General features: G+C 43.0%; 1 protein-coding gene and 1 long non-coding RNA gene across 2 annotated transcripts; one reads left to right on the top strand and one right to left on the bottom strand.

The window, feature by feature from the left end:
* Positions 1-2,318: 2,318 nt before the first annotated feature.
* LOC115340493 lies at positions 2,319-5,621 on the top strand. The gene is made up of 3 exons (XR_003923070.2): positions 2,319-3,299; positions 4,559-4,627; positions 5,522-5,621. It is a non-coding gene; the product is annotated as an uncharacterized LOC115340493 (long non-coding RNA).
* A 35,670-nt stretch (positions 5,622-41,291) lies between these two features.
* CDH17 (cadherin 17) lies at positions 41,292-67,839 on the bottom strand. Its single transcript, XM_030012031.2, has 17 exons — positions 67,774-67,839; positions 64,904-65,002; positions 64,111-64,248; positions 62,532-62,670; positions 61,162-61,320; positions 60,295-60,494; positions 58,431-58,562; positions 57,417-57,567; positions 56,468-56,683; positions 55,113-55,189; positions 53,458-53,649; positions 51,978-52,222; positions 49,986-50,116; positions 48,566-48,802; positions 46,481-46,597; positions 46,258-46,374; positions 41,292-41,954 (listed from the first exon to the last, which is right to left on the bottom strand). The coding sequence occupies exons 1-17, from the start codon at positions 67,816-67,818 to the stop codon at positions 41,845-41,847; spliced, it is 2,505 nt and encodes an 834-aa protein (XP_029867891.1). The 5' UTR covers positions 67,819-67,839; the 3' UTR covers positions 41,292-41,844.
* Positions 67,840-72,089: the final 4,250 nt, after the last annotated feature.

The raw sequence follows: 72,089 nt of genomic DNA, 5'->3' as shown, positions 1-72,089 counted from the left end.
TAATTAGCTTTTTCACCATAAAGTTGTCGATGAAGATGTCTCCAATCTCTAATTGAGACCTTGTAACTTTGCCCTCTGCTTCTCTCTCTCTACGTACCTCTGAGAATGCAACTGAATTGTGGAAATCCATGACTTGGGAACACCCAGATTACACTTAATGCACTGCAGGGTCAGGGCTGCAGTTTTGTATACTGTGGTGTCTAAGCACCACTGTCATGGAGTGGTTCCTTTCCACAATGTAAGCCATAGCTGTGTTCTTCTTGTGGTTAAACACCCTGAATACCCTGATCCACTGTATGATCACCTCCAGATTCAGGCTGTCCCAGATTATGCCTTTTGCAAAATTTTGCCGCCTACACAATGAAGCATGATGGACTCTGCAGCCTGTAAGATACCCAGAGCTAAACTGTGGTCTGCTTAGCTTTTGCTCTGCAATCAGGATCATGCCTTTGCTCTAAGCTGTTTGCCTTGTGATATACACAAGTGATTTTACAATGTAAATACCATGCTTTTAAAGGTTATGTTTTCTTACCAAAAAATAGATTTGTTCCTTAATCTGGTGGTTACACCAAAGCCATAGGGCTAACTCTTATCTGTTATGAACACACCCTCTCCATCCAGGAGGACGGGGAGACTGTGGCAGGTAGATGGGGCATCTGCTGTACTCCAGGGAGGAGGGAACAGTGTGTAGGCATCTCCTCTTTTCCCTAGATCTGTACTTGCCTTGTGCTAGCTTAAGCGTTTGTAACCCTTGTAAAGCTCCTTAATGGAGGTGTTTAGGGAGTTGCTGTGGGTGGCCTGACTCTCCATGGGTCAGGGCAGGACTAAACACAGCCTAGGTCCGAGGTCTGGGGACCCTGACAGAAGTGGCAGGTGGTGACAGCAAGGTCTTGCAATAGTCAAGGGAAGTGGCTTCATGGCAGAGGTGGGGAGCAGCAGAAAGCCCCGGAGAAGACACCGTGCTGCAGCACCTGTGCGCTCACAGCACAGGTCTCCTCTGGTGGGAGCTGTCTCGGCAGCCCGGTGGCTGCTCTGGGCCAGCAGCTTTACCAGATCCATGTGACATTAAGTCTTTTGGCAGGGAAAACTTTGTGGAAAAAGCAAAAGTTGCACTGGATCTTGTTTCGATTATTTATTTCTAACCTCACTACAAATGGAAAAAATTTCTCTGGCAAGCGTTTGCTTGTTATTTTCCTATTGTTTTATCATCCTCCCAGCTCTCAGTAGGGATGAATAATCCTCAAATGCCACTCTGAAGGCTGACGCTTAGGCCAGGTTATAGAGCTGTAGCAGTGGGGATGGATATTTTCCTTCTCTTTTATTTAATTTATTTCCCTTCACTTTATTCTGCTTCTGCTCCATTCTTCTCCTTCTCATCTTTTCTTGCTGCATTTCCAACTACTAAGTGCAACCAGCAGTCCCTTCAGTAAACAACCCCTTCCTCTTTCTCCCAGTTCTGTTAGGAGGTGAGAGATATGGTTTGGTTGTGATTAACATGAACATTTCCATAATCAGGACAAGTAAGGTGTAAGCAGCTCATCCATACACAGGCAAGCAGTATAAGGTAGGACATTTGGTGAGTGTTTTTCACAAAAAAAAAAGGGGGGGGGTTAGGAGTTTCAATATAATTTGTAGTAAATTTGCAGCTCCTGAATCAAACTGAGCCAAAGATTATGTTTAAATTGGCCTTTGTCAAACACATATGGCCTTTTGAATTTCAGAGACTGAGCAGAAATCTCAGGTAATGATGGGCTCTACACAAGGAGAAAATTTGCTGTGAAAGAACTGAAATACGGATTTGCTGCTTGAAGGTCAAAATCTGACTTAGGAGAAGATGGGTAACGAGGAGATGAAGGGAAAGTGAACAGGAACAAGTAAGCTTTTCTGTAGCATCAGTGACCTTAGTGCAATTGGATGTCTCGTGTCATTGGGCAGATACATTAAGTTTTTACTAGAGCATGAGTGCATTTTTTTAAAGGCAAAGATGTTATTTCAAATCCACAGAATTTTCCACTGGGTAGTAATTAATGCCAGTCAAACTATAACCTATAAGAATTCACTTCACATTATCTTAAGAACTAAATTTATTTCAAGATTGCTTAGGTTCATAGGATTTATGTTACGGAGAGGTAAGAGATACATTACAGTGCCTAAGTCATGTAGAGGAGGATTATGCAATACTTAGCTATATCTAGATCTAAACCTAGGCCTTTTCTCCCTCTCAGTTTAATGTCTTTATTTCAATAAAAATATTTATTAGTCTACTTGAAAATACAGAAACATTCAAAACACACTTTTGTTCTTTGTTTTTAGGATTGAAGCACGATTCCTCTTGTTAAAGCGTAGTTTGAAAAATTCATTTATAACATAAACACAAAGAGCATTGTAATGTCACTCCTAATCCCAGCTGCCTCCACCTGTTCTCTGCCTGTTTGAAATAAGCATCCAACAATGTAAGGAAATAGCACTTACACTTGATTACTGCTTGTTTCCAAAGCATCTTACAACATGTGTAACCGTTGTGGCAAATGGCAACACAAGGTCATGTATCCCAAGTCTCCCATCTTGCCTGTCTGCTGGACTGCACTCTTAGCTCTGTTTCAAGATGCAGACCGTTAGAGAAGTTGAAGGTTAGTTACTGTGCTTTTCCAGATGCTCTCCCCCATCCCTCCCCTAAGTCCCAAAGGCCGTGCAGTCTCTCAGCCGCCTGCTATTCCAGCGAAGCAATTCTGTTTTGAGGTTGTATCAGCCAAGGGTGTTAAAGAGATGGAGAGCTTGGCAGTCTTGCTGGATCACAAGTTCCTCCTGAATATCCAAGTCTCAATGATGTCAAATAAGTATCAGTTTTTACTATATTTTTTTTTTCTTTTCTGTCAGAGGTAGGGTGACACATGCTTTGTCACTTGCGCTATGACACTTTGTCATGGGTTGCAGTGTACCCTGCAGCTCATAAACTGCGTGCAGGGCCGAAGGCCAGAAAATGTGTGTGTGTCCCTGGAGAAAGGAAGGGGCGATATCCCCCTTTTCAAAAATTTTACTAAACAATCAAAATCTTTTCAGCCAGATCGTAAATTCTGAATTGCCTCTGCGTACGGCCACCAGACGGAGCAGGATCTGTGCTTCCCCATCCCATTCCTCCCGTGGGCAGAGTCTCTCACCACGTCCCATCTCGTGCAATGTGGTACTTCTCTCCTCGCCAAGCTCTCCGGTGCATTCAAGGTGACATCCTGTGATGAAGAAGTCCAGACCACAGAGGAGCTTGGATGGAAAACAGCTGAATTTCAGCTCCTGCAACTAATGTAATATTGTAACAATATTTCAAAATAGAAAATATTTATGGCCAAAATGTGTTTTTGTTGTTTGTTTAATGGCATGAACATCTTCCATGGGGGACACCTATGTTTATCTGAAGAAATTTGTTTACTCAAAACCCTAATATTCTCAGTAATTTTTTGGAGGTGGGAGACCAATTCCAAACCATGCTGTATTTGTTTACTATGGACTGCATTAGTTCTCTTTGTTAGATTTAAGGATGAGATATTTAGCCTTCAAATTTTGAATTTAATTCCGTGGTTGGGTGAAGGCTGCCATATTCCCACCAGGTTTCTCCAGCCACATCCACTCAGCACGAATGCTGTGATGGAGTAGACCATGGTTAGACACAGTCACCCTCTAGCTCTACCATGGAGATACCACTCAGCCCCGGTGTGCATCCGTGGGCTGGGATCTCATGTCCTCACTATAAAAAGCTATTTTTAAATGGAAAGTTTGAGTTTGGACCTTTCTGTATTTGCTAAGCATCACACAAAATTGAAGCACATTTTAGATAAGGGATCTTAACATTAAAGAAGAATGCAAATGTCTGAATGACACTAAAAATCTTTTCTCCTCTGGGAACAAAATACCCCTCTCCCAGAATGCCTCTAGAACTCCTGTTTTGCTAGTCTGATTGCAGGAACTTTAATAGAATAGCAATATATTTTTTTAAGCAATTCCTTTCTTTAAAAAGCAAATCTCTCTTTTTTTATCTTTTGCTGAAGACTAATCTTGGTAAAATCTAGTGCTCATAAAACTACAGCACTGCCCTAGGAATTTTTTGAAAGACTGAGTTATTTCTTCCTGCTGAACTTTCAAATTACAAGAAAAATATACCACCCTTTTCTAAAAATATATTCTCCCAGTTACACTCAGAAATAAATCTGTCAGTGGGTATCCTGATAGATGCAGACTTTACTATTACTGGTTAATAAACATTGAGTTTCTCTTTCCAAATCTTACAGTAACTTATAAATGGCCTGTTTAATTCATCCTTACCTGAGGTTCTTTGTTCTGATGTTAGATGAAGAATTATAACTTCTGTTTATTTTCCCTTGGAGTATATTGATTTTTGATACCTTACTGAGGGCATCCTAGCCTACCCTTTTAGAAAAAAATTTGGTTGAAGCAGTATAATAGATACAAAATACATATTGCCTGTTCAATTTACTTTTGAAAATTGCAATTATAGAATTTCCACTTAAAATGTTGTGACCTTCCCTTCCCTTCCCTAATACCATAGGACTGTCAACACTGCCTGGCTTTATTCCACTTGGGAATTACCAGCAGGGAAATCTGCTGTCCATTAAAGGTAACTTATCTTCTTTTTACAGTAACTGTTTTGTGTTTTTTCTTATGATAAGAGAGGCAGAGTCAGGCTAAGAGACACATTTTGTGAGAGGTGGACATAAAATGGCACTAAATCACATTTTCATTTCCATGGTTTTCATCTAGAAAAACAATTAGTTGTTTTTTCTTTCTATGATGATAATTAACCCAAACAACTATCAATTTGCTTTACCTAATTTTTCTCCTAAACGTTTTTCCAGAGTTCATAAACTGCACAATGTTTCACAATGGCACAGGAGGTAGCTTGAAAAATCAGTGGGCAGTAAAACTGGGCAACATGAACACACAGAGGAAGGCTTAGCAACTGGGGGGAGATGCCTCCTTGGATCCAGTGAGTCTCCAGAAATGCAAAGAGCTGTAAGGCAGCCTCCTGAGATCCAGCCCACCCTTATTCCACCTGATTTAATGATCTGCCCTTTGCTTAGAGATAAAAAGTGATAAATATTCTCAATTTCAGTTTAAGACCTCCCTTTCCATCCTTCATACCTTTGATTAAGAAAAATGAATGTGCCTAAGTGAGAAAATACCTTTCTGTTTAAATAGCTAAGGGATTTTTTTTCTTTACAGTTGTTCTTAGGAGACCTTTTTGGACAAGATTTCATTACAAGTGATTTTCTTATGAAGTATATGGCAGCAAAAATAAACTGTGATACAGTTGCTCTTGAGTCTGTCACTATGGTTCAAAACTACAATTTCTTATAGAATTAGATATTGCAAGGAAGAGCATTAGAAATATCTGTTAGACATATAGACAGTTTTTATGCAGACCAAGTAAGAAAGAGATTCTGGTTTTCAAGGGTGAAAGCTGACACTGAAAAACTTATCCTTTCTCAGTTTTGCCTTCATTCTCTTGCAGAGCCACTGTCAAGATCAAGATTCATGGTTCCCCCCGTGGCTGCACAGGAAAACATTGTATTTTTCGTCACCTGATAAAGCTCATTAAAATGTTGTCTACAGCACTTTTCTTAGGTTATTTTTTCTCAGTGGCATGTTACACCATTTTAAATGATTCCCGAGGGAAATAAGGGCCCTGTTATTCAGCTGATGGGATGAGAGAGGCAATCTCTCACATTCCAAATGAAGGGAGATATATTAATAAAGAAAACAATGAAAGAGTGCTCTGATTTTCACTGATCTAAGGCCCCTTTCCATTGTTCTTCTTGGGAATAATATCTGATTAAAGACTGCAAGACTTGGTACAGTGAACTATTTAATGAATGCTCTCACAGAAAGTGAAATCTACTCCAACCTGCGCTTCTGACTGTATCAAATCATGGAGGTAAGCAGTTAATGGGAGGAATAGCCTGGCATTACATGGCTGCTCTGATAGGGACCCAAACAGCCCATGTGTGCTAGCCCCAAACAGTCATTAAGTCAGCACGCTACAGCAGGAAATGTTGCTGCAGCAGTCCTACACAACCATCAATATATTAGTGATAAGGGAAAAATCACAGAAGCACTTCTGAGTTATCAGTCACAAAAGCACTTCAGAACAGGACAGTAACCAGGTCCCATTAGTTTCTAAATGAGAATACACGCTTTTGGATGCAAGAGAAAGAAGTATGATAAATAAACGACCTTGTATCCAGGATAATCAGGGTCTGTGACTGCTTATTATTGTTGACCGTTTGTCAAAAAAACCTGGAAAGCTGCAAAAGAATAAGAAATGTTTTATTCTTGGTCTTTCAGCCATTTTTACCTGCTTGATGCCAAGAAGGTCACTACCTGCAGATTCAAGGGACCCTGACAACTTGGACAGAAGCAGACTCCAAATGGGATGGGAGACAGAGTGGGAGGGGTGGTCCTCACGCAACCCCATTTCTGATTTGGTGGGGGGGGGGTTCCCTTAGGTAATTAAGTCAGAATGTCCTGAAGTGGTGTCTGTCTAAAGTGGTGCCTTCATTAATGTAAGTCCTTGCAGAAAAAAAACCATGAGCCAGAAAACTTGTATCATCTCAGGTGGCTTCCTAAAAAACATGCAAGAATAGTGGTGAGACGTCATTAGGTCTGCAGCCATGGCCTTTAAATTGTAGGCCCTTGTCACTACAAGGTCTGGCAAATGTAAAGTTACACCTGGAGCCCCCAACAAGGAGTTGAGGCCAGGGATGGACAGACTCAGCACTCAGCCTAGCTCCAGCAAGCCAAGGGCACGTGAAATTTCACATGTGGGTCTTATTGCAGCTATTCTTGAGAGCCTGAGGTGAAGGAAAGGGGGGGCTCGACCAGATCTCTCGCAAGAGATTTGTTCATTCGAGTTAAGATTTAATACTGATGTCTACCAATGTTGTGGTTTTCATCTACAAGTGTGTCTCAACCCTGGAATACATTTGGTATTGTCAAGTTTTAATGTCAAATTAACTTGCCCAAAGTTGAAGCCAGGCTCTTGCAGTATCTAAGCAACTGTTCCAAAACAGTGGTTAACAGGAGGCTGGGATGAGTGGAGCCGGAGGCAGCGAGCGCCGGCGGCTGCACATCCACTGTCTCTCTCTGTTTTGAGCAAGGTCGTTGGTACACGTGCACCTGAGGGACTGTGTGACCACCTTGGGACTGGCATCAGTGTCCCGCTCACTGCAGGGCTTTTTTTCTCCCAGCTTCCCATAACAACAGCCTTTTCATGACAAAGCACATTTGAAAAATGGTGCTTTCACGTTCAACAAGCCACTGAATCCAGGATCAGAAGCAATAAACCAGGAGTGGGGCAAGTTTTTTCACCCACACTCTACTCAATTACTTTGCCCTTTTGCCCAGAGCCTCTTCTGATCCTACTTTCTCTTCAGCTGCACCAGAGGAGCCAGAAAATACCTATAAATGGTCTCCAACCTTGAAAAGTCCCCTTTTACCCTGGTGACCTGGCAGCAGGCACAGCACATCGATGTATGTTTCTGCCGTTCTGCTGATCCTGCTGTTCTCTTCAGAGGTGATCAAACTGCCTGCGTTTCAGTTTCTAACTAAGGCTCTGGAAAGAAGAGCTGTTTTTGTTAGGGGGAGCTAAACCCCTTTGTGTTTAGTCGGTAGAGAAAGATGACACTCGCAGGGGATAATTTGGGATGCCCAAGGCAGGGTCTCGTGCTCAGTTCCCCTCCGAAGGTGAAATATCTCTCTACATATTACCTGTGTAGGAAACCTGTTGTGCAAGATCCCTGCTAGTCAGTTGGGTTTCCCCAAATTGTAAATCCCTCTTGATCTGGCTGGCGCTAGCTCCCAGTCTTACCTTGTTGATTCATCTTGCAAACGTTCTTGCTCCCTAATATGGGTGCATGGATTTATTGTTTAATTTAATCTAGACATTAAATTAGAAACGGGGCTTTGGTGTGTGTGCAAGGAAAGAGAAAGCACTAGCTAGACCTCAGCTTGCAGCCACAATGGCACACATTGTTTAGTTCAAGTAGTCCATCTTCACAAATCATGTACAATTGCAAAATGTCATGATATTGTCGAATGCATACCATGACACCTCATCTGGGTTCATAAGCAATTCAGAGCTCAGTCTAAATGGAGGGAGTAGCTTACATCAATAAAATCTTTCAGGATCATTTAGGAAGAGAACAGTACTGAAAGCTGCAGGCTATTTTGCTTTCTGCCTAGCCCACAATAACTCTCAAATAAGAATATTGAACTGAACTAGATTGACTTGTATCCTGTACTCTGCTCAATACTCTGCTTTCCTGCCTGGCATTTAAATGGAAATATCGCTGTTCTGCAGCATGGCATGAAGGCTGAACATGACGATGTTCTTACTGACTGCTTGTATTCAAGTCACCCATCTGGATGATGGGTTGGTGACTATTAAACCGCAGACACCTCCAGCAGTAATTCCCAATAATGTGGATCACTGGTGATTATCAAGGCCACAGTAAATGGTCCACGAATCATAAAGGTCTCATGTTCGGGGAGGGCAGTGCCTGCAGAGCCATGTGGCTGCTTCTCTGCTGCTGCAGAAATCCAGGTGGCCAGCCAGGGTCAGGAACCCTGCAGAATGGGCCCTGAAAAACAAACAATTGAGGACAATGTTTGTTTCTCTGCTATACACAGACCTGGCACAGGGGCTCAGCACAAAAGGAGGTAGTTGAGGCACACTACCATCCCAGCCCGAAGCATTACTGTCCCTAGGTACGTGACTAAGTACTGTCTTTCTTCCAGACACGAGAGCTCAGATTTGGTTTTGGATCTTATTCATCCAAAATAGCTGACAGGGTAGTAAATCCTGGATTTGTTTTCTTCTGATGCATTCCAAATGCTGCTGAGTAATTCCCTTTTATAGAGCTGTCTTGCTGAGATACATGTCTCACACTTAATTTCCACTTCTTCCTACTAGCTCTAGCTATTTTCTTGCAGAAGACACTAGTGAATAAGGGAAGAAGTGAGGTGGCTGGGGACATGACACAGGCACAGGTTCACTGCAAAACCCTCCCCTACTTGTTCTAACTGAAGATAACTGAAAGAAAAGACACGAAGCTGGATTTTATACAGTATTTCTCAAATGTTGTTTAACTCCCACTTGTTAGAGTTTATGGCTGCGTTCTTTCTCCTGTTCTGAGTTTAAACAATTTTCAGTGGGAGTCCTTTACAGTGGATACTTCAGAGCTGTTGGCCCTGATTTTACTGTCTCTTATATTTTACTCTCATACTTATGGGAAAACACCATGTCCTCAAAAAATGTCTGTGCTGATCTAGAAATCTCAAATTTTGACATACATTAGTATCATGTTCATATCTTCTTCTCTTCTGTATTCTTTTCAGTATTTTGTTTCTGAGATATGAGTCTTGCCAGCCCCTAATCTGTGCAGGCCTGAAGTTATGCATATGAGTAACTCCACAGAAATGCTAATGGTTGCAGACCTCAGCCCTTGCTTTTTAAATTGAAACTTGGAGCATCAGCCTTAAGTGATCTTTCTGTGTGTGAGTCTTGTAAGACATTCTCTTTGGTGATCTTAGTTATTACATCCGGGGCTGTAACGTTATTGTAACTCATTATATCTGTAATTGGCACTACACAAGCCAGCCTAACAGCCTAAGAAGTTACCAGTGGGACAGCTGCCTGAGGCTGTCCTTAATATGATAATTGCATTACCGCATGTTGATGACTCAAAACCACGATGAGAACGATGGGGCAATTCAAACCCCTGCATCTGGGAGGGTGTCTGTCCAGCTACCTCCCAAAAACCCAGTCCATTGGTCATAATTTTTTCTCAGTGAAAATGCCCTGAGGCCATTTTACAAGTGGATTTATAGCTCCAAGTAGAATAGTAATACTTTGGGGGCTGAACCCCATGGAAACAATTCAAGCAAGTAGCTTTAGTCCACAAGTTACTACTTTTCCTCTAGTACCAGCGTCATCCTCAATTTTTCTTCTGAGCTTGTCCATTTGGTGCCTCTTTAGCTTTGCCCTGTGTTTTGAACACCAATTATCAGATATTAGGGGTCTATAGCCCTGAGCACTGAAGGCAGGCTTCAGATCATTTTTCACCCTTCCCTGAGCGGACAAAGAGCTGTACTAAGGACAATAAATGATGTCAGTAACCAACACTTCATCAAAAGTGTGTGACATGAGACAAAAAAGCACAAAACCTACTGAGGACTGAGACGGAGCCCATCCTTGCTAAGGACGGATGCCTCCCAGAAATGTAAGTCCACATCCCTCCCCACCCAGTCTTTTCAGATGATGTTAGAAAAGGTCTAATAAAATGTACTTGTTTTAGTTAATCATTCCTTCAAGTTCTCCCAGCCAAGCTGAGTTGTAGTCCATGAGGTCAGCATGCTCCTTGTACTCACAGCTAATGTTCCCTTTTTTTATTAGTATATCAGCAGCGCAGTTTACTCCAGTAACGCAACAGTGTCAGGGCCTCATTTTCCATGGCATTAAACTATTCGTGCTTCACCTGCTAGCAAACGGATCTCTGCTTTTTTTCAAAGTAGACAGACTGTTCCTACCTCGTATGCCTTGTCTTTGTCTTGAAAGCTTCTTCAGACAATGTACAGTCCAATTTGTGAGTTATTACCCAGTCCCCCAAAGTAGCTTAATGTCTTTCCCACGGTGAAGAAGGTAATTTAGAAAAAATGTTCTCAAAGCCATCTCAGTTGTGACTGAGTTATTATCTACAATCCTTATTACTAGCTTGTCGTGAGTGGGCACTGTAACAGCAAGCTGGGAGGCATGAGTTTAAAATATGTAAGTATTGTCAGTGTCTAATGAGTTCTAAAATATCAGGATGATTTTGGAAGTATTGTGACTTTCTCAGGCTGGCAGAAATGTGCTAATTAATAAATCCAAAAGGAACAGCAGATTCAGAGAAGCCCCCAAGCTGAGGGGAGCAATCCCCTCTCCCCAGGTGTCAGTGACAGGAAGAAACTCTAAAACCAAGAAGGGATTTGAAGAGTGAAACAAAGAACCAAGGCAAAGGAGTTCCACCTTTAACAGAGGAAGGGAAAGGACATAAAAAACCCAGGGGCTCTAAGTAACCCTGGAAAATGTAGGGGAAAGGAGAGGTTTGAGCCTAGCCTCTGCAAGCTAAATAAAGCACCAGAGCAACTAGGGAGGAGCCTTACTGCTAAACAGCATCTGTAAATGCATTTTCTTACTTGATGCTTTTCTTTTGCAACAGTTCTTGCAATTGCAATGACTAAAATGTCAGTCTTAGTTTGTTGATGTAGAATAAAACATGCTAATTTCTCCTGAAACTCATGCAGCATTAAAAGCAACTCCAGAGAAATCTAACACACACTAAGATTCCTGGAGATATTGTACCTAAAATGCTGGCTTTAGCAGCACTCACAAACCAAGACACATTTGAGGCTCCCCAAACTGCAGCATGCCTTCCCCTAAAACTGTGTTTGTGAACTGAAGTAATCAGATGTTACAGTCAAGGAAAGAAGAGAAGCCTTCTCCCTCCTCCCTTGTACCCTCACTGGTTGTCACTCGTTTCTTTTCCAGCTAGGGAAAGTCAGAGGCACAGCAACCAAAACCTTTGCAGATTAACTCCTACTGTCACACAATATTACAAAGGAAGAAAAAGGCTGATTTTTTTTTTTTTTTTCTCCCTTGGTCTCTGGATGTTGGTTGCACACACAGCTACTACGGTTCTGATTTTGTGGCATCCAGCATTCCCGCTGCATGGGGCTTTATTTTGAAGATACCAAAGCACAGAGAGCTGTGCTGGCACTGCCACCAGCAGCTGATGGCAGAAAGGAGGGTCAGAAGCAAGAGCGCTGTGCCTCTGGGGTCTGCACCTGCTAACAGTAAATGCAGAAAAAAATGCAGAGACTTAGTTGAGATGGAGATGACTGTAAAAGCCAGGAGATTCACATGGTCCAGAGAGTTTACAAATCTGCTAAAAATGATGGCCAAAAAAAGCAACCAAACTAATGAAACTTAAAAAGTAGGATCGTGGGGAAATCTGAAATCAAAGACCTTGTTAGGTTTTTTTAGTCACAGTCCCTAATCAGGCAGGAAACTGCCTGAGAGAGACCTCAGAGATGTCTTCAGCCAAACACCCTCAAAGGAGAAAGAATTTGTGTTTCTACCAGGCAAATGTAGAGATTTCAGACCATGGAAAATTTGCAGGTCCTGCAAAAAGGCATGGAAATGTTACCTCAGAGCAACCTTGCTTTTATGTCTTCCTTCAAATTTATTAATGGAATTCAAAGAGCCAATAAATATCGGGAGGAGAAAGCAAAGTATTCTTACATTTCCAGAAAACACAGAACTAACAAGAACTCCACAGTAACATTTTGCTAACCTAAGAGAGCAGTGTTGAACGTTTTTCACATGTTAGATAATGAATCTTGAAATAAAGGATAATTCACGGACTAGGTTTCTGAGCAAACAGTGGGAGGATGGTTGGCTGTTTATGTTGTTTATGTTAAAATTCTTTGTATGGGTTTAATGCATCTTCCTCAGTCCAGTTTCTGCCTGGAGGGAAACTGAGAGCAGAATATTATACTGTAAATTCTTCTGGGACTGTTTTTTCAGCATTGACAATGCTCTGTTTAGGGAAAGATGTTGCAAAAGTGGGGCAAAATTTAGCAAGATGTTAAATCTGCAGTTACCTAATTTTTTTCAACTCTCTTTTTAACCCAACATGCAAGACAACACGTCAGTAATTGTAGCTTGGAAGGGCTTAGGCTGAAGCTTATCTTTTTATGCCAGAAGAGTCCCACGGTTAAACATGGAAGTCCCCTGGGTCTTCCCAAGGCGGGTGAAGTGCAGTCAGCTTTACATTGCCCGTGATGCTTGGACAGGAAAAACAGGTGAATGGTTTTGAGGGCAGATAGCAGCTGGACATAGGGGGCTGTGGGAGTAGCTCACCCCGTTCTGGCATGGCTGGTGCTGAGCTGGGGCTCAAGAGCAGCAGGGAGCTGGGCTCTGCCTTGCCAGGTGGTTGCAGGTGTTTGCACCAAGAGGACACGCTCCTCGGGCTGCTTTCCCGTTGGCCTAGAGTGGCTGGTGTCTGCAGTACTAACCGCTTTTCTCTCCAGCATCCAGGCTGCCTGAACCTGGGAATGGCCCCTAACCACACCATCTCCCAACCTGGCTGGTGTCCCCTGGGGGGATTATTCATCCAAGCCCCAGGGTGCAGGGTATCCACCTGGCTGTACAACAGTTTGGCATAACCTGGTCCTGTTCAATCTACATGTATAGCCAGAGCTGACATGTCTCACCCAGCACTACATGGAAAATAGTGTGAGCTGGACAGAGAGCTGTGCTTTAAAGTGGTGTTAAATAAATGTCCAAAGTGGTGCTTGCATGACTGCCCCCTTCAAGCTCAGTTCAAATTGGTTGTGTGTTGACAGTGGCAGGTCACTAGTTTCCATTGAGATTTCGTTGTTGATCAGTGAATGTACAGACTAGCCACGGGGTAATTTCTTCTCCTTATTTAATCAAATGGAAACTTTCAATCCATTTTTGTATTCACAGAACAGCCATTGCAGTTTATTTAAATAGGTTAAATACAAATCAGCACCAAAAACCACCCCAGCAGCATAATGATACCATCCCTTTCATTTACAACATTATCTTTATTTTCCTTGGTCTTGTGACTGCTCAGAAGTGTTTCCTTTGGTGCCCATTGGCATTTGTTTGCTAGTGCACACAGCCCTCTGATTTAAAGGCTTTGACTTAGTGCTGGGGCTTCAAGGGCAGCAGTGCACCAGTCGCAGCTCCAGCACAGGGAGAAAGAAGCAGCACTGTCCTTTCCATGTTAAAATCAGCCACAAAGCTCTCCACAGACTTTAAGTGGAGCATGATGAGGACAGTTTTATTTTTTCACTAAATATAGGCAGCACATTCTGGCCTCCAGGTGACTAGAAATAGGCAAAAAGAAGATGTAGCCTTTTTACAGTTGGACCCACTTGACCGTGGTGTGATGGAAGGAGAGTGGTGGTGGCTTTACCAAAGGCACTGGGGAGCTCCCATGTGCGTCATGGCTGTGGTGTGCACCTCATGGGAGCATAGGTCAGGGACACTGGAACCGCCTGAGGATTTTACCAGTAAAACTGATTGGTTGGCAGTGTGGATGGTACAGGGGTGCAGGTCCACCAGCGCCAGGCAGAACCGCAGTAGGTGTGGCTGGTGGTTTGGAAAAATTCATCTTCAGACAGCAAGGTTGAGGATGGGGATTTGGCATTGTTTCTCATTTTCATATTCCCTGTTACACCTCTACACAACGTGGAAAATCAAGAGGTCGAAGTGAGGGAGCTGGATGGATGTCGTTTGCATGAGGAGGTCTGGAGAAGTTTTCTGTCACCACGTGACACGACTTGGCTCCTCGGGTTCTGTAAAACAGAAGAGATGGGAGTAAACTCTTCCCAGCTTGTGAACACTGAGCCATTGCAGAATTAAGAGCAAGTCAAACAGCTCTCAGGAAGATGTGATTGTTTGATAAACAAGAACATTTTATGGTAATCTCTGTATTTACAAACGCAAGGATGGGTCAAATGTCTGCTCCTTGGAAATTTCTTTTGTTTTTCCTAACAGAAATTTCCTTTAAAGCCTAGCAGTTAGAAAATGCTTGTGCTAAAAATAAGTTATAAAAGCGCTATATCCATGCTTGCTCTTCCTCTCACGAAATTAGGTATTTTGAAAGCATTGCTGTTTTTTTAGACCACTCAATATTCTTGCAAGCAGATGTAGACTGCTTTATCATTAGATCATAGAACCTGTAAGTCTCAGACAACACTTAACTTTAGGGACATCCAGGAAAGATTGCTAATGTAATGTCTGATGCTGTAAATGCAAAGGCATCAAAACAGGAGAGGATGTCAAAGACATCTACCTGTGTAACTTTGGTGACAATATGCCCAAGTAGTCATACACAGCTGGATATATGTTGACTATTCACAATGTTTTCCTTGAATACACAATTTTAGCTAACAAAATGTCACTCATGAATGTAGGAAAAATTTATAAATCCATTGAACATGTTGTTGAAAGGTATTGACAGAATTCAATGTCACATCTGTAATCTGTGATTATTTAGTTTTACTTTGCAGATCAAACTATAACTAAGAAGGTAGAATTTAAGAATCAATCCTGATTGCTAGGAAAAGATATTTACATTTCAGACATCCTGCCTATGAAATGTTGCATGCTGCTTGGTGCTTTTCATAATTTTAGAAAAACATGGATAAATGAAAGACATGATCAAAAGGTCAAGAGGTATTCCCCTATGTGATTACCATGGTCCACATCCCATAGTCTCATTTCACTCAAAATTCTCATTGTCTTCATTTCTGCTGTGGAAATTTCATGCAATTACAGGGAATTCTGCCTATTAGAACTGTAAAAGCCAAGCTACATCTGTAGCGCTTCCCTGTTTTGTTTGCATTATGTATTTCGGAAAGTTAATGTTATTGATCTAAAAGATCTTTACAAAAGTTACTGCTGAAACCAGATGCTTTTGAGTCCGGCTCTAAATCTGCAGTGCACAATAGCCCATGACAATTAGAATTTAATATCCTCAAAGACTTGACAATTTGTGTAGCACATTGGAAAAAGTCCATTAATACAGAAGAAAAGCACTGAACAAGACTAGACACAATGATCTCCTCAAATTTGACACAACACTTTTTATCTAGGAAAAAGTTATTTTGGATTTCCCTGCCCTTTCACAATATCTTCTTCATCCAACTGCTTAGATATTTATTGTCAGTTCTGATATTTTGTAATGAGGATTCTGTGTATACTTTTAGAAGTTTGCTATTGAAACAACTAATTATGTCATTAAACAATTTATGTTACTGAAATAACTATATCACAGCTTGATATATGTTAAATAAGTTGATTTATTAACATACCTAATGTATGAACAAGTTTAGAAGTTAAATGTCTTGCTAGAGAGATCCATGCAATAAGATTAATGGGACAAGTAAGATAAATGATAATTCCAAAATCGCAACTTGCAAGCTTTGATGCAGCTGACAGCTTGGGAATATTAGCACTCATTTTAATGTTGTGTGTAGGCAAAAATAATTATTGTTCCAAACAGAGACATCCAGAAAATATAGCTCATTTGGAAAGTGACCTACAGTATGAGAAGATAGATGATCTATGTTTCCTCCCAGTGTTTTTCCATAGCAACACTGCCATAGTCTAGAGACACGGGTAGTGTACTCCCTGTTTTGGTAATGTCAGAAGGAAGGAGGGACTGATAAAGAGCAGACTTACCATGTTAGTTTGTGAGGCCGTGGTCAAAGGAACATTTTAAGGGGCTTTGTAATTCAGCAGGTATCTGGGCAGCCATGCAGGTGTCACTCAGCTGGCAGGAAAAGATAAACCCACCTCAGTTAAGCATGGATTTAGGGAACTGAAGCCAATCTATGACTGCTAGAGCAATGCTTCTGTCCATTCCCTGCCTCACTCATTCCTGAGCACTTTTGGGGTGTCAGCACACATGAATGACTGTCCATGACAAGGCATGAGAGAGTGCGCTGAATGGACTCTTTTCCCTTAGAGGTTCACACATGTGCTTTGGGTCATCTTACAAAAATTCATGTTCAACCAGTCAGGCAAAGGAAGCAAATCCCAACCTGTGATGGGATATAGCCCTCTAACAGCTTTGTAATAGACTGCATGATCTGCCTTGTCAGAAAGATTGGGCTTGTCTGCCTGAGGTCACCTAATCCAGCTTCCTTGTACTTCAAGCAACCATACCATACAATCTCTTTCCTCATCTCACCAAGCTTCGTTCTGGCACTGAGATGCACTACAGCTATTTGCTCAAACACCATCAACAACATAATGAGGTATTTCCCAACACTAACAAGCTGGAAATCTCCAACTGGGGAGTTCAATTGTTTTCGCACCATTCTGAAAAAAGGAGAGTGTCCATGAAAAGACTTCTGCCAAGTGACTAAAGCACACTGAAGATACAACACTGGATTGCCAGTCTCTAAAGACTCAACAGCTGGCAACAGCTGCAATCAGGGCTGCTTTTTGCTACCTTGATTAACTTGTAGAGACACTTTTCTTCCCGTTTTTCTGTTCCAACTGGAAGCACTGGAAAGATATGCCTCACTGGGTTTGGAGAAAGCAGAGAGACAGCATATGTCCAAGAGCACTGAGAACCTCCTTGCATTTACACATGTAGGAAAACAGTGCTCATTTGCCTGGTCTTAACAGTGAGCAGGTAACGCACCTTCACATGGTATGTGCCTCTCCACACCAGCTGTTAAATCACCATTGAAAATGATCATCAATAAAATACTAACAATAATAGTTGGTGTGGTGCTGATGAGATGCTGATTTCAGGAAGATTACAAGAAAAAGATGAGGTTGACAGCAACGAGGTCTAGTCATGGCTCTTTTCAGGCATATCTGGGTGCTGTGGTACCTTCCGCTTTGCCTATACTGGAAATTGTTTGAAGCAAGATTAATTCTAAGGGTTAGAGGATAATTAATTCCCCATCCTCATTTATTCTTTGGCAACTCTTCCTACAGGTATGCTGGCTTTGACAGGTGCAGTGATTTTGAGTTGTAGACACCTGTTCTGTAAAAACTAGATTCAGGGTGCCACATCTCAGTTCACTAATTCCTCTGCACAGCAATCAGAGGTCAACACCTTCTGTTCAACACCAGCCTGAGCTGTAAGAGAAGTGATGATGTGGATGTCAGATGTGTTATGTCTTGAGCTAACCATCACTTTCCAAACAGAATTTAAAACTTAGCCATAAATTGCTTGGGATATGTACAACAGAGAAATATAGCAAAGAGGGCGAGGGAGAAACATACCATTCTTCATCCTACTTATAATCCTGCACAGCTTTCTCCACTTCCATGTTACCTAATATAGTAGAGAGAGCTCAGCATTTCATGGCTGCTTCTGCCTCCTTCCCACAGCACTTCAGACTCTACTTCTTAGCTATTACAGCCTGAAAGCATGATGTTTAAAAAGATACACCTCTTGCTGGCTTTCAATTGTCTCTAGCATAGCCAAACATTTTAAATGGGATGGGCTAATTGATAATGGGGAGCACTGTGGATTTGTTAGACACAGCAATAGCTGGATGATAACATTCAACCAGTATTATAGTGTACACTGGCAAGTGTTCCCTTTATATGGCCAAGGAGATCTGAATGACAGAAAACACCTCCTTTGAAGACAGAGCATGCTAGATGCTTTATTAGATTAAATTTTTCTGATTAGACTGAGAAGCCATTGTCTCCTTATTGTCCTATGTGAAGAGATGAGAAATGACTGAAGAACTTACTAGTTTGATTACCAAAAGCACAAAATCAGGCAGAATGTACGTGCCAGTGCCTGCTTTTTCAGTAAACTTCTTGCTGTTGTGCTTTCCACACATTCAGGTAGGTATGGAGATGGCTGCTGTTCCTGTGAGGTTCTTCCTTCCATGGGAGATAGTGATCTATTTTGCTGCTGTACACAGAGGTCACAGGCACTATGTCTTTGGGTCACATGTCTTTGGGTTTTTTTCAATGCCACAGCTCAACACATGTTTGATCATATTTGGTGACTTAAGAAAAGGGGTCTCTTCCCAGAACACATTGCCAAATCTGCATGGTTGACCAATCTCAAAATCCAGAGCTATGGATTCTGACCTGCCTTGGCTGTGGGGTATCATTTACAACAGTGTCCCTGAGCTGTAGACATCTACAGCTGTAGAGGAAACACAGAACTGGAGTCTGTAGCTTTGTTTACCTCTTGACAAGGAAAAATAAAGCAACATTACAAACTGAGCCAGAATAAGTACATGTAACAAAAAACAATCAGAAGACGACTCACTAGCAAATAGCGATCTTATCTGTGAAAGGAAGGAGTAGTCCCAGAAGTGGTTGTATTCATCAGGACACAGAGTAACTTGGTGAACCTCCAAGAGTTTATGTACAAACACATACAGTAATGTACTTCCAAAATGTTAACAAAGAGTGCACTCACACTTTTCACCTCAGCCACAGCACGTCCCCCGGCAGAAAGGGACGGGAGCATGGTGGTGTGCCGGAGGGGCTGGGGAGGCACCGAGAGCAGCAGGCAGGTGGGAGGCAGCTGCCCAGGGAAGGGTGCTGGCCTGGGATTCCCTTACCAGTCTCCAAGAAAGGAACTGATAAATAAAAAGAGACTGACATGGGGAGGAGCAAGCAAAGAGTCACTGCAAGGGCTAAGGCTGTTTTGGCCACAGGCAGCAGCTTCATTATCAAGGCCCTCTCTACCGGCTCCTCTCAGGGGTGCAGAGCCCAGCATGACCCATGCTGGGCAGGACAAAGGCGAGTGGTGGGACATGTCCCACACAAGGCACGAGGGAGCTCTGTATGATTTGCTGTGGGACGAGGCATGACCTGGGCCAAGATGGCCCGGTGACACACGGGAATGGAGCAAGCCCAGGAAAGAGTCCTCCAGAGCAGCAAGCTGGCCACAGGGCTCCATTCATTTAGAGATTTTTTTCCTATAGTTTTGGGTTTTGCAAGACTGCATAAACCAGTTCGTATTTCAGACTTGGTTGTTTGTCTCTGAGATGGAAGATAAAGTCCCTCACTAGCCTGACTGCCCCTCTGGTCTTTCCTTGCAGGCACACTGTGGTACGAAGTTCTGGAGAGAGGCAAAGGTGACTTGTACTGTCTGACATTTCTAGCTTGCCTTGTGATTTCTTGCAACGTGTGGTTAAGACTTCCCCTCAAACAGCATGAAAGGACTGGCACCCAGTTATTATGGGATCCAGAAGGATACACCACTTCCCAAGTTGACTATCTTCTGCTGGCTGAGACACAGGAAAGGAGGAGCTCTCTGCTTCCTACGGCCCCACCACGGTACTGGAGAGCCAGGGGAGAAAGCTCCCGTGTTTCTATTCCACCACAGTCTGGTACAGGGGTAGGTGTGACTTTGGCTAATAACGATAAAGTAGCGGCTGAATCATAAAGATGTTCTCAACAACCTTGATTGCTCCTTCTGAAGTGTATAGAGATATCAGTCATGTTCCTATAAAACACTTATGTACAGCAGCATCCTCAGGCACAGCTGGGGCACCACCGTGACAGGCACTGTACAAACGTGCAGTTAGGCACTGCCGGACCCAGGAGCTCCTGCTTTAAGTAGACCTGCAGAGGCAGGAAGAAAAATAGAGACACACAGGTGGAGGGATTTATTTTCACCTGGCCTGCAGTGACCTAAGGTTCAGTGCCCTACTAACAGAGTCCCCTTTTTTAAATAATAACTAACATGCAGGAAGATGCTTCTCCCATGCTTTTTCAAGCAACAAAACACAATAAATTATGCTTGACATTAGTGTGGGCATGCAAAGCCTCAATTAAACTCCAAAACACATTTTGTTTACAAAAGTCTTTACATACAACATTTTCTTGGGGGTTTGTTTTCTCTGTTAAAAATCAACCACACTCAAAATATTTTTTTCTCTTTAATCAAAAAATGTAGAGTCCCAACCCTGGCTGAGGATCAGCAAGCAAGCCTCTCTAAGCTGCCATGCCCTGTGAATAGAAGCCATGGGGCTGGCCAGCAAGTTGAACTGCTTTGCAGAAGCTTGTGCTAGCAGAAAGGTCTCTGCATCAGTCCCAAAGAAGCCCAGACGCGGTAGATGACACAGGACATTGCAGTCAACAGGGAAGCAGCTGGGAGATACTTCTTTTCCCATGTATGTCACACTCACAGAACTCAGTACTCAAAGTGTACAGCTTCAATGCCGCCCCGACACTTAGGAAACCTAGGTCCCTAAAACCTAGGCTAGCTGGTGCAGCACAGCTCACCATGGTCCTTGCTGTCCCTTTATGCCACTGCGAGAGCCTGGATCATGGGTCAGAGGGAGGCTTGGATGGGAGGGAGAAGTACTGCAATAACCTGCATGCACCAGCATAGCAGGAGCGCATACGACCGTCTGTGTTAGTCGCTGGGAGCTCAGAGCAGGGGCACAAAATAGTCTTACTCCCAGTATCAGTATGTATATTTGGGCATCAGTGAAGTTTTCTATCCCACTAGCTATTTTCTACTTAGCTTTACAACACTATACGTCTGGCCAGGCCATCACTACCACTGTTATATTCTATCAGCTGCATGTTGAGGATTACTTCTTACTACTATACTGAGCCAAAGAAATTCACAGGTAATACAAGAAGTTCCATGAATAAAAAAGCAAACTAGAAAGACAGCAGATATTGCAGTGCGATATCTTAGAAGACTCATACTAGAGGATAAGCTATTTTACGGGTGTTGGGTTTATCCCAGCTGCTGTTTCCCTTTGTTTGGAGCTCCTGCGGAGAATACTTTCCACTGTACACACTGCACACATGGTGGACGGGTCCAATTTCAGCCTCATTGCAAAGTCTGGGGAGGATCCCTGTTGATCTTGGTGGGCCTGAGGTTCTTTGCTCTTTTGGGGGTTGGTATGGTTAGACAATACAATGGATAACTACACATGCTTTTCATTTTAGTGCATCCTCTGGAGATTTTTGTACCGTGAACACTTAAAGCACAGCACCACTGAGACACAGTCATCTCCTAATTTGAAGGCAGATGTTGAGCTGCCCGAGCTGATGCACATTGTAGTATAGTTTGGGTAGGGTGTACCCAGGTGAACTCACAAAAAAGGCCAAGGAAGCTTTAAACTTGACATTAGACAGACAGGATTGGGCTTAACAAACTTTCCAGAACTATTTTGCTTTTGCAGAAGCATGAAACAGCAAGTCAGTGATGACAGGATGCGAGCTGGATAACTAAGAGGGGTCTGTTTCAAAGGAGCCCGTCTATGAAGTGGTGGCTGGTGCCCAGAAAGTGTTGTGCTGGACACAGCCTATGGCCTGATGTTAGCTGGCCCCAGGCACAGATCAGTGTTTTTGTTTTTCTGTCGAAATCACATTCTGAATATGCAAAGGAATGTGAGGACAAGAAAAAGACAAAATAATGTACTCCACTCAAGGCTGGATTTTTGTAAAGAAGTGAGCAGGGTGTTATAAAACAGAAATGATCTGATGATGCACAGCAATGATTCATCTGCTCAGCAGAGATTACAAACAAAAGAGACCTCTGGCTTTGCTGCTGTTGCTGGCCAGTGCCAGGATAAATGTTGAGGAACATTTCCATTGACACAAGGAAAGAAACACTTCTGTAAAGAGACGGATTTGCAGAGCAGGCTTTTTGCCTCTGCTGAATGTTCCTGCCAGGAGCTCTGAGTGCAAAGAAAACCCATAGGCTTTACCTCCTTGCTGTGCTGCTGCTGTGTCATTGCAAGTGATGGGGACAGACACGTGTGGTTCAGACTTGAAATCAAGCTCAGGTGCTAAAGCCCAGTATTGTCTGCTGAGGGTTCCCTATCAGTCCATAACACCTCGACCTCTGCCTCCCTGGTGTTGATGTTGTCCCTTTCATGGGTGATGTTTATTGCCTGTCAGGAACTAGAGGAATACCACCTCTGAAGTAGCCACATTTAAGTCCTAACGACAACTTCTCCTCTTTCTCCACCTTGCGAATGGTTAAGGAAAACTACTGAGCCCCTTCCCACAGTGCAGGTGCCCAGCACTTCTTGGAGGAGGCCATTGGTGACAAAGAAAGATCCCACTCACTCTAGTTGGGTTGTAGCATCCTTGTGGTACAGACCAGGGACACTTTAAGGGCATGTGGCCCTGGGAGCTCTGCAGGAATCAAAAGCTCTGGTGGGAATGGTACCTTTGGTGCTTGGAGGAGAGACAGCACTGCCCCAAAGGAGTGCCTGTGGTGTGACACTGGTCCTTGAGTGGTGACACTGCTTCGCATGACATGGTGTTTTATGAAGCTTTGCTTTAGTCAAACATGTTTCTTAGATTTCCCTTCAAAACATGGACTCAAGGACAGATGCCACATCAAAGACTCAAATTATGAGGAATAAATATTATAAATCTTTAAAGATTTCTTTTGGCAAAGATAACACCTGCTAATTTTAAAATATTTGAGCGATAAGAGGCTCTTCTGCTCACATTTTTAGACAGACCCACAAGTGGATTGCTGAACAGCTTTTTTGTTTTTAAGCAGCTACAGACCCATAAATATTTCTGCCAAGGCTTGTCATCTCCACAGCAGTTCCAGCCCCTGTTCAACCGTACCAGCAGTAGTTCCACGAAGGTCTGCGAGGACAGCATTTATGCCTTCCAGCCAAGCTCCAGCGAGGAGCTACATCATGGTGTTTGCGCTTTCCATTCAGTGAGATTTACAGCTTGCTGCTTATTCCTGCCATTGCAGAGCAGCCCTCTTGTCAGGGCGGTCACCCACCGTCCATCCTGTGCTGGAACTGGGGCAGTTCATGGGACGGCTCGCTGGGCTGAGCTGCGTGCAGCAGGGACACATCCCACCCCAATCCTGACCCCCCCTCTTAATGTCATCATAACCCAGTGCCAAATGGTAGCTGGGCTCTGAGTGATGTTTAGCTGTGTTTAACTTTTCCATAATAGATGTTTTAAAACAAGCTCCTGTTTTTCATGCAGAGTGGAAGATGGTTTGAGGGTCACATGGAGGCACTCGCTGGCATGCTCCCACCTCCCTCGCTTGGCTCCTCGGAACTCACGTGGCTCTGTGCTATGGATGATTTTTCCACTGCATTTACTGGAATGGCCCTGTCCTCCACTGCTGCCCAAATGCTCTGTTAACGAACTCAAATAACAGCAATAAATCTTTCTCGGGCCCTGCACCAGCACTACTGGAGCTGTGAACTCACCTGTCTTGGGATGATGTGGAATTAACGATGCACTCAGAGCGCTGGAAACGAAGACCTAGTATGTGCATTACCTCTTTTCCTTGACGTACCTGTGTGCAGGGCTTACACTCAACCACCTTGGCTTTTCCTAGAAATCCTCCTCACGTGGTGCAAAAGCAGTTAAAAAAAAAGCCAGCACCTGCCTCAGGCTTGCATTATCAGTGCTGCTTGCAGGCAGAACTCCTTTAATTGCCAGTAATCAGCACTTATTCAATATTACTCAAGTGAGGCAGCTGAGGGAGCAGGAGAGCAAATATGCAGTGCAACAAAACGTACTGTGTTTATTGAGGAACAGAGCCTGGGGTACTCCCATTGCCTGCAGCGAGGTGTCTCCTCTGGTGGGGCTTTAGGATGTGGTCTGTGGTTTGATCCTGCCCCATCGTACTCGTCCTGCAGAGAGGCAGGCGGTGGCTGCCCTGAAAACCTGCATTCTGCAGGGTCTTGGTGGAGAAAGTGGTGATGTGAAAAAGCAGCGGGTACGCACAGCAATGAGCGGAACAGCAGCAAACGTGTTGTCTCTGCTCCTTTTTCTAGTGGGCAGAGCTTTTTCAGCAGGGGACTAACTGATCAAGACTGGAAAAAGATATTGAGGAGAAAGAAAAGGGTGTGGATGGCCACACAAGAACTAGGCAAATTTTTTCCAGTGGAAGACTGTTTTATTGGTCAAACAATGCCATTCATGTCAAAACTGAAACTTTCCATGGAAACATGGGTATGTCAAGAGCATTTTATTTTGGAAAAGGAAAACCTCCAGAAGCCTTTAAGGAGGATGGAATATTTCAGTCTGGTTTTTTATTATTATTATTTTAAAATTTCAACAGTCAGTTTTGAAAATGCAGTGTTTTTCTTTTACTTCAGGATAATCTTTTTCAAAATATTTGGGTTTTTTCTTATTGGAAATGCAAAAGTCAACATGAAATATTCTTATGGACAGGAAATGGTGGGTTTTCACCAGTATCATTTGCTTTGTGAAAATTTCACGGTGCTCTGTTCCAATAAGAAGAAGAAAGAAATTTCCCCAAACAGATATTCTGTTCCCACACTGCTCTAGGACCAGTACTAAAACACAAAGACTGGAAGGAAGGAGGAAATCACAAAATACAGTAAAGGCATCAGCATGAATCACATCCTCAGCACATCAGAAGTGCCTGCTTAGCCCCTGGACCCCAGACAGCTCTGGGTACCCTCTCCCAACACTGCCTTTTCCTTCTGAGCTCATGGGAAGGGAAAAGATGGAGGAGAGAGTAAATGAGCTTCCACTTTGAAGATGTTTGCTGTTACAAACTCCACTGCAAACCAGGTGGTCATCTGGGTGTTCAAGGTGTAATACCCTTTCCCTGTTCTGAATCTGACTTCTGTTTCAAGATGGGAATCATAAAATAAATTACATTTGTGCTTAATTTTAACCTATTATCCAGCAGTGTGCCCAGGTGGCCAAGAAGGCCAACAGCATCCTGGCTTGTATCAGAAATAGTGTGGCCAGCAGGAGCAGGGAGGTGATTGTCCCCTGTACTCAGCACTGGTGAGGCCGCACCTCGAGTACTGTGTTCAGTTTTGGGTCCCTCACTACAGGAAAGGCATTGAGGTGCTGGAGCGTGTCCAGAGAAGGGCAACCAAGTTGGTGAAGGGTCTAGAGAACAAGTGTTACGAGGAGCAGCTGAGGAAACTGGGGTTGTTCAGTCTGCAGAAAAGGAGGCTGAGGGGAGACCTTATCGCTCTCTACAACTACCTGAAGGGAGGTTGTAGTGAGGTGGGTGCTGGTCTCTTCTGTCAAGTAACTAGTGATAGGAGAAGAGGAAATGGCCTCAAGTTGCGCCAGGGGAGGTTTAGATTGGGCATTAGGAAAAATTTCTTCACCAAAAGGGTTGTCAGGCATTGGAACAGGCTGCCCAGGGAAGTGGTTGAGTCACCATCCCTGGAGGTATTTAAAAGACGTGTAGATGTGGTGCTTAGGGACATGGTTTAGTGGTGGACTTGGCAGTGTTAGGTTAACAGTTGTACTTGATGATCTTAAATGTCTTTTCCAACCGAAATGATTCTATAATTGTATGATTCTATGATCCTGAATGCACCTAAGTGTTCTTTGAGTTTAGCACCTGCTTTGCACAGTCAGCAAACCATTTCTGAAAATTTCTGTATGTTGTGCCTTCTTGTTTCCCTTCCCATCCAGCTCCTGTGGGTGAGTGCTTTTCTACTTGAATAACTACACCTGCTCCTCCTGTATTCACATACCTTTTTTGGTCTGCTTTCTCTGTTTCTTTTCACTTCTCTGCTTCTTCAGCTACTTTTCCTTTAGTTGCTACCCAAGCTTTCCCTGCTAGTTGCAATTCACCTGCTTCCTCTCATGTCCTATATTCTCTGCCACAGACATTGATTTCTTCTTCTTTTCTTCCTAAACCCTAGGTCCAGTGTGAAGTTATTCACACACTTGTAGTGACCATGAAACATTAACATCTCTGGACTGGACACTAGAGCAAACGCAAGGTTTTTGGACGCATCCATCACTGTGCGAGATGGGGGATATACAGCCACCTAGTTCCCTGCAGCCCAGCAGTGTATTTGCTTAAAAAGGCACAAACTCTAAGGGCGCTGAAATGGAAGAACAACAGTGACATACAAAGAAAGAAAAACGATTGCTTCCTGTGCAGATTAGCTTCATCCAAGCTTAGACTTCAAAAAGATTTTGTAACTTTTAAACAAAGCAGTTCTCCTAATCACATGTCTATGATAAAATGATGGTAGCAGTTAATCCGCTTTATGCTTTGTTTCATTTAGACACTAACTGTAGGCTGTTTTTGTTAAACTTCACTCACTGCACTACTGAAGACATTTACTGTTACAAGGAAAATAATTGCAAAACTATGCACAGCTTTTAGCTTTATTGTATAATGCCTGGCCTGTGGAAATGTGATTTTTCTGTAACTTAAATAGAGCTAACCTTCCACTGCAAGAAGTTGGTACTGTATAGTCTATAAGGGAATTCATGTTGCTGGCATTCAAGAGGACTGGCAATCCCAAAAAGGGAGCACAGTATGCATTCCTCCACTGTGAAAAGGTTTCAGCGGTACATGTCCAGCAGTGAGATAGTATAATGACACAAGATATATATAATAACACATAAAGCTTAACAGCCAGATTGATATGGAGAGCTTCTCATTCAAATAGGAGGAATGAATTGTACTCCTAAAGCAGAACAAGAGTCAGAGGTACTGCTGGCTGCAGAAGATGAGCACTTTTATATTTTGATGCATATAACACTTAAGTCAAGGACTAGGGAGAACTGCAGAGCTCTAGTAAAACCAGGCCGACAGCTCAGATGCAGGAACCACAGGTGGTCATACCACCAGAAACAGGGGCCTGCCTTCTCCTCCTCCAGGAGCACATGGGACCACCAAGTACAGTCTCCTGCTTCTCAGGCAACCCTGTTGGGCACAATCCTTCTATGCAGGGATCCTGCTGCATGTTGATTCCAGGTGAATTTCTTGTTCCACCACTTCTACTGGGAGGATGTGCCATAGTCTTGCTCTTCTGAGTGATAAAAACCAAATTCCATCATCTACACTGTTTGTAAATAGTTTATATTTCCATCTTATGCCACTTTCCCTTATATAGCTATTTTTCTTCCCCTGGTGTTTACTCTTTCCTGACGTATTTCTAGAAACCCTTTGTATTCCTTTTCTCTTCCCTGTTAAGCAGGCTCTGGTCCCTCCTGTGAGGTAATGTCCATCAGTCTGATCATTGCATCTGCTCCCATTTCAATTAATCCTTCTTGAGAGAGGATGACCAGGAATGTCTGCAGTGTTTCAGATGACATCTCGCAGTGTCTTGGAGACCAATATTCATAATCTGCTGTCTGCAGTGAAAGTTATTTCCTCTGATACACACTAGGCACATATTTGGTTTTCTCATGGCTGTGTCACAGCCGTGGTTCATGCTCATCCAACCACACACTAGTATAGTAGGCTTCTCCCCCAGCTGCTCCCATCTGTTGTTTCAGATACAGCAGAAATTATTTTTGATCCCCAAGTGATAGTGCCCTTCATATTATTAACTTTTAACCCATTTCTATTACTTATTTCTCAAGGTCACCTTTTATTCCTTTGTGATACTCTGGTTCTGCATTGTGTTGACCGTTACAGACTACTTGTGTCTCTAGCAAATGTCATTGAAAAAATTACATTTTTTCTGAAGTCCCAAAGGAAAATATTTAATTAGATGAAACCAAGACTGATCTTTGACAAAATCTAACAATGTACTTCAGCCCAGTAGTTTCCTTTTTAATATGGTCTGGTTTTGACTTCTCTTTGTTAAATCCTGGTATGACTTTTAATCCCACTTCTATCCTCTACCTTCCTCCGTTATATTAACCATTTCCCATTTGACACTGTATCAAAATATCAGCTGACACTCAGTGCGATTAGATCTGTTATATTTATTTTTCAGGGGATATTCATTCTTCTGTCAGTCTGGGATAATTAAACTTTGTAAACCCATGTGCCTTTTATCCTATTTAGCAATTATTTTCATGTCTTTAATTATTCTTTCTTTTCAGTTATGTTTGTTCTTTAAAGCCATGCCTACCCCTGAAGTCAGAGTACTGGTCCTGGCCCAGACAGAACACTGTTTTTTCCTTCCTGAAACAGAGGCATCATATTTTCTGTTCTCTACTCATAATTGCACCATTTTTAACTTGCCACCAAAACTGTGGCTACCAAAACTGTGGTTACATGTAACTAATTCTTCTAGAATTTAGGAGATGGAAGCCCATTATCAGAGTACCTGAAGTTTTGTTTACACCTCAAAGACAATAATTTCCTTTAGTTGCCTTGCTTGTTTCCATGCTTTATTTCATTTTTCTTATTGTAAACTAAGACTAAGTATGAATTTAATGTTTCAGCTATTTAGTCCTTGCTCCATTGTGGCTCCACTTCTTCTTTCCCTGTTGGGTTTTTTCTTTAATATACTGCTGAAAAAATGTTTTTGTTTTAATTTCCATTGCAGCATCTAAATCTATTCTGATTTTTGGCTTATTCTTACTTTATCTCTCACATCCTGATGTACAAAACTTAGTTTTATTTGCTCATAAGGATTTGTTTGTATTCTTTAAGGACCATAGCTTTATATGCTCATAAGGATTTGTTTTTCTTGAAGGACTATTCCTAACATCTTCTTTGAGAGGATACTCAGCCAATTAAGTCTGGAGTGCTTCTCTGTAAGTTTGTGTCTCCCTACAAGTAGTTTTTGCATCTTTAACTAAAGAAGTACCAGGATTACTCCTCATTCAGTTCTCTGAGTTTTTCAGTTCATCCAGCTTCACCATTTTTCTTTATTTTACCAAAGCTAATGTTTTAGGACTTGCAATTTTTGTTTATAGACCTATCTTTGGCAGTCTTTCCAGAAAATATAAACTTTTAATATAATTGCTAAAGTTATATTTTATAATCAGGTGTTCTATAATTTCCTTCCACTTACTGAAGTCAAGTCTAAAATAGCATTGCTTCTGTTTGTTCAGTAATTTTTTGAAAGCATCTTCTGACTAGTACGTCTAGGAACATCTAAGCTCCAGTAGAGTTTTTTCTTCAAACTGAACTTGGAAAGTTAGAGTATGTTCACAATTGCATCCATCTGAGATCCTAAACATTTAGATTCTGCTTCAGTTTGATGATTAAGACATACACTGATGGTCTGCTACCAGTTCTCAGCAAAATTTCTTGAGATATAGTATCTTTTCTATCCTACTCTTTTTTTGGTGGAGGTAGTTGCTCTTCCATTCTTCAGTGCAACCACATCCTCTTTACTGCTTTATTTCCTCTTTGTACTGCTGTATAAACTTTTTCTTTTACTCTTTCTTCCCCACTGTTTGTTTTGTTCTCTTGATAACACACTTCTCCTGATCCCCTTCTCACACCAGCATCTGCCTTTTTGTGTGTCCTGTCCATCTTCAGTGTTACCACTTGCCCATGGGCACTCTGTTCCATCAGCCACATCAGGTGGGGCTTCATGCATAAATACCTGCTGACAGGCAACCCCTTGTCCTAGTTTCAGCTGGAATAGAGTTAACTGTCTTCCTAGTAGCTGGTACGGTGCTATGTTTTGAGTTCAGTATGAGAAGAATGTTGATAACACCGATGTTTTCAGTTGCTGCTAGTAGTGTTTAGACTAATGTCAAGGATTTTTCAGCTTCTCATGCCCAGCCAGCGAGAAAGCTGGAGGGACACAAGAAGTTGGCACAGGACACAGCCAGGGCACCTGACCCAAACTGGCCAGAGGGGTATTCCATACCATGTGACGTCCCATCCAGTATAGGAACTGGGAAGTGGGGGCGGGGAATCGCCGCTCGGGGACTAGCTGGGTGCCGGTCGGCGGGTGGTGAGCAATTGCACTGCGCATCATTTGTACATTCCAATCCTTTCATTATTGCTGTTGTCATTTTATTAGTGTCATCATTATCATTATTAGTTTCTTCTTTTCTGTTCTATTAAACAGTTCTTATCTCAACCCGTGGGTTTTGCTTCTTTTTCCCGATTTTCTCCCCCATCCCACTGGGTGGGGGGGAGTGAGTGAGCGGCTGCGTGGTGCTTAGCTGCTGGCTGGGGTTAAACCACGACACCCCTCTTGAAACTTCCGTCATCTTTGTCATCACATCCATTCCTGGAGATATCTCCACTCCCACCTAAAGAACGAATTTAAATTGCCATCACTGAATTTCCTCATCCTCAACATTTTTCTTCACAGTTGTTGCAGGGAACTCTAAGCTCCCCTTTTATAGCCTTTTATTCATTGGTTTCCCCTTGTTTCTGCTACGCCTGTTCTAGTCAGCCAAGGAAAATCCTTTCTACTCCCTGTGTACTGCAGTTAAATGCCATGATCCTAGAGCTGCCTTCAGTGTCCTCAACATGTCCTGCAGGTAGCGATGGATCCTGAAATGTGAGGAGTTTCATCCTTGCAGCCTCTCCTGATACAGCTGCTGCTGTTATTGTTTACTGCCATACTGTTGCCATAGTCAAGACACCTGACACAGTACCTGGGCTAGGATGCTCCTGACCCTGGGTTTAGAAAGTTGGAAACACAAAATTTGCAGGGTGGGGGTGCATATTCTGCCAAATCTTGGACTAGCTTATGCATTGCCATACACAGCATCATGTGGTTCTACTGAGTTAACAACACTAAAGGCATATTTTTTCTGGTCTCTATGAACAAGCCTATAACACTCTGCTGCTGTATCCAGGGATACTCTGGAACTTGCTAGTGAAAGGCAAAGTTCATACTAAGGGCAAGTCCAGGCTTTTGTCATTTATGTAGACAACAGGATTCCGAATCAAGTCAAATCCAGAGATTTATATCCCCCATACTTCAGAAATGAAGTATGCAAAGTTAGCAGGAAGCACTGATCTTAAATTTAAGTTGGCTTTCAGGGAACACACCTGCATCTATCAGAGCAGTGCATGGAAAAGCATATTCTACATCTGATACAGATGTTTTAGTATCTTGAAATACCCAAATATCTTTAAATGCTCCAGTGATGTTCCAGAATTTTATCCATAATGTTTTAGCATTAGATTGATGTATAGTGACTTGATACAATAATCACCTCTTTTCTTGGAAAACTAGAGTAATCTTTACATTTCCTTTGCCCTGGGACAGCTTTGTCAAGGTAATCTGTCAATCTAATCCAAACAAAGTGACAGTCATGGTGTTTCTGTGTAATGTCTTCCAAGAGGCCACAGACATTCCTCTTCTGGATTGTTGTTTTGATACTGGGAGCTTGGCTGCTGCTCCAACCAATTAAAAAATGCATGCTTCCTTGTTGGTGTATTTTACAGGTCCATCAAAGACTTTTCAGGTGAGTGGCCCCTCTAGCTGTACTCTCCAAAATGGAGATTAAATGTTCCAGGGAAGTCCATTTTGCTTTGGAGCAGATGATCACCTCATCCTTACATGTAGACACTGAAACCCAGCAGAGCTCCTCTTTGTGGGGGCAGCTGCCTCTAACTCTGCAGCTAAGGCTGTGCTATCAAAGCAACAGGCAGCACAGTCCTTGTTCTCCTCAGTGTTTAGATTTCTGTAACTCACTTATCAGCCAAGTAATCAAAACAACAAGGCAGACGCCCAGTAAAGGGCAAATGCAAGTTATACTATTCTGAGACCTCCCAGTTACAACAGTGAAAAAATGTGCAATTTATAGAGGTTGTTCTGCTGGAATTATCCTAGTAAGATAGTTCCAATAAAAATCCTAGTATGGATCTGCCCTACTTTGACAGACAAAACCAGCCACCTTGGATTTCAGTTAAGACTTGAAGGCTGCTCTGCCATAAAAAGGTGAGACTTCATCCTGGAGGTACAAATTGAGTTGGAAATCCTGGAACATGGACAATTTCTGGTGGCCAGACATATGAACCTGAGATCTGAATATCTATCGACTCAGGTAGTACCTAAGATCACACCAATCCACAGAGCCCCACAGCACTTTGATCCTTCCAGACATCAGTGAACCTGCCTTCAGAAATCATCTCTGAACTGCCTTGCTCACAAGACTGTATCTGGTGACCACCATCCTTGGAGATGGATGGCTCCATGCAAGGGTCCCCCACTGCCCAGGGCCCTTTATAGTATCTGGTTCCCTGCAGTGTTGGTCAGGGTAATTTAGGCTGAGGCCCACACTCTTTTCTTATACCTGGTTGTAAATCCTTACCTTCTAAATGTCATGTTCAAATCCTTCTACATTGCTCTGTCAGTTAGTCCCCTGCAATGGAAATCAGTGGTAGGTAACACCACTGCCTTCTCAAACTTCACCAAAGTGCTATGGTGTACACCTAACCCTTGACCATGCTTGCTCAGAACGATGCCCTCCATGCCTTCACTTTCCAGGGTGCTGCTTTGTCAGCTCGGGGTTTCCTCCCTGCTTCCACTCTGCACTTACTGGCTCCACTTGAATCCCCAATGCAGCAAAACTGATCAACCAGCATGCCAAGAAAGTTTGGCAAGAACATCTGCATTGCTTCTCCTTGAAAGCCCTTAATTTTTCAACTGACAGCTAAGTGTTGGAAGTCCTCAAACCACAGACGTACTCACCACTGTTATCTGAACCTGTTTTCAGCTAAAGCACTAATGCTCCCTGTGTTTTCTTGCCCAACACTACAAAACTCCAGGAAAGACTGTCATGTTTCAATGCTTAACCCGTTTCTGTTCACTCACATCCTCCTCATTTTCCTCCCACGTAAGTCATTATCCATGGTCATGACAGCTTTATAGTTAAACACATCTTGAACCCCGGAGGGCAATGCCACAAACTCCCATATGCACAAGCTGGGAAGGGTTATGTCATTGCCATCTGCCTGGCCTTGAAGATATGACCCAGGATCTGTGGGAGACCTGCACCCTCCTGGCCCAGCACCTGTAGGGCAGGCAGGATACCCAAGTGCTCCTCAGAAGTAGTCTCGGCCGTAGGCTTAGCGCTCGTAGGCATTGGTGACTGCTCCTGATCAGCCTGTTTACCCCACTCCAGTCACTCTCTTCCCTATCCTCCTTGTTTTTCAGGTTTCCTGGAATTTTTGTGACTCCAGACTGCACCCCTGCATTCCTGTTGGATGCACCATGCTCAAGGCTCATCGATGTTTTGAATCATGACCTGGCCCTCAACCATGGGTCTGCCTTGTCCACATTTCCACCTTGGCTTTGGTCCCAGCCTCTTTTGATGCAAATCCTACTGTCTACTTCCATTACTTCTGCTTTCCTCCAGTTTCAGCTGGTCTGCCCTACATCCTTGGTAGCACACATCAGTTGCAACATATCTGCCTGTCTTTTCATGTCACCACCTTCTGAAGGCATAATGGTGCACCCTGAGAGACAGTAATGCTGCTGGCAGGTTTATTATAGTCATTCTACTGTGAGCATCACACAATGACAAAAAATGGCACAAGTAGAAGCGGCATAGGGAACAACATGATGACAGAGAGCTGCTTTGTCTCCCATACATGTTAGTTTTTACAGGGATGTTTCCTGTGGAAGCGTTTTATGGCAACACTTCTTTGTTAAGTCTACCTCCAGCTAACATTGCCACATGCAAATGTGCGCAGCTTAAGAGCATCTTCAGAATATATTTGAGTTGTACCTCATTTTATTCCTCCTGTCGTGTGCTCTGGTGGCACCCTTCGATACCTCTTTTGGAGAGGGAAGCCATGTTTTATACTATAGTGTTAGAAAGTGGGACTCCACAGTGAGTGTTGGCAAGAACTTAATTTCCAGTCAAATATTTTGGGCAGTTGCAGTGGTGATGGTAGGTAATTTCTGAAGAGAAGCTATAGGTCTTACTGTGGGAATTTAAAACTCTCTGAACCATGGTAAAATGCTGTTATGCAGTACAGCAGAAAGCTAGCAGAGTTTGTTTAAGACTCTCAGTGATATGAAAACTACTGACACTGTTTGAATAGCCACAGGCCTGTCTGAGGGGCCGAGAGGCTTCCTAGCAGCAGATGAAAACACTGCAAAAGGAAATGAATGTGCTTTGTGTGTATGCAGGAATGCACATCAAAGGCAGGCTGAGGCTGGGTGATAGGCCCTTGCAAATCAAACAGGCTCTGGAGATTGCTAGTATCAATAATATTTAAATGTCCAGGGTATCTTTCACTCCAAATATTCTGGGAAAGTGGCTATCGTCACGGCTCTGCTTTGATAACGCCTCCCGGAGCCCCTGGGAAAACAGCTCTTTCCACATCCCTGCAAACTGAACATCCTTTACAGGGCACCCACTGAGTCACCTGGCGTCTGGCCAAGCTCCCTCCCTCCCAGCATCAATGTTTTCCCAGGCAGGGCTCCTTGCTGCTCCAGGGTGCTCTGCTAGGGCAGCCACCCCACCTTGGGCCACCTCACTACCACTTTTGCTCATTGCTGCTTATGATGTCAGGCGTTCACTTAGTCCGCACAGAGTTGCCTTTGTTGGCAGAGCTGGGTACATCGTCCACGTGAACAGTGCGAACGAAGCCACTTGGTGGGTTCAGCCCTGCAGGAGAGCAGGAGGCAGGGTCTGCCTGAGCTGGCAGTGTTGCGGCAGCGCCGGCACAAGCAAGCCGGCAGCCCAGCGAGGGCTCTCCAGGGAATGCCCACAGCCCCACGCAGGTGATGAAATTCCACGAGTTGACTCAAAAGGCGTTTCTCAGCAGGCCTGACCTTTGCAGATGAGGCATGCACCCGGCAGAGAAGACATCTGCTTTTGTAACTACAGCTTACAGCTTTCAGAAACTAGGCCTTAAAAAAATGAGACAAGCATGTGGGCTGATGTCTGCAAAGCAAACAAGTGACCAATGCAGAAGAGACGCGGGGAGGGGATGTTGTAACATGCCCTGACTCAGGGGCATTCAGAGTCCCACTCTCCCCAGGGTCGCCCTCTCCTGCACCATCGCAGAGCTCTGAAAAGGTAAGAGACATTAGCAGGTGACAGACCTGCAAGCCCAACCTCCAGGATGCTCCTAAAATACAAGACATTTATAACTAAATGACTCATTAGTACAAAATGGTTTACTAATGCTTGAACCAACATAGCCAGAAACATGAGCAAACACAGTCACTGCCTAGGGCTTCCCATGTGTCCCTTCCTCATTTCCTTCTTATCTTAACTAATTAGGTGTCATTCAGCTTTCTTTTGGCCTCAGCTTCCCTGGTATAAGCATGTAGGAAGATGCCTTATCACTTATTCATTCACCCTGTCTGCTAGCACACACTAACAGCCTGACTTACACAGAAATAACAAACCCCTCTTAGCTGTGCCTCACTTGAAAGAAGTGCACTGTGCATCATGGAAAAAAAAAGGAGCCCAGCAAAATGCTTAACAACTGGGACCAAAGACAATAAACCTAAGGCTCTAAAAATTACACTTGGCAAAAGGCATTGCAGATAAAATCAATAAGGAAAGGATAAGAATATATTAACACAACATATTTCCTGGGGAAATGGAAAAAGTTTCATAAGAGTAGATTTTAACATCAACAGAGTTATCCAAAGGGCAAGAAAAAAACCTGTAGCGTTTCAGATGTTGGCCAAAAATGAAAGAAAAACAGGCTCCTTCTCAGTCAGGTCTGGCAGCAGCAGCCACTGGCAAAAGGAGTTCAAGAGAGGTGGCAGCTGGAAATCCCCCAGCTTCTGAAGCCACTGGCACTTGCTGCCTCTAACCCTTCTGCGGCCACCAGACCCAGAAGGATCTATTTGCATCATGAAGCTCACCGATCTCCATCCAGGTAGGAAAGGCAGTGGTGGTTCAGAGGAGGTGCACAGCCTTCAGGCATTGCTGCTCCTGCAGGTCTTCAATTAGGGCTCAGAGTACGCTTCTGCTCCCATTTTTTGGCATGTCTTGCTTGGTGCTGCCTTCTTGTTCCTTCTGCCCTCTGAAGTTCTCTCACCATCACCTCTTCTGGTAACCCTTCACCATCTAGATTGAATGTGTGAAAGCAACACAGCACCAGCTATGCCAGTCCCTACCTCTTCTTAGTCTGCTGAGCCGGCTGGGACAAGCTGGTTTTGAAAGATTTCTTGAGTTATGCAAATCAATCAGTAAACCTTTATTGGCTCCACTCTAGTACTGGTAGTCCTCCACTGCCTTCCCATGATGGCCTTTCAGTGCTGAGTGAGGACAGACAAGTCACTTTGCTGGGAAGGGACAAGCAGCATGGGTGAGCTTGCTGCACTGCACAGACAGATGCAATAAACCTTCCTTGAGTCTCACCTGAGGAAAAGTCTTGTGGGGTCAGCTATTGTGTCGCTTCGGCTTTGCCAAGCAAAAGAAATACTTCAAATGTAGGAATGTAGTTCTGCAATGAAGACCTCAGGGTGTGAAATCTTCAAAGAGGCTATTTCTGGCAGGTGGAGAAACAACAGAAGGTATGCCTATGCTGACCGTTAGCAACTGGATGCCAACGCCAGCTTTTCACCTCGTGATGGGATTATTGCACCAGAGAGCACCCCTGGTTGCTAGCTTCCAGCTTCTGTTCTTGCTGTTCAGTTCTGAGAACTAGGAATGATGTGCTAGACCTACACTTCCTTAGAGGACTTGCAAGTTAAATGTTAGTCTTGAGGAGCAGTGCACTGGAAGAGGAGGTTGTGGAAACACATTTCTTGACCATATTCAGCATTAACGTATGCCTTACGGAATAATTCAGTAATGGCGAGATGAGTCCACTTATGATACTGATATCATAACAGGATAAACTGGATGCAAGTACGCTTGCAGCTCATGGCAATAATAGTTGTCATCTTCTCAGCTGCGAACACATGACACTTCTTTCGCTTGAGCTCATCGGTGGCATAATATCCTTTTGCATCTGTACTCATCCCCTATCTCTGGCCCCCAAGCTGTAAACAGAACAGGCTTGAGTAGTTCGTCTCCCTACGCTGTACGATCTTTCGCTATCAGTGGAGGAACATGCTGTTCAGCAATGAGTTCAAAGATCTGCTTCTGGTTTGCCTTTAATCTTCTGTTTTGCTTTTGGAATACGCAATCAAAAAACTGGAAGTATTTTTCCTGGCTTAGGATCCTTGACACGATGATGTTGTCCATCTTTGTGAACATTTCCATGGTATTTTACTGCACTAAAGGATGGTCATGTACATCACTGTAACCCCTTGGTCACAGGCTGTGGTGCCTCCCTTTTCTGAGCTTTGTCCACACAGGTTGTTCCCCTGCTGTGGCAGAGACCTGTAGCTCTAGGACTTTGTCTTGCAATTCAAGCTGCAAATTTCTGGGTCCTCTGTTCAAGGGCCAAAGACAGCCAACAGGGAAGGAGGACTTCTCTGAGGGGGTGAATGCCGTTGGAATGACATTTAGAGTCTGGGCACAAGATCTCTCATGTCTAGAAGGAGTGGTAATTCTATGGATTATGTGGTTCCTTGCTCTAGTTTGCACAAGAAATTAGTTAATTTCAGCTCCCTGTTATGGCAATTATGCGGGAAATAACACTAGGAATAAATGTGTTTATTATTTTAAAGTAAAGTCTTCTCAAACTCCTAGTGAGGTGCATCTAGGATTAGCTGCTACACAGAGGCACTGCGAAAGCATCCATCCTCTTTCAGCCAAAACCAGTTCCCCTTTACCAGTCAGCTTCCTAATCCCGCCTAAGTGCCCTCTGTGCCCCTCCACACGGTGCTTCCCTACCCCAAGAGCACAGCTCACTGCAGAGCCGTTTCACAGGTGAAGACACATTTCTCCCTGCATTCCCCAGGTCTGGAAGGAGACGGTCCCTCCGCGAGCGCCGGTGGCTCCAGCCAGCCGGGTGGCACAGCAGTCCCAGCCACGCTGCTGGCACGCAGCCCTCCCCACCCATCGCCCTGCTGCTGCGGGCTGCCTTATCTTTATCCCCATTAATAGGCACAGCAGTAGCTATGCGTGGTGGTTACAGCCTTGTGCGTTTGATCGTGTGAGCAGAGCTGATGAGCTATACTTCAAAACGTGGATTAAGGACCCTTTTTTTCCCCCAAGAGCTGCCGTTCTGTGGCATTCATTCTATAAACCCAGATAAAAATCTTGTTCATACTTTTCAAGTTTATATTTACAAAAGGGTTGAAAAATAGGCATAATGACAGTTTAATTAATGTATGCCATTAATCCTGGAGATAATGAAAACCCTGATAGGTCTCTAATCTTGTAAAAAAGAATTAGAAAGCACTGAAACATCTTCTGCTATCTGTGAACCTTGTAATGAGATGTTGCATGCTTGGAGGAGGAGCCATGGAAAGGAACCACTCCAGAGGACATATTCTCAGCAGATTTCATCACTGGACTTCTTGTGTGATATTGTTCTTGGCAGAAAGGTTGTAACTCGAGTCCAAAGCCATCAACACTGTTTTCAAAATTTGTCCATCTGCTATCAATGTATAAAGTTGTTCTAAAAATTTGTGGATGTAAAATAGGAGAGCTTTAGCTTCTCTACCATTTTCTTTTAAGTATCATGCATTTAAAGCACTAATTTTAATGCTTGCAGACCTTATTAGTTTCTTTGTAGTGAATCATGTATGTATGCAAATCATGCTGGTATGCCATACCTATTATTCAAGCATAAAAAACAAATATAAGCCAATATTTCAAAGTTGTTTAAAAAAAAATAATGTGGCCAACTTCAGAGAACTATTTTTTGGAGGTTTATACTAAACTCAGTTTTCAGTGCGGTCTATGTCTTTACACTTTTACGTGTAAAGTGCAGTTTATGCATTGTTAGTTATTACCAAGAGGTGTTAGTGAAAATACTTCGGAGGATGCAGAGACTAACAGACATTGACAGGAATCTGAGGAGCTCAAAAAGAAGTTCTCGTCCTTTAAAACTTGAATTCAGAGCAAAATGTAATGTACAAGGGCAAAATGTCCTAGTATCTACCGCTCCTGCAGGGACCTGGGAACCAGCTGGGGCTGGTGGGAAGCATGGTGGGATGGAACAATAATAAGTATTTCTTCTCTTCCTCTCCAGAGACCCAAAGAAAACTGAATTTGTCCTCTGGAAAGGAGGCCGGGGGCAGCAGTCTGTTGCGGGGGAGGGTTAAGGCTGGGTGAGAGCTTTTGTCTGGCTCCCAAAAGAGACTGAACCGATGGAGGAGCCAGAGCAGGACTGGGTTAAATAAACCCCCCGGAGGGCTGGGGGTGAAGTCCTGGCAGGCAGGCAGGCAGGAGGAGGGTGATGAAAATGAGAATATTTGTGGCAGTGTTGGAAATTTTTTTTTTCTTTTTTTTTTTTTTTTTTTTTAGGGTAGGACTAATGCACAGTACAAGAAGCACTAAGAAGAGCATGGTGCCCCAGCCGCAGGTTAGGTAGCAGCTGCATTGCTTAGGTAGTGCCCATGCGAGCATGAACATGACACGTCCTTTGAGTGCAGGGGACTTTGGGCGAATGGGGTGGGAAGGTGGTAAGGGTGCTGTGGGCCCTGGCTATGCTCTGCTGCAGGCAGGAGCGTGGGCTGTCAGGGGGTCATTGCAGCAGCAAGGGAAAACCTGCTCAGCCCCTACAGATGCTTGCCCAGGGCAGCTACCGGAGAGGGAGGACCCCGAGACAGTTTCATTCAGACCTCTCCTACCACACATGAACCACATTTGGTAGAGTAATACCTGCAGGAGGGTTGACCCCCAATACACCAAGACTGAAAGTCTTCAAGACGGAAGATGTGGTCCAGACCGTGAGGAGGGGGGACTTTTTTGTTTGTCCTAGAAGCTCTGCTATCCACTGGCCTAAGGGCAGCTGGGCAGAGGGCACAGTGAGTTACCCTGTGAGACACAAGAAATTGTGGCAATGCCTCTGTAGGCTGAGGAAAGGGATAAGGTTCTGCTATCAAACCAGCCATGAATGTAGGTAAATAAGACAAGAAATTTGTTGACCCTTCTTCAGAAAAGAAATTGTTGAAAATAGGAGGTGCATTTGGGCAAAATTAGCAAACAGAAAGACAGGTCAGGGAGATAAAGCAAAGTGGAACTTCTGTACATTTTCCCCATCTTCAGATAAAGCTGTATTGGTATACACAAGTACAACAACCCCTGAACTTTGGCTCCTTTATTTATAAAACAATATACTAATCCCGATCCCTGGACGCACTGACGTAACTGAATGTCATACTTTCCAAATATAATGGATTGCATTCCCATCATAAAATAAATACATTCCAGCAGTGAGCCCCACAGCAAATAACAGAGCTCCAACAGCTGGGGAAGCTGGGGTAAGAGATACAACAATTGGGTTGTGTTGCTGAAGCCCAAAAGCAAAGTTTTTGCTGGCAGCATTCTAGGAAAACCTATTATAATGTAATGCTACCAAAAAAGTGCTCTTTTCTTTCTAGTTCTGTGCTGCATGCAAAAGCTATTAAAAAAATCCTGCGTAAACAAACATACTCTTTTCCATATGACTTTTTCTTCAGTGTTTTCAAAAATATATTGTCTTTTCAGTTTAACAGAATATTTGTCAGCTTTTATTTATAGCTTAAAAGAAAAGCCTCCCTCAAACTGTCACCAAAAATGCCCTTCTATAGGCATGCTGTCAGGAGAAAGGCTTTCCTTCTCTGAGTGTCATCCTGGGCTCAAATACATTTTACTGAGACCAAGATACAAGTGCCTCCAGCACTCATTGCATCTTGAATTAGCTGGACATGTACCATTCTGGCCTGAGAGCCATTTTTAATCTGTATTATGCAAAAGTAAGAGTTAAATACAATAGATAACCAAGCAGCAATGGCTTGCTCTCATGCACTTTCTCTCCCCCTTTTTTTTTTTATAAAAGCAGCAGACACTAAAACCTTTAAAGAACATTTTTTATTCTTATCTAATGTCTAGGGGGCAAGTACAATAAAACAGCACATTACCCAATTCCACATGACTCAGCATGTGTTTTTTAACTTAGAAACTGTAATGAAAGGCTATCGTGCTTCACAAAGTGGTTATACTCTGTGGATATCAGAAATGAAAAACTGAAATGTCACATTGCTAGTGAATATTGCCAGCACAAATTCACCAGCATAATGTAAGCAGGCATGACCCAGGGCAGATTATAGATTGCAGTAAATTTGGGAGTTCCTTTGCTGAGATCCAGAGGGATTCCTGAAACTTCATGGGACATCTTCAAATGTAGCACAGGACTTTATTCCAAGTTCTGCTATTCAGTAACTTATTGACATGGAAAGAGCCAAAGATGTGCCGTTAGATAAAATGTAGTCCTCTGGAAAGTCCATATTTACTTCAGCTGCCAAACAACGAAGGCTGGTCCCATGTATTGATCCTTGCAGGAGCTCAGCATTTGGTGTTGTCATGAGTTAACACCTCAGTCAAAGCTGATATACTCATTAATGGCTGCTGCTGAAGTGTACGTATGTTTTTTGTTTCATGTCTGAATAGTATTGCCTACAAAAGTGAAGACAAAACCCTGGGAGCCTGCTTTTGTATGTTTGTATCCTCAATTTGTGATAGTACACTTCTGGGCTTTGGGAGCTACCAAGCTCACTCCTTCCCAACCCAAAGGTCATATTTGTCTCTTGATGAAACAGTCATTAAGCCAGTCTGTTGAGTTCAGACTTATCCTTTACATCTTTCTGATGGCTCTTCTTTTCATTTTTCTGTTTGTATCTCATGTGAAAAAACACACTCCCTATAATGAAACCTGAAAAACAGAGAGCACTCATCAGTAAAGGGAAGAGAAGACTTTCTGAAAAGGTATTTTGGCAAAGGATCTGACACCCACACTGTAACATCCATACTGCTTTATCTCTTGAACAGAAGCAAACAGCTTTGGGGAATGACCATGCAGTGTTGGACCAACAGAGTGTTCAGGGACCCAGGGTACTGGTGGGGAGGATTAGATGCCTCAGGGCTCAGGAGACTTCCCCCAAAGGAGAACTTCTCCTCTAGGATCTGACCAAATGGCAAAGTGTCTTTTTTAGACCTCCTCCCTTTGAGCAGTGATTTGTCATGTTTGTCTTGAATCATAATCCCTGTTCTTTTTTTCCCAATGGAATGGCAATTCTGTCACAGCAAAGCTGAGACTACTGGCAGCAAAATTGTTCTTCAGGAACTCCTTGGTATCTGTTAGGAATAGCTAATGGACCCCAGAGATTTGTGGTCCTATGCCCAAGAATGACTGAGATTTTATTCTGGCCTGGATTAGAAGGGCTTATACCCTTTATCATCACTTGTCATATCTAATCTAAGGTGTCTAGATGTCTTCATATGCATATATACATATATATGTTTATATACATCAAATATGCATACTATATGTGTATATACATGTTTGATCTTTTTAAATCATGATGGGCTTGTACGTAAATTTATTTCCTCTTTATCAGTGCTAGATTATCTATCACTTCCAACATCTCTTTGTTGCTTTACTAGAGCACATAGGAGTGCTCAGCTACTCCCTTTGCCCTATTCATTGCTCTGAGTATCTGTTCTCTAGTTGTTCTTATTTTACATTCATGTTTGTGGTATCTGAGTAGTTAATCAAGGAACATGCCTAGTATCTGCCATACAATATTTATTCTTCCACCCTCTTCTCAGTGGGAGAAATACCTTCCAGGAGAGAGACAGTTTGTCTTAATGAAAAAGTTTCTCCCATCAGAATGGCTTGGCTGAGGGTTTGGGGTGTATTTTTTGTTTTGTTGTATTGTGTTTTCCAGTGTATATGCTCTGTGTTTCTTTTAAAGAAAGTAAGACTACAGAGGATCCTTGCTCTTGGAACGAAAGGTGCTGAGGTCTGTGAGAGTCCTTAGCTCATGTGGGAATTCATTCTGGTGTCAGACAGTCTGAGCTTCAAGGCCAAACTTAATGTTTGTAATCTCCCCAGGTTTCATAAAATCTTTAGATACTTCTCATTGTTTTTTCCTTGCTCATCTCATTAAAACCATCTGAGAGGCTATAATCTGATTTTGCCTTTGCAGTGAAAAAAAACTTGCTATTGAAAAAACCTGCATATTCATTTCAGTAATTCTTTTTAAAATCCTGTATAAGCTACAAACACTGTGTTTTTTAAAAGTCATAAAGCAGTAGGAACTTTTACTGTGCTCTCTGAAGCTGCCAGCTCTCTTGTAGTGAAAACATTTTTAGTCAGTTATCCAACAAAATTTTCACTTAAATGTGGCGCTATACTAAGTGAGGGATCAGACTAAAGCATTGTGCAGAAATAAGTGCTGTGAGAAGCTTGAACACAGGTGATGATGCAGTTTGAGGGGTTTCTCTGTCAATCACATGGTCCGAGTATGGCTTCTTCCATTTTAAGTCCTTTGAAAATTTTTTTTCCTCTTTTTATCTTCAAAAGACAAACACATATGTGTCACATATGCATCAGCACTTTCTCTTGCTTTAGGGGTTTATGTATTACAAAAGAAACTCAACACAGAGCTTTGGTTTTGTCTTTTTAGGTACTGAACTTGTTCTTGGGGGCTCGTTCTCTCTTCTTTTAGAATTGAACTAATGGTAACTTACGTAAGTTCTTGGGTTTTTTCCCTTTTATCCTCTAATTCAATGTGACTCTTTCGAATATGTGGTCTGTAACGTATTTAATTCCGCTTCTTTGATTTTCTCCATGGGTCTTTCACACTCCCTCTCCTCTCTACAGCTGAGTCACAGTTTCCCAGTCTGGCTCTTGTGACCATAACATTCAAAAATCAAACAGAATGGAGCACTGAATTCTTCTTGCTCTTCATTTCCTAGGAGACTAGATCCCATCAACAGTCATCCTCACTACTTTTGCACTTAACATTGATAAAGAGAATCCTGAAGGAGCTAGAGGATATTATGGCAGGACCCCTCTTGATCATCTACCAAAGGTCTTGGGAGTCTCGGGAGGTCCCTGCTGACTGGAAGCTAGCCAATGTTATTCCAGTCTACAAAAAGGGTGCGAGGGAAGACCTGGGGAACTACAGACCTGTTAGTCTAACTTCAGTTCCTGGAAAAATTATGGAAAAAATCATACTGGGTACTATTGAAAGGCATTTAAAGAGCAATGCAATCATCTGGCACCGTCAACATGGGTTCACAAAGGGAAAGTCCTGTTTAACCAATTTGATGTCCTTCTATGATAAGGTCACCCACCTCGTGGATTAAGGGAAGGTGGTAGATGTAGTTTTTCTGGATTTTAATAAGGCTTTTGATACTGTCCCTCACAGCATCCTTCTGGACAAGTTGTCCAGCTGTGGGATGAGCAGGTTCACTGTGCACTGGGCAAAGAACTGGCTGATGGGCAGAGCTCAAAGGGTAGTAGTGAATGAGGCTACATCTGGCTGGTGACCTGTCACCAGTAGTGTTCCTCAGGGCTCAATTGCAGGGCCAGTTCTGTTCAATATATTTATCCATGATCTGGATGTAGGAGTTGAATGCAACATTAGCAGGTTTGCTGATGATACCAAACTGGGAGGTGCTGCTGACTCTCTTGAGGGACAAGAGGCCTTGCAGAAGGATCTAGATAGATGGAGCATTGGACAATGATTACTGAGTTGAAATTTAACAAGTCAAAATGCTGGATTCTGCACCCAGGACAGAGTAACGCCAAGCACAAGTATAAATTGGGAGAGGAGTGGCCAAAGATCAGCCCTGCAGAGAGGGATCTGGGGGTGCTGGTCGACAGCAGGCTCAGTTTGAGTCAGCAGTGTGCCCTGGCAGCCAAGAGGGCAAACCGCATCCCGGGGTGCATCAAACACAGCATAACTAGCAAGTCAAAAGAGGTGATTATCCCACTGGACACAGCGTTGGTGCCGCCTCACCTCGAGTAGTGTGTGCATGTCTGGGCCCCACAATTTAAGAAGGATGTGAAGGTCCTTGAATGTGTCCAGAGGAGGCCAACAAAGCCGTGAAAGGGCTGGAAGGCATGTCCTATGAGGTGCAGCTAAGGACTTTGGGTTTGTCTAGTTTGGAGAAAAGGAGGCTGAAGGGTGACATCATTGCTCTCTACAGCTTCCTGGGGAGGGGAAGTGGAGAGGGAGGTGCTGGTCTCTTCTCCCTGGTATCCAGGGATAGGATGTGTGGGAATGGTTCAAAGCTGCACCAGGGGAGGTTTAGATTTCACATTAGGAAACATTTCTTTACCAAGAGGGTGGTCAAACACTGGAACAGGCTTCCTAGAGAGGTGGTTGATGCCCCAACCCCGTCAGTGTTTAAGAGGCATTTGGGCAGTGCCCTTAATAACATGCTTGAACTTTTGGCCAGCCCTCAAGTGGTCAGGCAGTTGAACTAGATGATCATTGTAGGTTTGTTCCAACTGAAATATTCTATTCTATTCTATTCTATTCTATTCTATTCTATTCTATTCTATTCTATTCTATTCTATTCTATTCTATTCTATTCCCAAGAAAGATTTTGTCTTGTTTTGGAAAAAGTTTTAAGCTACTTGTTGAAGTTGCATCAGCTAATGCCTATAAGAACATAATACTGTTCACTACCACTTAACAATATAACTGTACTTTGTTCCTGTAAATGTCAGTTTCCCACAGCTCAGAGCAATTCTCCATATGAAAAATGGAAACCTACAAAGCTGAAATAGGTGAATAAAATCATAATTGTAAGCTATGGGTACAGACATTGTAAGCATGACATCCCTGGATACTTCACTGTTTTCACTATAATCTGGAAGCCCAAGACAAGGCTCCAGTCACTTCCCTGACAGGCAAAAGGTAGTAGGTAGCAATGAACTGACAATATGCTACAAGTGCAGCATTTACTTCTGTCACAGCTGCTTGCTGTACAATGGTACATTGATGCAGAAGCACAGGCCAAAGAAAGCTATTCCTATGAACAAAAACTTACAGGTTTGCAGCAATCACGATACATAGTCATGAGATCTTCCCTCTTTTGCTCATTCTGCAACATTCATGACACCGCTTCACCCAGCAAGTGAATAAGTGTCAGAAATGCAGCAGTACCATCATATCTCGGAGACCTGGCTTCATATCAACCAAGAAGAAGTGACGTACCAATGATCAGCAGGACCCCAGTAAGAATCCCAATTGCCTGGCCAGTGCTTGGCCAGGAGTGGTCACGCTGTACTTCAATAAAACATGACTTTTCACTTGAACACTTGCAGATGTTTACTGCAAAAAGAAATGCCATAAGGTTAATGAGAAGTTTAGTAGTCCAGTTTGATTATTCATAAATGTAACTGTTGTCTTGAAATGAATATTTCTGAGCATAGCATACCTTTAAGATTTACTTTTCTTTCCAAAGGTGGTTTTCCATTGTCATTAATTATTACTGGAACATTATACACCTTCTCTTCAAAGTTAGCATGTTTCGGAGAAAGGTAAGCATGAGTAGCTGTAAGTAGGAAATGGGACACTCATGTCAGCACAAGAAAGAAATTTAGCTCACCATTCATACCAGCGGTAAATGCACTTTTTCAAGGCTGCTTTGCATATGATGGTAGTTCCTGTTTCCCCCCATGTGTTCCCAGGTCTCATTGGTTTGCAAACATCAAGTCAAAAGGGGCTGTCTAAATGCTTAGTCTGGCCTTCAGCATAATATGGTCAGAGAATTTCCTTCCTAATTTCTACAGCAGGCCAAATCTGACCTTGGGTAGTGCTACATTGATAGCATCACATCTAAACCAAGAATAGCGCCCCATACTCATAGAAGCCATAAGCAACTTAAATTGTTACCAAGATAACTTAGTAGGACAGACCATCTTCCTAGTGCACTTGCACTGTCACATCTAAGACTCTTTAAAACCTGGAAAAGCAAGACTATAACAGCTGTTGGAATCAGACCAAAGATCTATGGATGTTGGTATTTTGTCTCTAGAATAAGTGGAGACTACAATAAAAAAGCAAGCATGTATTTTATTTTCTCCTAATGCTCTCCCAGCCTTCAACCATTTTCAGCTCAGGGACTTCTCGAGTGAGATGCAATTTCTTGCTTTGAACTTGTAGAAACTTTCTACATACAGAACACCCTGTGGCAACAACTTCTACAGTTAACTACCTCCTCCTTCTATCTGCACTGGAAATAACTCTCATAAGCTTCATTTGAGGCTCCCAGGTTTGTGTACTGGAAGAGAGGGCAAACGGTGAACCTCTGGCCACGCTGACCATAGCATTCATGATTTTATAGACCTCTATTGTATTTTTTTTCCCTGCTCTCTTCCAAGCTAAAAAGTAGTACCTTACTTTGCTGCTTCCATACTCTTTCTTATATCAGGCTACTCCATAACTCTGTCCTTATTGCCCTGTCTGAGCCTGTTTCCAGTTCTACTGCATCTTTTTGGAGATGGAGACACTGGGGTTCAAGATTTGAACAAACCATGGATTTATACAGGAGCATAACAAGGTTCTCTGATTTCTTCTCTGGTCTTTTCCTAGTAATTCCCAATATTTGATCTGCTTTTCTGAACACTACTGATAATTTGATCTCACATTTTCATGGAACTGCTTACAGGTCTCACTCCTGGCTCGTAATGGCCAGCTCAGCACCCATGATTTCAAATGTGAATTTAGGAGTCTGGGGTTCATCTAAATCTGCCATTTTACTGTTCAACCAACTCGGTCTTGTAAGGATGTTCTGCAATTCTTCACACTTGGTTCCTACTCAAATAACTTTGTATAATGGGTAAACTTTGCCTCCTCATTGCACACCCATATTTATTGACCTACACAGGTCCCAGCTAAAAACTCTTTGGAAAACCACACATGAACTCCCTTCACTGCAAGAGCTGACCATTACTCCAACTCCTGAATTTTAAATTATTTTTTATCCTTTCAAAACTTGTCCCTTTCACATTGTGGCAAGCCACTTTCTTTAGTGAGACATTTCATCAAACGTCTTTCAGGAGTTCAGACAGGCTCTATTGCCCAAGCACTTATCCATGTGCTTACTGACCCCTTTCAAAGAAGTCCAGTTGGTTTGTGAGGCAAGACTTCCCTTCGCATATGAAATGTCAAAATAGACAGTTTGCAAACTGCTCTATTTCTTTAGCAGAAGTGATTTGTATACATTAAGCACACAGTACATTTTATTCTTACATGTTTCTTCTCTCATAAGTACTAGTGAAATTTTAGCTTGCAACATACTAGATGTCATCTCTTGAAAAAAATAATTAATGACTTACTTAGGTGTTCAAATAAATACATGCCAAAATGCGTGTAATTTCTCAACAACCTATTTTTTTTTTTTCTACATGGAATACTGGATATGCAATAGTAGGAATGAAAAGGAATTCAATATTTCTTTATATTTCCCACAGTACTTAGAGAGTCCCATATCATTATAAGAATACCTTTATTAACTTACCATTGATTTTTGAGATTTCCCAATTATTTCTTGCATTCATATCATCCGCGAGAGAAAAAGTAAATGTTGGATAATACCACTGTTCATCAGCATCAGCAGCTTGAATGAAAGCTCTCTCTCCTCCACGGAGCGGGTGGCAGAAGAAAGGAGGATAATCCATAGCTAACAGTGGAGGGTTGTCATTCACATCACGTAAGTGTAGTATCAAGGTTGTTTTGGATTTCTGAGCTGCATTTTCTGTAGAGTTTAACAGAATGCAAAGTTACACGCACATCTTGGACTTACACACTGGGCTGTTGCACTTGCAGCTATTGTATAGGTACACCATCAGGGAGGCAGCAGGAGGTATTCTGTCTGCAGGTTGCAGAGGCAAGGCCTCAGGAGGTCCTGAGGGATTTATGGTAGCTGCCACCACTTTTTAAAAAGTATGGTTTATTTACCCCAACTCTTGCTAACCACAGAACACTAGCAAGTGAAAGGAGGTAGATAGACCATTGTATCTAGTAAGCAGTCACATCCATCGTATCTAATAAGTGGTCACATCCAAGGTGACCAGTGCTCTTTGGAGCACGCTTTTAAGCATGAAACTCCTTAAGTTTCCCATCTCTCCTCTATATATAGGAAATGAAAGTCAATATTCTGCCTTGGGGGCAAGGCAAGGGGCCCAAGAAGAGCTTTCAGAGCCCTGTCATTTCTCCAGCCTGTTCCTGCTGGAACAGCCCCACTCCATCTCAGTGCTCAAGGAAGCACTCCTTTTTTCTGACATACAGGAACTGCATCTTTACCCATACCCCCAAAACAATGGCCAGCATTATTGTTTATCTGTGTTTAATAAGGGAAATCTAGATTTGTACCTCATTCAATCAGATATAGTCCAGAGATTTTAACTCCTATTAAATGTAAATCATGTAATGAAATCACCCCAAATGGACTATTTGAAAGATTCTAATGGCTGGAACTAGGAGCCCTAATATATTTCAGACTAACTAGTGTATTAGTTTTATTCATAATAAAATGAAATTCTATACAAGGTTGCAAGTTACTCTCCAGGTATGTATTCAGGAAGCATAAACATACCTACAATAAGGACTAAAATCTTTATAGCTATAGAGGAAAAAAGTGGCAGAAAATGTTGATGCTGAAATGAAGAAATTCTAACCTTCTCTATATGCCATGTGGCTCAAGCAAATATAACAACATATGACAGCTAACTTCATGAAAGCTATTTTAATCCTCATTATCTACAACATTAAGATTTCTTTAAAGAAAGTTAAAATCTTAAGAAATACATACTTCTAAGGATACACCACATGTTCCTGTACTTTTCATGGGTTTAGTCATGGGAAGTATGATAATTCCTCATAAAACAGTAAGGGCAGGGGAGTCCTCTGTGTGTATATGTAGTTGTTTCATCACTTACTTAGCTCTGATGCAGCAACCTCAACTGTGTATGTTCCTTGTTGTTCTCGATCCAAAGTGGAAGCAGTGTATACCTGCCCAGTGGCTGAATTAACTCTCAGCCATTTCCTCACGTCACCTTCTAAGGAGTATCTTTGGAAAGAAATAGGAAAAAAATCACATATACTATTCCAAATCAGGAGAAAATGCTGACAAAACAAATACTTCTTTTTTGATTTTAGGCAAGCGTCTTGATTGCAATTGTACTCAAAGAGAGGGTTCTTGGGAGAGTACCAATACTACAGCCATCCAGGAGAGACAGACAGAGGAAGGGAGGCCAAAATCTTTGACAATAAGAGTGAAAGCAGAACCATGGGAATGCCACCACTCCTCCAGCCTGTGTACTGCAACTCTACCTTCTTCCTAACTGGGAAACCTGGGGTGTTCATGAGCTTTTGGTCCAAAAGTGCACTCTGTCCCAACCTCATGTCCCTCTCTCTCCATCGCATCTCCCATGTCTTGGTTTTGATGGGGGTGCAAGCCAAAGGCTGAGGGGCAGAGGGAGAAGTGCAGCCAGACACCCTTTTTTGGATCAGCAAGGGGCCAGGATCCCAAGATGGACTACAGTGGTTATCTGCTGCCAGTCTGGAGCAGCCTGTAATTACCATCAGGGCAGCCTTGGAACAGGGAGTGCTTTAAACATCACTACATAATGGTCTTTATATTATTGATTAAAAAAACCCCAAGGTCTCTGGGTATTGACTTATACAGATTTAACCACGAACATATGACCCACTTAAAGCACAGGCATTTGCTTGAGTAGATGTGACTTGACCTTCTCATTCAACGGTTTTGTTCCTTCTGTACCCCTTGCATTAAAAACAGCATGCTGACATGCTTGTACATCTTTTACTTTTTATACTTTTTATTTTATGCCCTTTAACCTATTTTTTAGGAGAAATGTGGTTTATGTATATATGAATTCCTGTCATCTGTCTCTGTCAGCATCCCCCAGAGCTTCTGGACTATGTGGCTCACTTTCAAACCAGTTTGACAGAAGGCCAAACATGCTAAGTTCCCAAAAGTTAGGGGAAAGTAGAAAGCCAGATGAGAAACCTCTGGGAATAAAAATCCACGGGAGGCCTAACAGTCATATTCTGCAACCCCATCAACTACTCGGTGTTTTGCTGAATTTTAGTTAAATTTAAAGGATTGTTTGTTTTGGGTTGATCTGCTCAGCATCCCAGCTGGGAATCCTGCAGCAAGAGCCACAAATAATTCTTCTATCTGACTCTACTGTGTAAGGTACATTTACACCATGCAACACAGCACTTTGCATAGATCCTTGAGCTGGCAGAGACTCAAGGTGACTTGGTCATACAACATGATGTTGGGCCACCGAATGAGACAGTTTGAGGTTTTGCATCCCACTCACAAGCATAGGAGTTGTCTTGCACAGAACTTTGCATCCGCAGTGGAAGCAGGCATATCGTCTTTGGCAGTTGGAAAAGAAAATAAATTAATTGTCTATTATAGACTTGAGTTTCAGTACAGGTTGTGTGTTTTGGTGGAGAAAAAGCCCTGTGCAGTTTCCTGTGCAGCATGACAAGCAGCTACTGTCCGACTGGTTCCTAGGGGTACGCAGTATATGCTTCATTCATCTGTTAAAGGCATTATGGATCTGGAATCCCTGTTATTCTCAGACCAGCTCAGCCTTTTTCCTGGAGACATATACTGGCTTTCTTTCCTTTTAGTTTCCTGGTTCAAGGGCCCCAATGGCTGATGCTGGTCACAGCATAGAGAGAAAGCTGGTTAGAAAAGCAATGCCCAGCAGTCTGCTGCAGGTGGGTCACCAGCCACCACCCCACCACCCCACCTTCTACTAGGAGATAAGACTTTGGCAAAAAAGTCTTTTCCTGCGTGCCAAATATTGGGTGTGGTTTCCTTGTACCTCTTCTAGAACAACTTTTAAAATCCTAAATTCAATAAATAAACCATGGTCACTCTTTTTTACCGTACAGTATCCCCCTCGGGATCATAGGCCTCTACCGTCATGACCAGGGTATTGACAGGAATGTCTTCAGACACTTCTGCTTTGTAAACTGTCTTGTGGAAAACAGGAGGCTCGTCCACATTTGTTACGAAGACTTTAAACAAGGTAAGGGAGCTTGAGTTGTACTGCACGCCTGGCACCAACGGTTCGGGGTTTGTGGCGCTGATCACCAGGTTGTACACTGAAGCTGCTTCAAAGTCAAGAGCCTGGATAAATTAGAAAAAAAAGGTGCTTTAAGCAATGGCCCTGCTGCCGTGGGGAGCTCCCATGGGAAACCACAAAGCCCCCCCTCTTCTCAAGGAGGAGATTGCATCCCAGACACAGATGAAATAAGGGAGAGCTGTCAGGAGCAAAATGACACTAGGAACAGTCAATTTAAATGAAACCATATGCCCATCTGGAGGCCTCCTTGGCAACTGCATTTTCTAATAATGTTGCCACCTGCATGCCTAAGTTTAATAACTATATCCTGTTTACAGCAATAGGATTTATAGCTCTGTACGAGAAGGCCTCGGGTGACCTCCAGGTGACAAAAGTTGTGTGAGGGTTGTTACACCACAGAGTTTCTCACAGTTGCCTCCTTGGGAAAAAATGACACTGAGGCTGAGCCTGAAAACGGTCCATGAAACGCTGCATCTGCCTGCCCTTGGCCCAGCTGGCGACACGTGAACTGGATGCAAACAACTTGTCACCCCTTGGAAAATGAGTGATAGGTTTTCTGGACCCATAGTTCAAGCGCCTTCAAGAAGGCTAATTTCAAAGTGAGAGCACTTTTGCTATTGAAATTCATGGATGCAGCAGAAAGTGTTCCTTATATTCCTGTCTCCAGCACTCAACATATGAGATGTATCACCCACTGCAGTATGCGCTGACCTTGGCTTTGTCACGGTTAATGTTTGCCTCAGCAGGAACAAATTGCCTCTCCATCCTGACATTGAGACATGCTGGTCTCACTTGCACCTCCCATTGCAAAAGCCACTGATGGCCCAGGGCACCAGCAGGGAGGAGGATCTGCCCCGTGACAGCCCACCACCACAACCACAGCCCGTGGAAGCATTTAGCTGGCTTTCTCTTTTCCAGGAACACTGCTGCGAAATCACTCAAACAATGCCTTTTTTTTTTCTTTATGGTGCATAAAGACCTACTTCATTGGCCAGAGCCTGCTCTGCTGGAGAAGGGGCCAGCAGCAGAGCCAGCAGAGGGAGCTGCTGATGGTGATGGGTGGGTAGGGCACAGCAAAGGCAGGAGTATAGGTGTGCCTGAGCATCGCACAGGCACAGCACCTGAGCCCAAGAGTGCGGCCTCCTGCAGTCTGCACCATGCTTAGGGTGTCCTCACCCCACCACCAGCCAACCCCCACCTCTGCAAATCATCACCAGGGCAGTTACTGTTTATGACATATATATATATATAAAGGAGAAGAACAAACCCATCTATTCACCTTGTTAATCTTGACGAATCCTCGGTTTGTGACAGAATCTGTCTCTATGATGAACGTGTTGTTTGGATCTCCTTCCTTCACTTGGTAAATGATGTAGGAGCTCCCTGTGGCAGGCTCGTCTCCATCGGTAGCTTGAATTTCTAATATTACTGTTCCTACCGGGAGACTTTCTGCAACAGTCACGTTGTGATACTGAGGAGAGAGAGATCATTGAAACATGACACACCGAGCACCATCTGCAGAAAAAAACTTGAGCGCTACAACAAGCTTGCGACACACAAGGACAGATGTATTTGAACCCACAGCACCTGTGTGAGGGAGGGATGCAGTGGGTGCACTTCACAGCAGAGACACAACCAGGTTAGAGAGATGTACAAAAGCATTAGTGAAGTGCCTTACAGCAGTACAGGTGAGCTACCTCGCTGCCCAGGGGAACCCAGACCTGCAATATGGGCACTAGAGCATATGCAAAGTTGCTATATCCCCCTTTTTAGCATACATTTATCAAAGGTGATGGGATCTCTGTCAGTGGGTAAGCTGACAACAGTCACAAACAACAGTCCCAAACCTTTACCTCCTCCGTTGACACCATTCCACGTTCATGCAATGCTCAGAGCAGTACATCTCCTCTGTACCCAGTGAGCACCCTAGCCACTGACTGTTAAATATTTAATTGCTCCATGCAGCACAGGCTGTTGCCACATTAGCAGCCCAGCTCCATTTACTCTGTTTGATGTGTGCCCTGACCCAGCAGTGTCATCTTGAGACCAGGTCCTGGACTGAGACCTTGAGGTGAGAAAGTCAACAGCCTGCTATGTAGGCACCTAGTCTGCATGTGTCTAAGCTCCCTCTATCATCAACAGAGAGCTGGGCAATGCAGTCAGCAAAGTCCAAAAACCAACACAGCTTCCCCAAAAGGACACCTACACCTGATGGGCCAGACAGCTCTCCTGAGCCCATGGCCTGCGTTGCCTACAAGTATGGTGGGAGGTTAGACACCTGAATGTAGACACTCCAGCCACTGCAGTGTCTGCAGGGAGGCTTGGGCCAGCAGGCAGAAATCACAGAAGGTCTGCAGGTCTCTCTGCCAGATGCCAGCAGCTCCACCAGTGGAACAGGCAAGAGCCTGACATCCATTCTGGAATCAAGGGCCAGCAGGTATGCATTTGGGCATGGATCACTGGACCACTGTTTCTGGTTAAAGCAAATAGAGCCTTTGGTTTCCATTCACCTTCTGACTTTTCTGGATACGTTAATATTGTGTTTGGAAGGGAACTCAGGAGATGTTAGCTTTTTTCCATTTAGCTATTTTAATTAATTTTAAAGCCTTTTCTTCCCCCTTTCCCTCCAGAACTTGCATTTCTGAAATAAACTGCTTTAATAGAATCATTTCTTTCTTTACACATAGTTTTCTACTGAGCAAATTACCTTGTATTTCAGAATTAACTATGAGTCAGTCCCACTATTCACTGTCTAGATAGAGCTTATAGGCAGGCTTTGCAACAATACCTTGTATTTATTTTCACTAGTGGATTGCTCTGTTACTTGTTCTGTAAATGGTTAGTTTCCCATTAACATACTATAGACATTGAACATATGCTCAAAAATTTGTCAAAAGTTATTGAGACATCAAAAATGGCATTAAAAATACTCACATCTGATTTTTCAAAGATGGGGATCTGATCATTGATGTCGATGACATATATTTGCACGTCACAGATTGTTTGGAATACTGCATGGAAAGGGAACAAACAATGTCACGGCAACCCTTCTGCCGAAAATAACCTTCCTCCAAAAGGGTTCACTCTGAGCAAAAGTGAGCGCTGCCAAACTGCTCAATCCAAGCCAAGTCTTGCTGTTGTAAGAAGTACTTGCTCTCCAATATCTCTTACTCAGTGTCAACCTCACTCTCCATCTTACTGTTCACCTTCCCAATTTCTTCAACATTGTCCCATCCTGTTTCATTTCCCTCACTTTTTTAACCACATCCCTTTACCAGGACAATGATAACTATGAATTGTGTTAGCTTTCTCAATATCTCTCTGCATGTCAAAAAGTAAGCCCAGGTTGTTATGTTACCTTGTCCTCTTGGTGGGCCATCAAGCAGCACCCTCATTTTCATTACAGCCAGACTTAAACTTCAGATCTATGTAAATCTAAGTGCTACCTGAGCAGGGATACCCATAGCAATGGGGGTTTGTGATTTTAAAAGCATACTCTGTCTAGTAGTGTGCTATTCATACGTAGATGGATTTTAGTGTTTTGTGGATGTGCTTCATGAGCTGAAAGTTAAGGAATATTCTAAACAAACCTATTTGGATGGAATTCAAATAAGCATCCAGAACAAATCACCAGCTTCTCCCTCTGCAAGTGATGTTACCTGCAAGTCATCTGCCTAAGTGATGTTATTTCATTTACAGACATGTCACACTGCTTTCTTTACATGCCAGTTCCTCCATCCACAAGTTTTGCCTGACTATAAGCACTCCAGCACAAAGCTTTAAGCTTTAGTATGGAGTTTGATTTCCTTTCCATTCAGTGAACCACAAAGGACTCCTGGGAACTTACATAATGGACAAGATTCTTTTTGAAGATTAATTTCAGCTCTTAATCTTTTAAAATACATTATCTGGACTCTGAGCAGCTGTCTTTAATTTCTTGATTTTTTTCAGTGAGTCCCTTTGAAAGATTTTGGGGGAAAACCGCAATCATGATCTCTTCATTTTTTTTCCCCTGTGGAAGGAAATCTCTTACTGGAGTACTTGTTAACAAGCTTCCCAATTTATCCACACTCTGCCCTAGAGCTGGTTTCCTTCCATACTTGCATTATGAATCATGATTAACCTCCCTGCATCTCGAGAACAAGGCAGTACCATGCCAGAGCAAGCCAGCTCTCAGTGCTGCTGCCTGTCCAGTGAATCTTCCAGGTCTCTCATCCCTTGGACACTGAGCACAGGGGATGCCAGTGTGGACAAAATTATTCTGATGTATAACAGCAGGCAATACATACCTGCATCTGTCACCAGCACCTTCAAGGAATAGTTGGATGCAATGCGCCTGTTTAATGAACGGCTAGTTAACTGCAAAATCCCAGTTTCTTGCTGAATAAAGAACAGATTACTTGCAGGAACAGCAGGAACCTGACTTCCAATTTTGAACTGCAGGCGAGAGTTAAGGGTGCCCTCCTCGTCCATGTCTGTAGCTAACAGGGTGCCAATGTTACTTCCTGTGGCAGAGGAGAGACCAGAGTCAGTCAGATAAAGCAGCGGTCCTATTCCTCCACAGAGGTACGCACTGACAACAGTGATACCAATGCAAAGAGTAGAGGGGCAATAAAAATACAGCTGCGTGGAAAACACTGCAATGGACACAATCATTTGACTTCTGGGAGTTTTTACTTTAGCATCCCAATCAGCTGTTTTGGGCTTGGGGCAGTTCAAAAGGACTGGGCTACATGTTTTTATCAGAAAAAGTGACTGTAGCAGCAGACACTTCAGCCTTGAAACCAAATAACTGATGTGAAGACTTGATGTGAAATTTCAGTAATGGTCTATTGAAGTCAAAGGCATTATGCTGGAGGAGCGTCTGGATGGGGGAAAACAGGCTCATGCCACTTTCAGAGCAGTATTTCTTGTATTAGTAATAATAGGAGTGTTTTTGTTTTTACGTTCTAAGCAGTTGTCCAAAACTGTGGTTGTGGGAAAATGCGATTTTATATTTTAAATGGAACAGCATTTTTTAAGTAGGGGTCTTGGGTCTGTCCTTCTCAGGTTATTGAAATCCTTTCCACATGAATTATTGAAGTGAAAACAATAGGGCTATCTGCACAGGAAAATATTTCTCTAGGAGAGCTACATTTTACTGTTTGGGATCAGAATTTCTAGCTTTATTTGCACGCAGCTGGAAACAGTAACAGGACTAGAATGATATGTATAAATGAGTAGAAGCTGTTTTCTTACCTTCATCTTCATTTTCTTGAACTTCAATTACAGTGAGGGCCTGCTGGCACACAGGGGGATTGTCATTAATGTCTTCCACAATAACATGAATGTGCAGAGGCTTGTCCACCAGTTCTCCCTTGTTATCTTTTGTGACCACAAAGAAAGAATACTGCAATAAGAATATCAAGAGTATATGTGTTGAATGTCCACTGTGACAATATTTTGCATTTAGATGTGCAACTATGGGAGCATTCTATCCAAATGAAATATCCTCTCTTACGTTTGTTGAGTATTTTCACTCTGTTTAATTCAAAACTCTTCCATCACCCCTTACTGCCTAAGGTCTGAGTTCTCAAAAGAACTTCAAAGTCCTGAATACTTCACTACACTGTGAACTTGCTCTTGCAAAAATTCAAGAAAAGCAGGAATATCTCATTTTTGTCACTTTGCAAATTCATCTGTCACATACAGAGATAGGATTCCTCCAGCATATCTGATCTCTGGCCTATTCTGTTCCCAAATTTCCTCCAAGACCAGAAGGGGACAGAGGGTTTTCTGTCTAAAAGACCCCCAGATGGGGAACTCCAGGGTAATTTGACAGTTGCAACTGCAAGATAAACTCTGCTTCTGCTGTGGAGAGATCCCTGAGGTCCCTGGGATCTGGAGTAGATCTGAAACATCCAAATCTCCTGCCTTCCACAAATGCCACTAACTCTTGCTCATGCACCTACAATCTTGCGATGGTTAGTCCATGTTGTACATTACACATATGCTGTGGGCAGTGATTGCTACTGCCAGACCTATGTAGAAATGTTGTAGAGTACCAAACTGAAGGCTATTTACAGTGTAGTAGATGAATGTGCTTTCATATCTATCAAGTCATTCCCAAACAGAAATGACAAGAAACAAAGCTTTTCTTTCTTTTTTTCCCATCTGTCCTTTCTAGTGAGCTTTCTCGTATTTAATCCCACACCAATAATCAGCTTCCTGCTATGGTCTCTCCCATTGGTGAGGTTTTATGTGTTTACTTACAGTATCCTTTTCTTCCCTGTCCAATGGGTCAGTCACATAAATAACCCCATTCTGATCGATGGAAAATGGGAGCCTGGGCAGCTTTTCTTTTTCAAAAAGGTCATAAATTACATCTGGCTCATTTGAATGCACCTAAAAACACAAAAATAAGTCAGGATAGGAAGTCAGAAGTGTAGACTGAGATTTAACAGGGATCATTTCTGGACCACAAACAGAAAAGATTGCATTCCTGTTAGCTTCATAAACCAGAAAATTAACAGTTTGGCAGGCTTTTGGGACGAGCTGCAGAAAACCAGACTGATAATCCACCTCTGCTCTCTGAGGTGTTGGGGTGAAGCCATTTTACCTCAGCTTCTCCAGCTGTCCAGATGGGTTATGACACTTATCTTTTTATGGAAGGGTTTGGGGATGTGGAGCTAAACAGTGATACAGGAGAAGAAAGCATTATATGTATTTGAATGTCTTGACACTAATTTATTCCATCTCCTGACACTGTCTATTCCTGCTGTTGTTTTGGTTTATTTAATTCAGAAATGTGGAACAACAAAACAAATACCCAGTACCTATCTGCACATATGTGTGTGCATGCTCTTTACATGCATCAAAGCCTGTCATGAAGGATCTTTAGTGGGCTGCTTCAGATTTAATGCAGTTAACAGACTGCCAAATTAATGAAGGAGTCAGTATTACTCTTTATGTTTTATACTATATAGCAGCAACTGCATTTCATTTTCCCCTAGGCAGAATCAACATGTCATTGGCTGCCACGTGAAATTTATATACAAGTGACTCCAGAATGGGAGCACTGTTGCATTTTAGTTTTTCTTCCACCTGTTTTCACTCTGGACTTCCTCAGGCTGTCGCTGAGGCCAGTGGGAACAGCACCGAGTCAGTTACTCTTGCAAACAGGATCCAAGGAATCCTGCCATGTCCGAGGGATGACAGCATTGGGGGTGTCAGTGCCAAGGCATTTTTCAAAAAGTCAAACATTTCTGAAAGGCTGCTGGCTTGTTAGTTAATATTTACTGATGTATGTATCGCTATTGGTCTGCAGTTATTGGCAAAATATTTTGCATTTGCACTGTGAAAAAAGGAATACTGTGGGAATGCAGGATGCTGAAGGAGGGCATTTCAGTCCTTCCTAGGTACTTTTGATAGAGCAGGTGTGCTGTGTCACACAAAACTGGTCACAGCAGATGTCCCTGAGTGCGGGGGACTGCCCACAGCAGGGTTTGCAGTGGAGCTAGTCCTCTGCCAGGCTCTTCTGAGGATGGAAGAAGCTAACCTCAAAATAACAGGTCAGCTCTTGGTTTGCCCAAAGCCTGGAGGGCCTGTGGTGTTAGAGCAAGTGTGGAAGTGCTCAAAGAAACCCATCGTGAGAGAAGAGTGGCACCTCCGCAGAGGCACCCAACTGCCACATGTCTGTCTGGGAGCTCCCTTGGGCTGTCTCAAGAGCTTTATCTTTCATATTTTGCCAAATAGCCTTGTAAAGCACCTTTTATCTTCCAGTCACTATGCTGTAACAAAATTCTCCGAATGTTTCCTCTATCTATGGGATATTCTCACACACAGGTGGTGCTAACAGCCTCTCCAAACTGAAGGGCAAAGTCCAGTCACTCTAATGTTTGTATTGACTGTGTTTCCATCATCTTCAAACCATTAACTTTCATACTAACAGTAAGTTAATGAGACCTGCACTAAAGATCATTTCCAAAGGATACCATATAAAAAATAAGTGGGAGGTGCCAAAGTCCTTCTGAAGAGCCTAGTGTTGAATGCAGTGGAGACACCTTCACAGTTAGCTGGGAGAAAACAACTCTGTGGCACCAAGGAGAGGTGCAGAAAGCACGGCCAAGGGCCCTACCTGGCTGATGTTGACAGGGTAGATCTGGGTTGAGTTTTCTTGGATGCGGATAGTGGGGGGAGCTTTCCACAGGCTCTCCTTCACAGTAATGATCACATCAGCACTGCTGGTGAAAGCATTCATTGTCATCCCTGCCATGTCCTTCACGGTGACGACGAGTGTGAAGGTGTCCTGCTTTTGAGGATCTAAGTAATAAGAGCCTAGAGACAGAGCAAAGAGCCAAATGAAGTGAAGAACAGGCTGTGGAGATGGTTCATCTGCCCATTGCCTCCTACATGCCCTATGCTTCTTCATCTGCTCCTTCCTTAGATGGACCTCTGTGGCAAATCTCAGCAAGCTGTTTCCTCTGGCTGCTCTGAACAACACAGCACAGCTTCATGTGGACGTAATCATACAAGACCTCTGTGCTGTGGTCTCGTGTTGTGCAGATGCATCACTGAACAGCCCTCAATCCAGTTAGGCATTTGTTCAGCCCAGCAGAAGAGATGGGGTTTTTAAATCATTGCAGTTTAGTTGGGGTCATGTGGCCAGCTGAGTTTTCTCTGCATTTTTCATGTTACTGCTTTTGGATTTCTAAATTTCAAGGAAGAGAATTAATCTCAAGATATGACTCCGCATAGTCCTGAGGGACAGAGGATCCACCTTCTATTCTTAATGTACTTTTAGATCCCAATCTCCATTTCTGCTAACTTCCCTTGAATTTGGTGGGACACAAAGAAAGTTCCCCAAAACCAGGGCCTCAGTGGAGTATGTCCCACTCACTACATTTATTCAGAATTTAATATCAGATCTGTGTTGTTGTTTCATTCCTATGTACACCCAGGAACACATGGTTGCTTTTTGACAAACAAGAATCTTTTTACATACCCGTCACACTTGGTGAGATTGCTCCAGTTACATTATTGATCTGGAAAAGCATTTCTGTATAAGGGTTGGGAAAATGATGGAGAATGCTGTACGTCAGCTGTGCATGGGGAGTTGTAGGGTCATCGCGGTCAGTGGCGTGGACGTGCATGAAGGGCTTGCCTGTTTGGATTAGAGAAGAAACAGTGGTAAGAGGAGACTGAAACCTCAATACATAGTCCATTCCAGCAGAGCTCTCAAGCCAGGAAGGCAGCTTAAGGCGAACTGCTCGCGTTTCATAATGCACCTCTCATGGTAAGCCATGCTTGTGTTTGGAGGTTATGTTGCCTCTGTACCATCCCACAGGTCCCCCCTCCACCAGCTCTGCTTAGTAAGATCACAACAGATGTGAAGACCAGCTGATGAAGAAGGTGACAGAGCTAAATCAGAGAGCTATCTACCACCCAAGAGTGCCTGCACCCAGAATGTAGCTCACTAGTATCTCTCTTTAAGGCCACTTTGCAGTCCTTATACAAATCAGTTCAACCCAAAGCACCTTGAGAAAAATGACCTACAGATGTGACACTGTTATAATTAAAGGAACAATCATACAGTGAAAAAAAGAATGGAAATGCATGGTAACATAAGTGAATTTTTGCCTTTTGATCACCAATGCAACATTCAAAATCTTTTTGACTTGGATGCAGTTGAAGAATACAGTAAAATATTGCAGAATGGTTTTCCGAACCCATGGAGCTTTATATGCATATTCTTTAGCAAAAGTTTCTTCTTGAGTCCATAGTCACAATGATAACAGCTGGCTGAGTCCTTTGTTTCATTTCCAAGATGTGTGTCTTGAACTGCTCTTTGATACTTTCCTGATTTCTGGACTGGATCACTGCAATCCATAATCTAAGACTCTCTCCTAAATACTAAGGTTCAGCCCACTTTCTGAGAAGCATCTGTCACAGTAAACACATACCCCCTATCTACACTGGCATTTTATTTCACTGATGTGCAAAGACTTACATATTCTTAGCATTCTCTTTCTGTATAGTCTTTGGCAACCTTTAAACTTTAAACTCCTTCTAGCACGGGGGTGGTGGGGGCGGTTCAGTGCAATGGAGAGGGCAGCAATATTTGCCTGTTAAGTGATACTTGCAAAGCAACAAGTGGTATGAAATATTTTTGATTACACTCATTCTTGTACACCACATGTGGTCACCTCTTTGCCCTTTCTATTATATTTTCATGCTCGCATCCTTATTTTGTACAATCCTGTGGGAAAGAAAACTTATCTTTTTTCAGCTTGTTGAAGTATAGCATCCACTTCCTGTTTAACTAATCTACCTAGCTTCCTATTAACTATAATATTTAATTATTAAGACGATTACCTGGACGGGAGTTCTGCCTCACTACTCCGGTGTACTTTATCTGGTCAAATTCTGGTGGGTTGTCATTGATATCCTCCACATGTATTGTAACAGCATATGGACCTTTCACTACGTTTCCCTTTTCATCCAGACTTTCCACCTTGATTTGGAAAACGAAGGAACAGCAAAGAAATATTTTCATGTAGATAAATTAAAAGACATGAATGAACATCAGGATGTCAAATGCCAAGTCATTCTTACTAATGACGCAAATCTGGTGAGAGCCATCACTGGGTGGCTCCATCTACAAGGACAAATTTACAAGGGTAGCTCACTGACAATAATTCACCACAGTACCTAATGCCAACAAAACAAAATAACCTACTCCTGCTTCTAATGACACTTTTCAGAGGGCAATTTCTCACTTCCAGTCTCAGCAGACTACTTGTATTCATGCACAGCTTAGACTTCGTGCTTTTCTTTAAATAGAAATAGATACTTTCTAAAGAACAAGGAGAAAACCCAACATGATATAGCAGACTCAAGTGTGCTACTGTAAATATCAACCAGAAAAATCAGCTGGTCTAAGGGTTTGTAAAGAAAATTTAATTCTTAGTTCTGATTACATTTTTGTTCCAAACAATTAATTTTCAGCCTTCTTTGACTTTAAAGCACCAAGTACATATCATGTCTGTCATACTTTATTTTGTTTGCACATAACAAAATCATGATCAAATCATGATTATTTATGCCTAACCAAGTATCATTTTTCAGTTCTGTCATCACTTCTTGTCTGTAAAGGATTCCCATGTTTAGGGTTAATAACTTCTGGGGCTAGAACACTGTCCTGTCTAATTCCAGTCCAAGGGTGTTTTAGACCTGAGAACATGACATCTCCTTTTCCGTTGCTAGTGTCTCAGAAAAAGACAATACCATTTTTGACACAGAATAAGAGCACAAGGCTATACTGAGAGCAAAAGATCGCCTACCAACTGTCCCACTCCCAACAGTGCTTACGATGAGATCCTTATGAAAAGAGTATAATAGCAGGACAAGCACACAATGCTCTTTCCTCTAATAGCCTCTGACATCTGCCGAACAGCTTTCTGCTGTTATCTAACAGAGGTTAGATCTGTGCCTCTGTGTCCAAATGTCATTTGCTCACACCATTTGTCACTAAATAGATTATGATCTTCCTAAATAGATTACAGTATTTTATTTTCCCCTTCCAGCCATGGAATTCACCCTATCAGTCTTCAGGGATAACAAGTGAATCGCATTCATGGGGCCAGATTTCACTTCCAGTCAAGTGTCCTCCTCATATTAGGAGAATTAAAGGAATGGTGTTGGCATCAGGGTAACTTTTGTTTCCTCAACATAACCTTCCTGTGCTAAGGAGCATTTTCCTGTGCAAAGTCTTTCAGAACTATAAATCCATGCATCTTTCAGCAAAGCTCAATATTAAAAATAAAAAAGCTGTCTGTATACATAGACAAAAGAAAGAATTTGAAATTTCAACAGTTTTCCATTAATTTCAGGTTTACCAGAAAAAGAGTGAATATGAATAACCCTCCCTTCCTGTTTTTCACTGAGTTTTTACCTGCAGCCTGTGCACTGTTTTGGTCTCCCAGTCCAGAGACCCACTGAGGTACAGGACACCTGTCTTCGGCACAATGTCAATTATTCCGTCTTTTTCACCAGTTGCTCTGAAACTCACAGCAGGTGGCTCAGATGTGAACTAGAATGAGGAAAAATCAGAGGCAAAATCATCCTTTTTTCAGCATTTTCACCATAATTGAAATAATTTCATGCCTTTGTGTCTTTTAAAATCTATTGCCAACAGTGTGCTTGGCTGGGGGAAAGATATTCCAAGAGTCTGCTCAAACAAATCTGCTCTTTTCTGATCCTCAACAGAGGAGTTTTCACATCATTTCCTGAATGCTGCAGGAAATCCCAGCTGTGGTTTCTTTCCAAAGCAAACGTCTGCTTAGGACAGGGCTTTGTCTGAGCACGGGAATGGAAAAAAATGACACAAATCCTCCATTTGCCTGGGAGCTGGATCTGTCCTTCTGTGGTTATGGCTTTGGGAAGAAAACCTCAGCGCTGAAGAAAAACGATGACACAAGTTACATGGAAACCCATTCTCTAGGAATGTTGATTTTATTAATCTCTGTCTTAGGATATCCTCTTAAAATGTGTTTGAGAGAAGGGGTTGTCTCCTGCTTTTTGCATGAAGACTCTTCAGTTCCCAGATAGAGGAAGTCAAAGTTAATTTCGATCCTCTCGGGGGACCGTTCTTCCCACCAGCACAGATGACAACACTGCCCGTGAGGTCAGTGTGTGGAAACTATGGGGTTTTTGACTGGAGTGGATACCAAGAGACACTTGATTACCTGGTAAATGACGCGCACTCCCCCTCCTTCTGGAACAGAGAAATTCATGTCCTTCAGAGGCCCAGTTACATGCAGGTCCCCCAAATTCTGGCATAGAGCCTGAGAGAGAGAGAGAAAAGAATGGAGGAAAGCAGCTGAGGGATGTCTGCTGTCACCACACATGAACAGCAACTCTCCATCACTGAGCCTCTTGCAAGTTATTTTGTTGTAGTATAATGGAGGAGACTCTTGCTGGTTTGCACCGAACATCTCCAGGTTCTTTAGTGCACATCCATTTTTAAAAGTAGTGTTATCTATTAATTAATTTGAAAACAAACATTTGGGCCCTGCCCTTTTCTAGCCACTACACACTTAAATGAGATTTGATCTACCTTCAAGAGCAAACAGAGGCACTGAAGAGCCAAATGTAGACTGAGAGCAGGAGGAAATTCTTAAAAGCAATTCTGGATCACCTCTGTGTCCCTAGCAGGACCAGCCACATCCCATCCAGGAGCCACACAGTCCTGTGGCCACAAGTGTGTTGGGAGACCAAATGCCACACCTGGGGATGGGGAGGAATTGGAGCTGCACCCCTAGTAATTTCCTCAGTAAATCCAAACCTTTTTTGCAAGGGAAGAAGGTGGACCTCCCCAGGTCCCCTACCCCACCACCTTCAGCACCACAGCCATCTGGGCAAAAGCCACTCGAGCCCTGTGCCTTCACATCAGTTGCATGTGAGTGCAAACCACAGCCAGAGCAAACATGTCCTGCTGATCTTTGCCTTCTACCTCATGGCAAAAATGCCACGCAAATCTGTCTTGGCCTCTGTTTTCTTCCTAATGGCAGACAGTGCCTTTGCATGGTGTTTTTTTCTGGCAAATTTTTAATGAGCTTTATAACCACCCCCTCTCTAGTGCCCAAAGACCTCCAGACACACTCCTGCCCTAATGTTTCAGCATTGTTCTTGCTTTCAAATTAAAAAAGCAAAGCAAAAATCAGCCTCCCAGAGCAGCCCTTGCACACAAGACAACTCAGCCTACGGTTCAGATAATCTACCTGTTTCTCCAAAGGCAAGACTAAATTCCCCTGAATGCCTACTCTTCTTTGCCTGTCACCAAGGTCTTGTCAACGCTGGGGAGCTGCCTGCCAGAATTAGGGCTCCATCATTTGGCTGCACAGGTAAAACTCCCTTTCTTCTGGAGTAAAAATGACTGTATTTTGCTTTACAGTTTTGGAGTGCCATTCCCACCCTGTCCATTACCCCATGGAGCTAGACGCTGGGAGTCCATGTTCTCTGCTGCATGACTTTTCCCCTGGATTTGGTCCTATTGCTGCTGGGACAGCTATTTAGCCTCTCACAGAAAAGCACAGTCTACATATTACCAAGGGAAAACTTAATTCTGCCTATGACAAAAACATGGCTAAGTTCAGTGCAATTTACCCTAAAGCACTGCTCTGTGTGTGTGTGTCACAAGTGGTGTTTGAATAACACCAGATTCTGCTTAATAATAGCCAGACATGCTGCCCTCCTTGCCTACAAGGGTTTGTGACTCTTTTTGCGAACAGGAAAACTAGAATATTGTGAGAACTGGGGAAGGAGGGGGAGGGATACTAGTGAACACTAGTGACAGTAGAAAAATATCAAAATGCCATGTAATGGGTACGCATATCAGGAAAGAGTACTTTACAGGTACCCTTTATTTTTGCTAAATGCTGACTGCTGGCCTCTGCCAGGGACAAGATAGCAGGACCCTGGATCTAACCTGCTATGGCTGTTCCTGTGTCACACAGGTGGGCTCAACCTGGCTGCTGGAGGTTTTTCCCAGGGCCATTTTGTGAAGGGAATTTGCTTGGTCATGTTCCTTGCCATGGAGGAACAAAGGCTGGTGCTATGAAACCCAACGGGTTCAAAGTGCAGTCTGTGAAGCAAGTGAGAGATATCTCTTCCTGTCAATTAAAATTACTTTATGTGGACCATAAATATTTCCAAACGTATGTCTACAGCATGAATCACTACTCAGGGGCCTGAAGGGGAAATAGGGTTTTCTCCTTGGCCCTTATCTGGCTGGCGTCCCTTTTGAAGATGGCTATAAGGCCTGTGGAGTGGCTTAATGGGGGGTCAGCACTGCCACGGGCAGCAGATTTTGAAATGGGAAAGAAAAAGGAGGTGCTCACTACTGCACGACAGTCCCACCCCTCAGGCTCTCTGTATTCTTAGGCATTTTTTAATGGACTTGAATTTGACTCTTTTTTTATCTTTTCTGTTAATCTCAATTGTAAAGTAGAAGCCACCACTGTAACATTTACAAACTTCAGTAAATCTATTGAATTTAATAGATGAGGTCCATAAATAGCGTAATTAATACCTTTCAGTTCCAGAAAATCCTCTGAAAAGGGATTCATATAGATGGAATAATGAGGATAAATAATTAATATGCATGGTTTAAACTATGTGCCATTATATGTCTTAGAATACATTCAGTATGTCAGCACATATGTGGATTATAATACAGAACACATGATACAGATGTCTTCGCTGTTTGGTGATTTGTTGCAGTATTTTTAAATCTTTTCTAGCATGAAATCCACTTACTGGAAAAAGTAATATCTAAGGAGGAAGTACAAGAGGCAAAATAGGTAAATTGGTGTCATTTAGGCTTTTTTAAGGTTTTTTTGTAATGATTGACATGCCTTCTTAAGTTTTGGCCATGGGGTCACACACGTGTCGGGGCCGCACTCCCACACCCAGAGTCAGAGCCGCTCTGCTGGCACATGCTGCCAGCACACACACGGACCTGCAGACTGGGACGCCCCATGGGTTAGAGCTCGGAGGCTTGCAGGCAACCTTTGCCATTTGCTCCCAGATAAACAAAGGAAAAGCTGTAACTCACCGAGTGGATGACAAGCAGAAATTGAAGTCCACACAGCTTACACATACTAGAATATGCTTTGCTTCAGCTTCTGCAAAGAAGAGGTGATAGTCACTTTAACCCCACAGAGCTGTCCCAATCTATGTGCGAATAAAGGCTACAGCTAAGCTTTCCCGAAGCTGTAGGGAGACAGCAGCCAAGGAGTGAGCTCTGAAGGACCAGGCACAGCTCTGCTCATGGGAGGCAAGACCGCTGGTTTCCCCGGGCTGGGCGGGAAGGTTGTGCCCATCAGGTCTGTCCCCAGTGGTGCAGGAGGTGCCACATGCTGTGAGAGCCTCAAACAGCTGTCAGAGGTCAAAACTGGCACAAAACTTCAAGCCATGCCACCTCGCTGTTGCAATGATTCTATGTCACGCAACCCCCATTTTCACTTCTGCTTTACTGAAGGCAACAACCTGTTCGCGGGAAACACTATAACCACAAGATGAAGGTCTTGCAGGGACCATCCTGAAGCCTCTGTCTTCTGTTTACAAAAAACAACTGTTCAGTGCAGCTTGCAGAGGCAGAGGAAGCCGGAGTTGTCTGCACCCCTTAAAACAACATGGCGACTGGAAATGAAATTTCCGAGTCCAAGGAGCACTGCCAGCCTTGAATTTCAAAAAAATGCTGAGCACGCACTGCCGTGACTTGTGTTACATCCTCCTGGAAATTAGATGGGTTCCTCAAAAATGAAATCCTGCTTTCTCACCACTCCTAGATTTTAACAAAAAGGATGAGGCCAGTTCTGGAGAAAGGTGAAGCTGGCGTACAGTGCTGCTGTCTTCAGTGGTGCTCCATGTTATGTGGCTCAGACCTACAGGGGTCCTTCAGCCACCACAGCTCTGTCTCCTGGAGGCTCCCAAGGAGAAGAAGACAGTGTTGAGGCACAGCTTCCTCCAGATGCCTTCCTGCTTGGTCTTCCCATCATACCTCCCCCCCCCCCCCCCCTCCCCTTTTTCTTTCCTCAATGGCTGACCAAAAAGGGGACCTGTAAATATAGAAACTGCTGCCCACGCTGCTGTTCTCTCCAGCACTCATTTTAGGATGTGCCACAGGACTTTATCTTGCAAATCCCATTCTGAGCAGGGTTTTATTGTGTGTGCAATTAGGCTCTTTGAAATTACTGGGCTCTTTCCTTGGGCTGGAGCTAGCTGCAGGGGTACTGGAAGAAAATAAAATGACACTCCTTTGAAACCAGAAGAGATCAGGAAAATCATCAGATTTGTCAGGAAACGAGGGCTGAAGGTGAACCCCCTGTAGCTGCCTGGCTGAGCAGGTCCCTCAGTGCCCTGCCTGCAGCCAGAGGAGCTGGGGCTTGGCACAGGCAGGACAGAGGGGTAGAGAAGCCACTTTGAACCTCCTGGGAAGACACTTTGAACCAAGACCGTTGCTGATATTTCAGTTAAATAGTCACCGGAAATTTGTTCAGTTCCTCCATCTGTCTAACAGCCTCTCCGCTCCCCTCCTCCTGCTCTCTTCGAATACGTCAGCCGGTTTCAGCCATTCTTAATAGCAGGGTGGGAACTTCAAAAAATCAATTCTTTATTAATTTGGGGTGGCAGGTGGGACAGAGCACACAAAGGCATGCCCTCCCCGAGGGTATGGCTGCAGTGTGTACCCAGCAGCTACCCCTCCGGGTGGGTGAGGAGAAAGTTTAAGGAAGGGACACATCCAGCCCTAGGATAGGGGACGGAAAATGCTGGAAAATGCACTCTTTCGTGTGGCTCTGCGACTGCGCTGTGTCTTGGCCAGGTTTCTCTGTCCAGATCCGACTACAAAATGCAGCAGTGGAAATACAGCCATTTTGTAGGTTACGGGCTTGTATGATAACAGCCTTTGCTTTTCCCTTCTCTTTGAATACAAACATCATTCCCTAATGTCGTGTCATTTGCGGTGCCAGTTACAAGACCAGGATGAGTGGCTTGATCAGCCCTTGAACATTCATTTTTGGCTGGAAGCTGCTACCAAATCTTATGAGGCATCACACTGCCAAGGACCAAAGCCCCAAAATACATACCCCACTGTCACTCAGAATAGACTTTCAGCATATATAAACTCATACAAAAGTTTTCAATAACAGACAGCTTCAGGATTAGAATAGGATCAGCTTAACTAAAAGCAGCCTGAGATCTGGCTGAGGACTGGAGCTATATTTTCCCCTTCATTTCTTAGCTTCATCTCAGAGCTATATCCCTAATAATCCCTTATGGTTCCCCTGCCCGAGCAGAAATCTCTAGGATAACCATTGTACAAATATCCCAGCAACTTTCAATAATAAACATTCAGAGAACAAAGAATGTTCCCAGAGGTTAAAGATCAGTAACAATCACAAGTATCTGGTTCCATGAAAAAAAAAGTATTTTATTTTCTTTAAATGATTGATTTCAGATGTTCAAATTCAGTAAAGAGAAAACAGAGGAAATTGATCCAAATCAAATACAAACCAGACTAAGCCTTAGCACAGCAGTCATCCATTTTACAAGGACAGCTGAGTTCCTAACGCTGCCTGAAAAGCCTTCAGCAAAACCCTTGCTTCAGCTTTTAAAATCTTTCTGTGAAATGACAGTTAGATCATCCCTTACCTGTAACATGAAAAGCTTATTTTGCTCTAAAAATCCTTCTTTCTTTCAGCTGTGGGAATCGTCTTTGCACAGGTTGGCAGTGTCCGTCCGTGCTTCTCCACACAGTTCCTCAGACTCGCCCTGGAGGTTCAGCAGCTCAAACATTAACAGCATGGAGAATTATTGATTCTTAATGACTAGGTGTGGTATGAAACGGCAGCCATGTAAGGAAGCAATGTAGCTCCGAGATAATTTACAGCCTTCAAAAATGTTATGTCCTTTGGGATTTTCTTTCTGAATTCAGTTTTTTCAGTGGGGCTGTAAGAAATGAACACGCAGGGCACGGGTTAGAGCCGCAGGAGGAAAGTTATCCCTTCTCTAGGAAAGGAGGTGGAAAGGAGAAGGCATGGGCCTCATGTGGAGATCACGCTTGCTACTTGCCTAGCTGCAGGGATAATTCACATTCAGAAGACAAGAATTTGGAATAAAGATGGCTTGTTTTCACAGCAGACCTATGCATGAGAAGGACCTAGCTTGGTTATAAGAATAATTCGTCAGTCATCGACTCAGAAAGTTCATTCTGTCTGAGCTCTGCAACAAATTTACTTCTGGTAACTTTGGGCAAATCACTCTATTTGCCGGTTTCCAGATACTAATCTCATAATGGATGTAATCATTCCTTTCCCACATGTGTCATCTTTCATGTCTGTTTAGGTTTTCAGCCCTTCAAGGGAACCAGTCCTTGCTAGCCTCTACATTATAGCACCTGTAGTAAGGGGAACTGAAATCAACTGGACTGTAAAGGATGATGGTAAAATAAATAATAATTAAAATGTATTTGGAAAAACCAGAAGTTTTAAAAAAAATATCATCTTTAAAATGTTATACTTTCTGCTAACTCACTTTTTAGTATTGTGCTTATTTCAAAGTTTTGAACAGGCTTATTTTATTCTCTCATGAAATGTTACTTTTCATCCAGGTTCTAACTTCTGCTCTCAATTTCCTCAGTATGTTAGCTTGCTCTTGAACACTGTTAAATTATCTGTGCAACACATTAAATATTTTCTAAATTATGCATCCAAAGAAAGAAGCATTTAGAATCAATTATAGCTGGAAGGTGTAGAGATCTGGGAAAGGTGAGCTTTCTGTTTGTGCTTCAAATCACACTTTTCCCTCGAAATCAGTGTTTGTTTCTCCCGGAAAAAAACCTCTAGACTGTGCTTTCAGCATGCTTTCAAACACAACTATTCTCCATTTGCTCATGCACTCAGAATGATTCAGACTTTCTCAAAGCTGTCTGCTAGCACTGAGTTATCTTTAGAGCACAGCTCAAAACCAACAGTTTCCATTAAAGCATTAGAACCCATTGTTCATGATTTCAAAGTATATAATAAGGGGGAGGGAATTGAAGTTTCTTGGAAATATGTTGACTTTAAGTGACTTACATGCAGATTACTTTCAGCATAAAGTATAAATTTCAAAACAAGAATTCATGCTGCAATAACAAATACACATAAACAAATTCCTAATGTCATTTTTAGCTCACCTATACATGACAAGTGCAGAATAACTCAAGTCGCGATATCAGAAGTCAGAGCCACTTAAAGAAGTTATGTGTTTGTCTTTCAAATGCTATTGTCTCTGCTTGGAAGTCCAATTATTCAGAAGTGCAGTGTGGTACTTGAAATACAAATTTAAGGTACCTAATATGCTTAATTGAATGCTTATATTTTTTAA

This window comes from Aquila chrysaetos, chromosome 4 (genome assembly GCF_900496995.4).
Source record: "Aquila chrysaetos chrysaetos chromosome 4, bAquChr1.4, whole genome shotgun sequence".
NCBI classification, from domain to species: domain Eukaryota; kingdom Metazoa; phylum Chordata; class Aves; order Accipitriformes; family Accipitridae; genus Aquila; species Aquila chrysaetos.
The sequence above is the reverse complement of the archived record's forward strand: the minus strand, read 5'-3'. Positions and strand labels throughout refer to the sequence as shown.

Coding starts and splice junctions, on each gene's coding strand:
- CDH17 (XM_030012031.2), bottom strand. CDS start 67,818: ATGTGTAAGCTGTGTGGACTTCAATTTCTGCTTGTCATCCACTCG. Junction 50,117..51,977: donor CCCGAGGGGGATACTGTACG/GTAAAAAAGAGT, acceptor TTCTTTCCAAAG/ATACTCCTTAGAAGGTGACG. Junction 46,598..48,565: donor GGAAATCTCAAAAATCAATG/GTAAGTTAATAA, acceptor TCCTACTTACAG/CTACTCATGCTTACCTTTCT.